Source organism: Miniopterus natalensis, chromosome 16 (assembly GCF_054644295.1).
Source record: "Miniopterus natalensis isolate mMinNat1 chromosome 16, mMinNat1.hap1, whole genome shotgun sequence".
NCBI classification, from domain to species: Eukaryota; Metazoa; Chordata; class Mammalia; order Chiroptera; family Miniopteridae; genus Miniopterus; species Miniopterus natalensis.
In genome coordinates, this window is record NC_142096.1 from 33,452,545 (window position 1) to 33,513,492 (window position 60,948).

The following is a 60,948-nucleotide window of genomic DNA, read 5'->3' on the forward strand; positions in this document are numbered from 1 at the left end:
GAGAGCAGAGAAGAAAAGAGGAAATGGAGACCAGCAGGCAATCCTAAGAAAACAGGTGAGAAGTCCCCCCACCTCCACCCCTGAGGAACTTGACTTTCTTTGTAATTATTTTCTCGCCTGGCTTTGCATGGAAGGAATCTGCCAGGCTGGCCTGCACCGGAGGCAGGGGTCTGGTACCCTGGGAAAGGGCTGGGATCCCTAATGCTTCCCCTTCCTACCCTCTGCTTCCCTTCTTCAAAGGGGCAGAGAGCTCCTGCCCCCGAGCAGTTGAGGCTTCTCACTCTGGGAAAAGGGGCTGAGGAATGTAGGATCCTGCTGGGTGGACGTGGGCATCAGAGAGCATTTCCTAATATGCAGCCATTCAAGAAAGGAACCTCTCTACTTCTGTACGTTTGACCATTTTAGATACTTTCCATTCTCTAGGGCTCATCTCCTGAGTCAGCTTCATTTTTACAAGTCAAATGCTCCCTTTTGTTCCTCTAGGGGTCCTACCACACTTCGCTTTTACCTCTTTTTTTTGCTGTGGTTTACTTTTCTTATGTATATGAATCTTTCCTTCCCTCCTCCAATTTTATGGCAAATATGAAAGGGTAGAGTGCTCTCTTCGGCAGCACATATACTAAAATTGGGAACAATACAGAGAAGATTAGCATGGTCCCTGCACAAAGGTGACATGCAAATTTGTGAAGCTTTCCCTATTTTTTCTCACTTACATGTGAAATCTAATGAACAAAATAAGCTGACGAACAAAATAGAACAGGAGGCGTGGATACATGGAACAGACTGACAGATGTCAGAGGGGATGGGGTGGGGGTGACTGGATGAAAGAAGGTGAAGGGATTAGCCAAAGAACATATGTGCATAGCCCAAGGACACAAACAGTGTGGTGATGGCGGAGCGAGGTGAGGGCAGGGGCTGGGTGGAGGTGGGCAAAGGGTGAGGGGGAATGGGGGGCATCTGTAATAGTGTCAGCAATTTAAAAAGGATGGAATCCCATCTATGTAGGACTAGCCACATAGTTTCTCAGTTCTCATGTCAAAACATTCAGCTTTACAGGGGCCTACACTAGCTTATCATTAACAAGTAGGTAACATAGAAAGCTGTGCTGTTTTGGAGCTCTTCAAGGTTCTTATGTCTGCCTTATGGATATTAGATAGAAGGCCACATGGATCAGAAAAACCTCAGTAAAGTCTGAATTTTTTTGTTCTCCTCTTAAAGTCAAACAATTGAGCTAAAAATTAAGTCAAACTGAAAGAACCTCAAAAATCATTCAGGTTAGTGTCCCCATTTTACAGACAAGATTGTATAGTTTCAACTTAGTCGCCCCTCCAGCTAGGACTGTTGCCAAGCTACAGGTATAGTGACAGTTCTGGGCCCCTCTCTCCTACCCTTGCTTGGACAGGACAGGGCCCATCAGTAGAGCCCGGGCACATTTGGGGCATGGCCACACACCAGCTCCTCATCAAGCCCACCAGAGGGGGCTTCCCTTCCTCTCCACTTTGCTCCTGCAGGAAGAAGCCTGGGCAAGTGCTCTTTCAACTCTTGCAGACTTGCTTTTTTTTCCCTTCAAATTAGTCATTTTAAGAAAAGGGGAAAGGAAACCACTTGTCACTTCTGGAATTAGTCACACGCGTACACACACACACACACACACACGAGTTCAGTGTTGAAACAAACCACAGGCCACACTCAGCTCAAGACTTCTTTCTTTGCAAGCTGGATGGGAAGGGGGAGTTCAGCAGTGTCCATCCTAGAAGAACTCAGCAGGCAAGTTATCAGGGAGAGAGGAGAGCTGCCCACCCTGTATGTGACCTTGAAGCACTGGCTGTTCTGAAAGGCTAAAACCAATACAGACACTGTGGGTGGGGATGGGCAGAAAAGGGACTTGCAGAATTGTTACTGCAGCAAATACAACCAAAGTCACACGTGCAAATCCGGTCCAGCATTGGTTGCTGAGATACCTGAGTCTAGATTCCAGGAGCAAATATTTTCAGTTCTGGCACCGTCACTGAGGGGTGAGAAAGCCAAGCTTCCATTCTGTATGTTCATAGAATGAGATGTCTAATGAGAAAGCTTTGATTTGCAGTGTCTTTGCTCACTCTGTTTTATTGGATTCCCACAGGGTCATGATGCCCATTTAAGAGTTAGGACACTGAAGCACAAAAGGGTGTGTCACTTCCCCAAGTTTAGGCTAGTGGTTAGGGCAACTCAGGGACTCAAACCCAGGCCTTCTGCCTCCCTGGTTTAGGAGTCTCCTCAACACTGAGAAACAAGGTATGGCAACTTCAGTGGGTCCTTCAGAAGATCAGAGGACCTTCTACCTAACAATGTCCCCTAGCAATAGCAACGGAAGCCTTGCAAGCACACACACACACACACACACACACACACACACACACACGGTCTGAGGTGAGACAAGATACAAGAGGCCTCTCTCCTGGCAGATAAGAGTCTCCCTTTGCCCCTGGGTCTCACTTTTCTCCAGTGCAGCTTCTTGTGGCCACCCCAATATTATGTCCCAGAGTTATTTTTTCTCTTAAAACTCTGGCCCAAGCTGGGCCAACAAGTCCTTCTTCTTTCTCAAAAGCAGAGCAGAGACAGCCAGACACTTGCACGCAGGATAGTTATGAACAGTAACCAGAGAATTGTGACCAACCATAAAAACAGTATCACACCTGCCACGTCCTCAAAGGAGACTTTTCTGATGCTGAGACAGCTACAAACTCACCCCCCAGAAGGCCAGAGCCTCCTCCCAGGCACCTGGCTTGCCAGGAGCCGGTCTCCAGTTTGGTCCGAATGATGAGTATTTCTGTGCCTTCATTTCCTAGTCTGGAAAATGGGGATTAAAGCTTCTTTGGGGGTCACTGTGAGAATTAAACAAAGTTCTGTGTATAAGGCACTTAGCAGCATTGTCTGGCACACAGCGAGTGCTCCACAGTCGTGACTTCTGAAATCTCAGTGTTCCATCCGAGTTAAAAGCTACAGGATCAACAGTGCTCGGTGATCAGGGAGGTATTAGCTATAATTTCTCTTTCTTTCTCTCCCTTTCAATAACCTTCACCCCAGCATTTGAGGCAGGGCACAGAAAAGCATCTATACCTTGTCCTAGCTGCAAATTGGCCTTTAAAAATAGCCCCACTGGGCAGAGGGCAGTGTCCCTGGAAGGTGTGCCCTGGGTCCTGGACTTCTTAGGAGCTTCTGTCAGTCTCTGGGGGTGGGGGGAGTATCTGACTCGACCAGGAGGTTTCTGAACCTGAGAGGCTGTGAGAAGGGGACAGCCTCTCTATCTTCCCACCCCTATATGTGCAGAAGTCACCAGGAGCAGAGTTTAGACGACAGGAAGGAAGGACACTCATGACCCAGCTTCCTTTTTTCTGAGAAGTGCAGATTCTGAATCACAGCCAAAGCTCTGTAAACCAGATTTTATATCAGGGTAAGAAAGGTCATCTACAACAGTCATCTTTACATTTTAATAGAAGTCACTTCTTTCTGAACAAATATTTCAACTCTAGCTGCGTGCTAACAAATTGTAGGCCACTGAAAAATCGGTTCTATTGGAAGAGGGTCAATTCAGCATCCCTGGCTTATGCCAGGTGTTCGTAGAGGAGAAATAACCTGGTCACTCGGCCGGTCAATGCTGGGTTCCAGAGACTGGGGTTTCTGGGGGTTGTTAGGGTTCCCCATTTGCCCACACAGCACTTGTTTGTCAAGCAGATGTAATCTTCAGAGGCAATTAGAAGGTTTCTGGTTGGTCCAGATCCAATCACACCCTCCCGAGCAGCTGAGGACCAAGGCTTCGCCAGCCTCCCAGAGTCGGTTCCCTGGTCCCTGGGGGCCTTTCCTTGTGCCATGAAAGGGAAAGTCCAGGGAAAGGAGAAAACACCACTGGCAATGCAGCCACATCCCTCTAAACCGACAGCTTCAGAAGGCCTTGGCAACCACGGAAGCTTGATTGCAGCCATTAACACAAGCTGGGCCTCGGGTGACATCAGAAAGCTCTGTCTCTGATGTTTATCTGGTTTCCTACCACCTCAGCTGTAAGGAACAGAGGTGAAAGCAAACGGTTCTAAGAGGCCATCCCCTGCTGGCTGCCCCCACCAGGGACTGGGATAGATTTCTGCAGAATTAGAAGAATTTCAGCCGCCAGATGAATAAGGTTTGTGATCCCAATCCACAGGCTAAACACAAAACCACAGGCTAATTATCACAGCGCCTCATCGCAGCTAAAGCCACACAAGCGCACAGCTGCAAAGGACGCGGCGAAACCGAGCTGCTGGCAGAAAGGCCAGCCCGGTGCACGATCATCTGAAGCAAAACCGGTGCTTTAAAGCTTAAGGCTCTGAGGACTGTTCCATGGCATTATTTAGAAGACAATATTGCGAAGTGATTGTCACCTATCCTATAGCATGAACTGGACGAAAATGGCAAGAAATACCATCCCTGTGAGCTTCTAGTCCATTAGATGATGCTGGAAGGTGTGGGCATTTGGAAAGCATGTGAAAGTGTGGGCTTTGGAGTCAGCCCTGTGTCCAAGTTCCAGCTCTGCCATTTATTAGTAGTGACCTTGGGGCATATGGCCCAATTCCCACATCTAAACCATCAGCAAACCCTTTGTCTCTACCACCAAAAGATGTCCTAAATGTACCCACTTCTCTCATCTCCACTGCTACCCACCGCATGAAGCCACCATTATCTCTAGTCTGCATCACTGCAATAACCTGTTAACCAGCCTCCCTGCTTTCATAGTTGCTCCTCAACAGTCCATTCTCCACTCAACAGCCAGAGTAATTTTTTTCCTCTTTAATTGTGGTAAAACATGCATAACATAAAATTTTCCATCTTAACAATTTTTAAATAGTATTCAGTATATTCACATTGTGCAATCTCTAGAACTTTCTCACCTTGTTTAACTCTGTGCCCATTCAACAACTCCCCATTTCCCACTCAACTCCCAGTAACCACTATCTTGAAGCTTAAAACTTTGAGAAATATGTAAGTCATGGCATTTTTTAGAAGATATGCTGTGGTTGCCTTTTTCAATTCCTTTATCACCATTTGAAACTACTTTGTTCACTTTTTATGTATTATCTAAGGAATAAAAAATAATTTATCAGCCAAATTAGGACATTATGAAAGTAAAAGGGCATGCTAAAAATCATGAACTGGTGTTAATGACCCCAGACAAACCAGGGACCCTTGGTCACCCTAATCATAGGTCTCCTGGTCGAGGACGTGGGCTCCATGGTCTGTTTTGTTCATAGTGTGTCCCCAGCACCTACAACAGTACCTGACATACAGTAGGTGCTCAGTAAACAGTGCTGAATGAATGTCGAAACTTCCTGACCTCAGTTACTCCAACTATGAAAGTGGGTGTGATAACAGACAACCTAGAGACTTGTGAGAAACAAATGACATCGCTAATGTGCTATCAGATCCTCAATAAAATGCTATTTCTTCCTGTGCTATTTCCATAGAAAAGTAAAGTTTTAGAACTAAAGAGACCTTAGTCCCTGGAGGTGAAATCTCAAAACTGGAGGTGATGGTCTGGCGCCATGTTTCACAATCCTGGCTGAACATGAGAATCACTGGAGCATGCTTATAAGCCACCAATGCAAAGACCCCACTCCACGCCAAGGGGAATGAAAGCTCCAGAGGTAAGGCTCAGGCAGGCGGATGGTTTTTAAAGTTTCTTGGGAGCTTCTGAGGCACAGAGAGTGCTGAGACTCCCAAGTCAAGGCAAACCCACTAATTTCAGATGAAGAATTAGGATCTGAGAGGAGACCTGCCCACAGTCACTCACTCTACATGGCAGAAACTGCCCTGGGCCCCCAGTCTCCTGGCTCCTAGTCAGCCCTCTGTCCACTCCATTAAACAGCTTCTTGCCAGCAGGTGCAGCTGTCTGGCCTTGGAACGATCCTGAGAATGTTCTATGAGAGAGTCTGAGCTTGCTAATGAGCCCCAGTCTTCATCTGCAGGATCAGTGAGCCAAGTTCAAAGCCGGGGTAAGTTCCTTGTCAGATCACCCTGAGCATCATGCTCACCTCAAAGCAGTCAGCATGGGCACTGTGGTGGCAAGTGTCCATTTGCCTCTCCAGGTTCACTCTCCACCCTCAACGCCTCCTTAATGACATGGAGGTGACCTGCAAGCATTCCAGGCTCCTCTGGATTCTAATTCCCTTCAGCCAATGAGTGGCACCAACAGGAGATCAGATGACAATAGGAGAGCTGAAGCTAAACTCAGTGGATTCTGTGAGGATGGCCTGGGCAGATGAATCCCACGCCTCTAGCTGACTATTTCACATGGTCAGTCCATAATAAACATCCTTCCTTTCTGACACACATGGGCAAAAACCCGTCTGTCCAGTGCTTGGGGGAGAAAACACAGATTACCCTATATTTATAGCAAAGGACTGACACAAAAGTATCCTTTAGTTAAACAGAACAAAAACACCAAAATAAAGAATCAGCTCTGTTTTCGGTTTGGTGTTCTTGTTAATTACCCCTTTGTTCTCTGGCACCAGGCCACATTCATTTTTCTTTTCCTAATCTGTTTATAAACAACATCCCGAGCTTTTTACAGTCTCTTGTGGGGCTTTCAAAAGGGTTCCTGCACTTAGAGTAACGTTTTCCCCACCATCCAGAAAGTGATTTCAAGGGGGGAATGAACTGGAGCTGGACTCCGAGGAAAGTGATGTGTTCACAAAAGCTTGACCAGCAGCGTGGGTTAGCCTTCGAAAGAGTGGTGGCCTCCTCCTAGAGGTGCTTGGAGCTCTCAGACTACCCAGTCGGGGTTCACTGACCCACAGTCCACAGTGCAGCTCGGACAGCTACACGCTCCCAGCAGGAAGCCGGTAGGCTGGGCTGCTCTGGGCTCAGCTCACCACTGACGCGTGTTATTGGACATGTCAGTGAATCTCTTCATGCCTCGGCTCACTCAGGTGTAAAATTGGAATAGTGACCATGTTTAGTGGGAGGAAAGGTGGTGGACAGCGAATGCTGACTTGGGGTCTGGCTCTGAGGGGACCCTGGGTAAGGGAGGGGATTTGCAAGGATTGGCAGTAATGAATGTCAAGTTCTTGGCCCATGGTAGGTGATCAATAAACAGCAGTTATTATTACTGCATAGGGTTTTGTGAGTGTTGGATGTCATGATGTATAAAAATGACCCCACTGCCTGCTGAAAGTTCTTCCCACTGAAAATGAGGAAAACTGGAATACGAAGGGGGGGGGTAGTGTGGGGGGGATGGGGGAGGTACGGGGTTGTGGAGGCAGCACTGGGCTCCAGGGAGTGAGCAACTGGAGCAAATGCTGGAGAGAAAGGTAAAAAAGATGAGCAGATTGGCAACGGTGATGTGGAGTCACTGGTGACCTTGATCCTTTCTGGGGAAGGGGTGGGGATAAAAGCCTGACTAGAAGGAGTTTGAACAAGACTGCAACAAGAGGAATTAAGGATAATTAGACATATTTTGGAGTTTTGCTATAGATCTAGAAAACCATTTTTAGAAAGAAAAAAAAAAAAAAAGATGAAATATGCAAACACTTAGCACAGTGCCTGTCACATTGTGAGTGCTAAAACATGTTAGGCGATTATTTTTTTTCCCCTATATTTATTCTTTATTTTCTCATCTGATCATCACATTCCTGAGATGCCCGGAGGTCTTTCTGAAAGTTTGAAGTGAGAAAATTGAGGAAGATAGATATGTTGACTTGACGTCTCACACCCAGTTCACTGGTTTATCCATTCATCCCACACGTGCCCGCTGTGTGCTAGGATGAACAGGTCACTAGAGAGCAGAGCTAAGGGCTGGGTCTCCTGGTGGACAGAGCCACATTCTTTCTAATACATTAGGGGAAAATTCTTAAAATGTTTAAACCTATCTTTGCTATTAAATGTGTAAGTTACAAACCTTCAAGGCAACTCAACTCCCTGATTCCTCAAAGAGCTGTCCATCTAGTGACTGGATTCATTGATTCGATCTTCTCCATTTCTTTAAATGTGCAGCAGCCTCATCTACTAGAGCCCAGAAACTACCCTTCATGCTATATTCCTGAGCTTCTATGAACTGGGTATCAAAGTTGTAAGGACTGACCTCCTTTCTCATGGACAACTGCCATCAGTATCTCTATACTAAGCTTTTTGGGGCTCTAGAAACCCATCAAATGTTGGCCTCTTGGCAGAAAGTCCGGAGAAAGGTTAATTAGTGATCATTCTTGGGTTCGTTTAGATACAAGAAAAGCCATCTTTGGGGAACAGGGCTGCAGTTCTCAGCTCCTCAGTCATCCTTCACTGTCAAACAGGCAGGATTTAATCAGTTGCTTATCATTGAAAAGGTTGAACATTCAAGTGCAATCTATCTCTTTGAGTTTTATTACCAATATTCCTTTTCTCAACCTCTCAAGTAACCCAATTTCTCTGACCAGGGAAATTGAATGTAGAATCAGAGAAGAAGCCCCTATTAATCCTCTCACCCACCACCACGATCACCATGACGCTGTCTGCAGGCAGAAGTACACTTAAACTATTTCAAGGGCAATCCTTGCTTACTGAGCCTAGGGAGCTTCATGCGCTTCCTTGGGGTCCATCTCCACCCGGGGCCTTTCTCTGACATGGAAAGGATTAACCAGAGACAAGGATGAGTTCCAGCCACCAGGCCCTGCTTTCCAGAACTTTCTGCACTAGACCATAGTCTGGTGGTTACATGTATGGGCTACGGAGTGCGCCAGGCTAGACTGCAAATTCTAGAGCCGACACGTACTTTCAGTTTAGCTTTGGGTCCTGGTTCTCAATTAAAACCGACCTCAAACAGTTGTACAGATTCAAGAAGGTAATATGTGTGCATAACCTCCTAGCATAGTTCTAGCACTCAATAAATCAATATAATAATTATTCATTGGTAACATTGCTTTTACACAGATGTGAAAGACCATGGAGAAGGAATCAATTTAAACATGTATCACTGGTTAAACATATGTCACCTCAATTTAGCTTTCCACCCCACTAGAGATGGGGCGTACTTGCATTCAGATAATGCCATGTGTGGGTCCTCGGTGACTGGTCCTGTCTTAGAAGGACAGCCCCTTGGGGCCAGCGGCCTTGCAAATTCAATATGGAATGGTCTGTTCCACTGCACTTTTCCATTTGCTCGTCTTTGGTTTCATGGTCTCAAGGTGGAGGTGTTCTGCCTTGCAGAGATATTTTCAAATTCCTCAGACTCCTGTCCCACCACACTCCTGCAGACAGTTTTGACTTAGTCCAGGGGCCCAGACTAGAGGATAGAGAGTTTGGACTTCTTGGCGAGCCTCCGATGCAGCTCTGGCTAAATTTCTGTCTGACCTGTTGCAGCCCACCTTCTGGCAATCATCCACTCCTCAAATACCCTCTCCCTTTCCCCTACAGAGCTTCAGATGGTCTGTGTTATGGGCTGAATGCTGTTCTCCCCAAAGTCATATGTTGACCCTAACCTCCAGTACCTCAAAATATAACTGTATTCAGAGATAGGCCCTTTAAAGGGGTAATTAAGTTAAAATGAGGACATTAGCATGGGCACTGATCCAATCTACTGGTATTCATATAAGATAAAATCCGTACACACAGAGACACCAGGGATGCGTGCACGTAGAGAGAAGGCCACGTGAAGACACAAGTTGGAGATGGACATCTAGAAGCCAAGGAGACAGGCCTCAGAAGAAACCCTAAAGACACCTTGATCTCGGACTTCTAGCCTCTAGAACTGTGAGAAAACAAATTTCTGTTGTTTAAGGACATTGTTACCGCAGCCCACGCTGACTAATGCAGTCTATTTGCCAACATCCAGAAACTTCTATAACATCAACTCACGAGTTAAGATAAACCTTGCTAACTCCTTTCTATGGTGGTTTTGGGAAATTCTACTTCCAGCCAATTGTTTTTATGGTGTCACTAGACAGTGGCCAGGAGGGAACCACAGCACCTGAGGGCGCGCTTGTCTTCTGGTCTGTCATTCCTGAAGAGACACCGTGGCTCCCAAAGGTGGGGCTGAAACTGTTCCTTTGAGTACACATTCTAGCTTCTTTCCGTGGCCAGGGTTCTTCCATATGTTCATTTCTAGTCACTTCACTGGAATGCTCTTGTCATGAAAAAGCACCAAACCGCTCACAAAAAGGAACTCACAGTTTCCAATCTCAGTTCCTACACTTGGTGCAGTGTCTCACTTTGAGGCACTGCGAGGAGCTCCACAAGGCAGCTGTGACCTTCAAATCCAAACTATATTAGAAGCTCCCTGGATGTGCGGAGTCCCCCACATCCCACATATTGCATTGAACAACCTGGGGGATAAGGGACTTGCATAGACTACGGTGCGAATAGCACAGTCTGGGTTGTGCAGTGTGCAACCTGCCCAGCTGCACAAACCTGCAGAAACCATGCCTCATGCAGTTCATCTCCCTCTTAGCCTCCTGCGGAGTGACTAAAATGCCCTTTTATAAATATTGATTTGCTGACAATTCCAAGTGAAATATTTTCCTCCAAAGAGAAAAATAGTAAAAGGCACCAAGGAAAGAAAGAGGCTCTGGTGAATATTAGGCAAGTATGGTAGCTCCTTGGATCACATCGTGTCCACTCTGAACACTGGGGATTACCGAGTAAAGAGAAAACAAGCTGGTTTACAGTCATCTCTGAGAAGGAAAGAGATGTGGTGCCACCTGAGTTCCTGATGTTCTTCCTTCGGTACACGTGTGTGAGTATCACCTCGTAATAACCCTGTCACCTTTTACACTTAGTAATAACTTTGTTCTCCTTGGCTTGCTATCTTCATTAGGAACCACTAGGTAAATCCACATTTATTTACTGATTTAGGAATAACGATTGTCTCTTTCCTTCGAGTTTGTGGGGATAAGCCATTGCAAGAACGTGCTGCAGAGGGTTCTGGCCAGGTGGGGTCTCTGAGAGTAGCACCTACCTTGGGGCTTATAGGGCAGAGCATGTCCCACTTCTTAAATACTGATGCTCAAGTCAGAAAGCCTGTTTGGCCCTGGCCGGTGTGGCTCAGTTGGCTGGGCACCATCCCTGCACCAAAAGGCTGTTGGCTCAATTCTTAGTCAGGGCATATGCCCGGATTGTGGGCTCAATCCCTGGTAGGAGGTGTGCAGGAGGCAGCTAATGTTTTGCTCTTACATTGATGTTACTCTCTCTTTAAAAAAAAAATCAATAAAAATATATTTTTTAAAAAGAATGCTTGTTAGTCTAGGATGAGAAGTATGACTGTCAACCAAGCCCAGGTGTCCATTTCAGCACTTCTCAACTGTTTTCCCCATAAACCAAATACCTGGACATCCAAATTTCAGACAGATTCTTGTCTGATGAGTGGGATGCCGAGTTAGGGTGGGATGCATGCTAGGTTGATACAGGATAGGACACACCCACCCAGGAATAGGAGTGGTGCCGCTCATTGGGAAGGAAGCATGCCCTTCCCACTGAACAGTGTTCGAAAGGCTCAGCCTGCTCCTGGTTCTTCGAGGGTTTTCTTTCTTCTGTTCTTCAGCCTCACTCTCACCTTGGTTCACATGGTCTTTCCCAAACCATAAACTTCAAGTGAGCAGGTTTCTGCCAAGTAGACTCCCAAGACTCCTGCTAGGTCCCCTTAGAATCACGTCACCTTGATTAGTTTCCTATCATCCCAGACTCCTTGGTTTCTCATCAACAGGTAACTGGTTTGCTCCCAAACTCCATAGGTGGGTTTTCCTGGCTTAACTCCCAAACAGAAACTTCATCTGAATTCCTAGGGAAACATCAAGCTCACTGCCCTCTTTTAGTCTCTCTTTCCTGCTTTTAAAGAGTTATTGAGAACACACAAAACAGATGGGTGGTTGCCAGATGGGAGAGGAGTTAGGGGACTGGGTGGAAAAGGCGAAGGGATTGAGAAGTGCAGATTGATAGTTACAGCATGGCCATGGGGATGTGAAGTACAGCGCAGGGAAGACAGCCAATACTATTGTAATAACTATGTATGGGGCCAGGTCGATACTAGACTTATTAGGGAATCGCTTCGTAAGTTATATGAATGTCTAACCACTATGCTGTACACCTGAAACTAATATAATATTAAATGTCAACCTTAACTAAAAAACAAAAAAAGCCCAGCTGGTGTGGCTCAGCGGTTGAGCATCGACCTGGGATCCAGGAGATCAAGGTTCAATTCCCGGTCAGGGCACATGCCCGGGTTGCGGGATCCATCCCCAGTCGGGGGCGTGCAGGAGGCAGCCGATCAATGACTCTCTCATCATCGATGTTTCTCTCTCTTTCCCTCTCCCTTCCTCCCTCTGAAATCAATAAAGATATATTTTTTTAAAAAAGAAAGAAATCGTTATGTAGAGAAAAGAAGATCAAAGGTACACTGATTATTGAGGGTCCTGGGCATTCATGGACTTTAGCATGACACCTATGCAGAGTCACAGTTCTTTTTCAGAAAAAGTGATACTCTTTGGACTTGACAACATCATTTATTTTTTAAAGTCCCTGTGGTTGTTTTCATTCTGGAAACACCTGGTTTGAGGCTGGGCCAAGGGAAACCACACACAGGTTACCCCAGGTCCTTTGGATGCACATCTCTCCTCACCCAGTCTCACTTTAATTCGTAAGGTCCCAGAGGGTTTAGAGAGGCAGGTTTGGCTCCTAATAATATTTATATCCCTTGGGGTGTTAAGCTCTAATCCCCCCCACCCACCAGGTTAATTTTTGGTGCTACTGGTGTGTGGAAGGCCGGGTGCTATGAATGGGTCTGCTTTATTGGACTGTGCTCACACCAGGGCAGAGCCTGACTCCATGCTGTCCCCCAACTGGGCCCCTTGGTTGGAGACAGCCGGTACCTGGACTCCAGGAAGGCAGAGCTCTCAAGATGCAGGGCCTTTCCTGCAAGTTCAGCGAGTCTTCTCTACCTGTCGCCATCCATGACGGCCTCACCTTTCTCCCATCGCCAACCCCTCTCGTAATGGTTGAGCATGCGGTTGTTTCTGATTGCTTTAGAGGTATTGTAAATTCCCGAGTTTAATGAGGTGGAGGGGAGCAGAAGGCTGTCTTATGGATGACTACAGCCCCCACAGGCCTAGTGCAGGATCCAGCTCACATTCATCAAGTCTTGGCCAACTGTCTGGAATTTCTCTGGGTCCCCAAAGTGACTTCTTCAGTCCTGGCTGCAGTGTGGCCTGCCTCTGGAATTCTTTGTTGTGACCTCTGTTTTCACCTAGAGCATATGGACTCAGAAAAATGAAGAGACGTAGAGACAAAGGAACAATAATTGAGCTTGGGGATCTGATCCCAGACTTAAAACTGGTTCCTTGGGCATAATGTCATTTTGACTAACAAAGCCCCAGTAGGTGTAGTTTGCAAGCAGTATTGGTGTCTGCAGAGACCAAGTCTGGGAGCTGTCCAGGCTCTTTACGATGATTCCAACTTTCATTTTGGTCTGAGTCTCCAGTTTTTCTGTCTCCCTCTGTGCTCTGAACGCAAACTGAACTCTGGGGAGAAGTGACTTGTGAGACGGAAAGAGAATGGGCTCTGGGGTCTGGCAGAAATGGGCCTGAATCCCACCTCCATGTCTTGGGAGCTATAACTTTCCTTGCAGGGCTTCTGCCATGATTAAAAGAGATAATATATGTAGATGTGTAGAGTATATAATAAGTGCTCAATATGTGGACATGGTTTGCTTTGATTCATATCATTGTGAACCCTGAACACACCTCACAACTGCTCTGCCCTCGATGAACAGCCATCTCCACTGGTTGACATCCTATCCATCTTTAGATTAACTGATACCTCTTCCAGGAAGCAGCCCCTGATTTCCAAGTCAAATAAGCCATCACACCTGGAAATGGGACCATGTCCTTTCCTGCCCCTACTCAAAGCCTCTGGGAGATTCTCCATTGCCTAGGAACAAAACATAATCTCTTAGGGAGAACAGCAAGGCCCTTCATGATCTAATCTTTGTCCCCAGTCCTCCAAACTCTGCCTTCATTCTACATTCCAACCCTATACTCTACTGTGGTTTCCCGAATGCAGCAAGCTCCCTCATATTTCCCTACTGCTGGGGGCTGCACCATCAAAATCAGGCACAGAATCAACTTGCACTTAGATTTCTGGGATGCGAGGCATGCAAAACCTGGGGCCCAGATGTAAAGGGCTCTTTGAAAAGTTCTTTCCTTGGAGCACATCGAGAATCATGCCCAAGGTCCTTGAGGGTCTTTGCATTTGCATCTTGCAAACAGAGCACTCCCTGTGTTCACCTGAAGCCACCCTCAGGATGGTCATGGAAGATGTGCTGGTGTCCCCACACCCCAAACCAACCTGTCCCAACTGCAGCCTGGGATCAGCATTCCTCCCATGGGTGGACTGAAAATCCAGGGCTCAGCCATTGTTCTGTCTAGGGTACCAGGTGAGAGTGTGGCCCCCAGGCAGAAACAAGACGTGTCCCAACCCTGACTTATCACTTACCAGCTATGGGACCTTAGACATGTCTCTGAATCCCCATTTCTTCATCTGGGGGAGGGAAGTGGTAATAATGGCCCAAAATGTTATGGGAAGGAGTGCCTGGCATATAGCAGGTGTTCAATAAATGTTTACTATTATTAGAATTTCTGAAAGCAGCTGGCAATGGTTCCTCTGAAATATCACTGGACCACAACAGGCATTTGGGCTGGGTTGTATGCACCGCCTGAAGAGATTGATCCAACCACCTCGGATAGATCTACAGTTCAACATGAAAAGGTCAAGGTCATGTCCTCCATTCTCATCCTTCCCTTCCAGAGGCCTCCCTGTGGAAATTAGTTTACAGCGTCTGGTAAGTCACTTCTCTGGAGAGAAGCATCTCTGTGTTCCAGGGAACATGTTCAAGAATTCAACCCCTGCACCTCTGACTCTTCAGGACTTACTGTGTGATGTGTGGGTTCTGGTGCGGAAAGATGCAAAATCCTGGAGGCAGAGGACCTGTGTTCTGGCCCTGGCCCAGCTGGTTACCAGCTGAGCTGTGTGATCTTGGCTAAGTCACTTAGCCTCTCTGAACCTCAGGCTGCTTTTCTGTAATACACGGGTGTCTGCCTCACAGGAAAAGTACCTTGTAAACTATGAAGTGTGGCTCAGGTCTAAGCTGATTGGGTTTCCTTCTTTTTCTCTAGGTCTGTTTTACTGTAGGTTAAAAATCTCTTCTCCGCAATTCCCAAACACAAACACATCTGAAAGACAATATTTTTTGTAACTCATTTGGCAGCAATACTTGACCTGAATGAATGGGAGTCCATTTAAAGACTTTACTTATTCCACTTCTGGGGAATATTCAGGTTTTACTGCAGAAATAATGTGTTTGGCTGGAGAGTACTGCTCCGTTACCTCTGGGGGTGAAAGTATGAGCAAAGCATTCTGAATTCTGGAACACACCTGGCCCCAAGAGTTTTGCTCAAGTAGTTATGGATTTATATTCTAGGTGTAGACCCTATGTAGTCGTTCGTGTACCACTTTCATGACTTTTGTAATATCCCTATTATTTGCTTTATATATTTTAATTGACTCCATTTTCTTACTTTCTCAAATCAATCTTTTTTAAAATACATAGTAAAATAAATCCTAATTATATCTGAAAAGTGTCTATGTGATACCCCAAACCATAACCTACATATCACAGTGAATGGATGTATCCCGCCCTTTAGGCAACAGCGATCTTGAACCAACACTAGTTCTTAAATAGCCGGAACACAAAGGATAAGCATGACATCTACAAGGTCTGGACTCATCTTTGAGGTTCTCAATTATTATAAATATTCAGCAGTTCAATTCCATCAAGTGCTGGCTGCTGTTGAAAATTACTACGAACCTGCCAACAGCGATGGCAGGTGAATCTTAGCTTCCTAACAGTTTTGCAGGTGGTAATTTCTCTCACTGACACTGTAATCTGGTTCTCACCTCCACCCATGGCATAGAAAGTATCAGTAAAATTGAAAACAAAAATCCCAAGCCCACCCAGGTTGACAGCTTTGCCTAAGACCTCACAAGTGACAGGCAGAGCTGAGAGTGCGCTCAGGTGCCCGCTGCTGACACAGTGGGTCTCGGTCTCGGTCACATTAAGGCACTGCTTATGCTGCTTTCTACCTCTAGCTTTTATGAACACTGAGTTTTCATAAAATCAGCCTGCTCTCAGCCTAAAATATCCCCTCATGGCTCAGCTATTATTCTTAGCCAGTTCTCCATGAAAAGGCTCCGCAGAGGTTGAATAGGTCTAACAGTTTTGAGCACCTTCAGAATGGACTGACAATGATGTGCCACATCATTTGCCACAAATTTAGAATAGCAGTTTGTGGAAATGGGGCAGGGCCCAGAAAAATCTGTTTCAAGGCCACATTTGACAGCATAATTTAGCTTTTTGGTAAATACCTTTTAAAAAAATCACCATTTCTGGAGCAATCAATTTCCCAAATTATCTAAACAAGTAAAGGAAAATCCAAGGTCTCTCTCTCTCTTTTCCTTTTTACCAGAATTAATCACTAATGTCCCAGCTTACCTCTTTCCCATGTAAAGGAAATTACGGGGTGGGGGTGGGGGTCAGGAGGCCTGGGTCCTAATTTCTGGCCAGATACTAACCGGCCCTGTGTCCCAGGCGTTAGTCTACCATCTGTAGACAGAGGCGTGCTCTAAGGAGCTGGGCTGCAGTGTAACATGCAAATCAAGCAGATATGTTTTAATCCTAGTTCTGCCGCTTGGACGAGTTATTTAAATTTTTCTGAGCCCTTCTCTCCTCATCTATAAAACCTACTCAAAGATATTAGTGAGAATTAGAGAACAAAATGGGTGTAAAATACTGAGCACCATCCCGGTGCAAAGTAAATGGTAAGTAACCGGAAGCTGCTTGTGTTTCCGGCCATGTGGACAGTCTGGGCCTCCAGACCGAGCTATATGAATGTGTGTAATGAACAGCTCTTGCTTTCGGTGATTACGGATTTACTGCCCGGAACAGAACGGCTGAGGAAACATCATGCAGCTGACAGATAAGCTCATCACAATTCAATTTTCAAATGAATGACTTTTTCGAGCTTTGGAAAGCTACTCACAAGATGCCTTAAAAAAAAATTTTAAAAAAGCAACCACCTCAGCTTTAAATATGGCCAGTCATTGACTGCCAGTGGAAAAGGGAGTCAGGGAAAATGGAAGTAAGTCCTTGGCTTTCAGAAGAGAACATTTCATCCAGGTGTGTACCCCCGGCTTGAGTTTCACCAAATTACCACCTCTGGCTCCTCCTTTACTGGAGGGAAACTGCCCAGAGTTAAGCAGCAAGAGGCCAGAGGAGGCATGAGGAACCTAGGCTAGTATTTTGTAAAAAATGGAATCACCTGGCCAACTGCATCAGGGTGACTTTGATATGTTAAAATGCAGATTCCCCTACACCCAAATGCATGAGATTATTGGGTTTGAGGTTGAAAATATGTATCTTTAAGTACCCTTGATGCAACCAAAACTTTGAAAATCACTGATCTTACGCCATATTATAATCATGTAATAAATGCCACGTAATATTCATGTGTCATCTCATTAGGATTTCTCCGTCTCCATTAGAAACTCATGATCTGGAAGGAACAAAAGACAGGCAAAGAAACCATCCTAGGAATTGCATAGACAATAGAGGTGAAAACAAAGTACAGTAGTGCCCCAAGGCGGGGGGGGAGGGGTTGTCAGTCTGCTTGGGGACACAGAGGGACAGTTGTCAAGAAGGCCTTCCCCAAGTGGAAGCTTCACCTACACATTTTCCATTGTTGACGTCCACCTTGCCCCAGACATTGTCAGCAACATGGCTATTTTTATCTTCAACTGCCTGGTTTGTATGTCCTGAGTTTCACAGGACCTTAACAGATTTTCACAACATGCAAGAGAAATACTGGGAGGCTCCAAATCATTGCACTTCGGTGCAGTTATTTTAGGGGTAGCAGTGGAACAAATAACTTCAAAACCATGTGTTTGATCTGGGTTACCTTTTGGTGGCTTAACTTTCATCAACGATGTGTCCAATGAACAGAAATTTCAATACTTAACACAAAATGGAATGTTTTCACTTCCCATTATTTCTCAGCTCAAAAACTCAACAAGTTCCATTTCTTTCAACTATTTAACCAAAAATGGAAGACAGGAGAAAGATTCCTAAAAACTACTATCTTCATTACAACCATCTACAGAGAACCTTCCATATTTCTAGCATCTTTATATTCACCAGGCATTATAAATATATAACCTAAATTCTTAAACTCTGTAGAGACAGTATTGTCTCAATTTTATAAATGGGGACAGGCTGAGAAAGACTGGTCCTTATGTGTAAGTTCCCACAGCTAGGAATTGACTAACTTAGAGCTGTTGGATTCCCAATGACAAATACTATTAACACAGCTTCAAAAAGCAAAGGACTTCAGCAGTGAAATAAGTCTTCCTATATGACCTCCTGACACGTCTATCAGCAGCAACCATTCCTCTCAAAGGCTCAGAGGCTGAAGGCTTAAAAAGAGCATTGACAACGAATGAGTAGTTTTAATCTATTCATGTATATTTAATGAGTGCAATTCTATCTAGCCTTCTGAAGTTCAAAATTGATACTGATGCTAATAAAAAAACATAAAGAAGGATAACATGTAATAAGGAACTGTAATAAATACCAAGGACATGAAGTAGATGTAGCCTTGGCCTCAGTGATGAGATATCACACAAGAGATGTGAAACAATGTGCTAATGATATCAACAGGAAGTCATGGGATCATGGAGAATCTAACTCATGAATTTAAATTGAAGTGATGTTTTGCTGTATTTCATTTATATCTTTCCTGAAATGGAATAATTCAATGTTTTTATTTAAAAGGTTACTTACATTAAGTCTTCCTGCAGAGTAAAGATCAACTAGTACGAACATGTTAAAATGACTTTATTGCTCAATATGTTGAATTATATAAGAATAAACTATAATATAATGCATTACAAGACCTTAGCACCATTGTGAGCCATGTAGGTCACTCAGGATCACAAAATTCTGGAGTTTTCAGAGTTACCAAAGATTGTCCTTCCTCTGGTACCAGAAGATCCTCAAGAGAAGGAATTGCACCTCATGGTTCTGCTGACCCACCTCCCTCATAATCTGGTTCATTACTGGACATCACACACACACAATGGTCGGAGTGACTGCAGAAAATATTTTTTTTCTGAACTGCATTTTGAATTTCTAAATTTTGCAGAAAAAAATGATGAATATTTAAATTAGTTAAACTATTTATTAGCTGTCTGAGTAGGAACAATATTGCAGGAAGATATAATTATAAAACCTGAATATAGCTGGCATCCAGCCTAGAGTTTTTAGTGTATTTATAAAACATGCCAAATATCAGATGGCATGCAAAGGGTACTGTGTTAATAGCAGATAGCCAAAACACTGGCTAGGAAACAATTTCTAGGAAAGACTAAAAAATCTGACTAAGCTTTTGGCAGAGCTATTCTACAATCCACTATTTCTCTTGAAATCTAACTACTTAGAAATAGAAATGGCTTGAAATAAATGAGGGAAGTTTAGAACTTTCATTTTCTTCACAAGGGAATATAAATATGGAAAGCAGGGTACTAACCACCAGAATGTTCACTTTGTGAATGCAAACCCCCTAAGTTATCTACTCCCTCTCCAAAATGTAATCCTATAAAATTTGAAGTCTATACAACTGAGAAGCTGCAAATTAGAGACAAAGCAGTCACTAGCATTGCAAAAAATGTCAAAGGGACTGCTGTAATAACAAGAAATAGAGAGAAACACAGGCATAAAGAATAAAAATGGCAACAAATAAGTACCTATCAATAACCTTATATGTAAATGGATTAAATGCTCCAGTCAAAAGACATAGGGTAGCTGAATGGGTAAGAAAACATGACCATATATATCCTGTCTACAAGAGACTGACCTCAGAACAAAAGACTCACACAGGATGAGAATGAAGGGATTGAAAAAATTTTTCCATGCAAATGGAAAACGAAAAAAGGCCAGGTTAGCAATACTCATATCTGACAAAACAGACTTCAAAGCAAATGCCGTAATAAGAGACAAAGAACTTCACTACACAATAGCAGAGGGAAAAACCTAACAAGAGGATATAACCCTGGTAAACATATATGCACCCAACATAGGAGCACCTAAATATATTTTTAAAACTCTTGGAGGACTATAAGGGAGAGATGAACAGTAACACAGTCACAGTAGGGGACTTCAACACCCCACTGACTTCACTGGATAGATCTTCCAGACAAAAAATCAACAAGGAAACAGTGACTCTAAATGGCTCACTAGATGAGATGGATTTAATTGACATTTACAGAACATTTCACCCCAAAGCTGCAGAATATACATTCCTCTCAAGTGCACATGGGATATTCTCAAAGATAGACTACATGTTAGGACACAAAACAAGTCTCTACAAGTTCAAGAAGACTGAAATCATATCAAGCATCTTCTCGGATCACAATGGCATGAAACTAGAAATCAACTACAACAAAACACTCAAAAACATTCAAACACATGGAGGCTACATAGCATGTTATTAAATAATGAATGGGTTACCAATGAGATCAAGAAAGAAATAAAAAATTTCTGGAAACAAATGAAAATAAACACACAATCCAAAATCTATGAGACATCACAAAAGCAGTCCTGAGAGGGAAGTTCATAGCACTACAGAGCTACCTCAAGAAACAAGAAAAATCTCTAATAAGCTATCTAACCCTACAACTAAAAGAATTAGAAACTGAAAAACAAGAAAAACCAGAGTAAGTAGAAGCAAGGAAATAATAAGGATCATAAAGGAAATAAATGACATAGAAACTAAAAAAACAATACAAAAGATCAATGAAACCAAGAGTTGGTTCTTTGAAAAGATACACAAGATTGAAGAACCACTAGCCAGACTCTTCAACAAATAGAGAAAGGACCCAAATAAATAAAATCAGAAATGAAAGAGGTGAAGTAACAACTGACACCACAGAAATACAAAGGATTGTAATAAAATATTACAAATAACTAGATGTCAACAAATTGGGCAACCTGGGTGAAATGGACAAATTCCTAGAAACACACACTCTTCCAAAACTGACTCAGGAAGAATCAGAAAATCTAAATAGACCAATAACAACAAATGTAACTAAAGCAGTAAGAGAGAAAAGGAGCAAAGTAAATAAGGCATTATTATATAGAAGGCTTGGATATCGCTGCTGTAAATGTCCATCAGTGTCATTTATGCCAATCTTTCTAACGTTTTTTGACATCCCCTTAAAGATAAATTATCTCCATATGGGATCATGCTTCTCTCATAATCTGTAATGTTGTATCTCAAGTGTGGGTTTCCGTGAGGTGATAAATAGTTCCATTTTACTGTCTCAATGACATTGCTACAACCCTGTAACAAATCTGCATCTATTAATCCAATTTCCTTTAGCGACACAATAACCAAGGCCTTCCAAGATAAGGAAGAAAATCAAATTTCAAAATCAAAACCACATTCCAAATTTCTTAAAAGATTTTTTTTTTGTTCAATTCTTTCGTAAAAACATTGGTCACCATTTAACATACAGTGGCAACAAAATGCACCCAATTTACATGCATCAAGAAGTCAATAAATCATAATACACAGATGACATGAATTTAAATGAACAGTACTAAAATGTAGCTCATGTTGCATTTAACCACAGTTATAGTGCTCCCAATAAAGAAATAGCTAATATAGAAATAAGAATTCCAGTTCCAATCTGAAATAAGGTTCTTTGTAACAAGTAACATAAAATAATGGTTACATAAAGTAATTAACTTAAGGGGAACCATTTTTCAGAAATCACTTTATGCAAAACGCAAAGATCTTGAAAAATGTGTATCTTAGGTTAAGGGTGCCATTTTTGAAAAGTAATTACCTGAATGATGCAAATGTTTATTGTGTCCATAAATTAAAATATCTTTCAATATGAAGATTTTCTGTTACATGTTTTGACACCTTAAATAATTTTGCAGATGTTCAGCTAAACTGAAAGATTCTGTAGGACTGGGTTATTTTCAACAGGAAAAAAACCAAAAACACACACAACAGTAATCAAAAGCCCTTTCTAAACTCAAAGGCAAAGTTTCTGGATATGGGATTTAATTAATAAAAAAATTTAAGCACCACAATAAAATGCTTTTTTTGAAAACAGAAAGGACTGGCAATATATAAGTTAGGGAGGGACAAAAGCACATAAACATTTACCAAAAAAAATTTTTTTAATGAGCACTCTAATCCTCTCATCTGAAATAATAAAAAATTTTTGGTGTGTGTATGGTATTACGTGGAAGATACAAACCACAATTCTGCTTAAGATAGCAAGTTCTATTAATTCTAATTTGACCAAAGAGACTATGATACTATTTGTACATATTAAGAATGGTATGTATTTATCTTTTGTTTTATTATTTTTTTCCTTCAAAAATCTATGCTTAAAGGATAGCACTAAATTATTTTGAAGTGCACTGAAGAGAATTTACGATAAATTGCCTTGTGGGGAAAATTGGCTCCTCAGGAAAAAATAGCTCAAAGTAAATATTTGCAAATAAAAATTTTAAATATATAGTTATAGCTGTAAATACAGCTATCTTATAAGTTTCCCTTCTTTTGCATCTATTTACCAACATTAATAATTTCAGTGGCCCAAGCAGTAATTTTAGTTTCAGTTTTTCTCTCCATGATGTGTTTAATTACTCTTACAAGTAAGAATAACTTTTTAGTATGTGTAACAGGTCACAAGCTAACAAACTTTAAGGGTTCATAAAATTAAAATTTATGATTCCTATACAGATATACTTAAGTCAGATATACAAGAATGGAAATAAATAACTTCCACCTAGAATCTGATTTAAATACCACAAAAGAAGAAAAAAGATCCAAAAAGGGAGAAAACATTTCAATTCATGTAACTTTTGACTATTAGACTATATATAGCAAACCCCAAAACATAAAATATTTATATCTCACTTCAAAAGAAGTTATCCAGAAATAAAATTCATTAAACAAGATTCAAAATCAGGATTACGAGTAGGAAGTACTCAGACTCATTCAATTCAGATGAGAAGACATTTTGGAGGAAAAAACCCTTCCTGAACAATATAAATTGTATCTAATTAACCTTACAAACATCCTTTCAGCTTCACCACTTGATACCATAAACCTTCTTGACAGTTCCCATTTTTTATTTCTCTAAAAAAACTCTTTTAGCCTCTAAATTTTCAAGTGTCATGTCCAACCCCTTAGTTCACTCTAATTCCACAATCACCATTAAAAAGACCTGAAAATAATAATTTTCTTCCTCTCAGGAGTCAAACACCACCATGTAATTATGAAAAATTGAGAAATTAAAAGTAAAAAAGTCAATTTGAAATAATATACTTAAGATATATGATTTTATGTAGTAGGAAGACCACAGAATTGCTCATTCTGATTGACCTCTGGCACTTGAGACAGGAAATGAAAAGGAGTAACAGAAACTTAAAATCCTTAAAGTCTGCCCCTGTTTTGAACAGATGTGGGAATAAATAAAAATTACTAAAATTATATGATTGTGAATGTTTACTGTGAAACAGTACAAAATTGATGTTGCCAGAAAGAGAGTAAAAAATCTTCAACTGATAATAAACATCTTACATAATTCGGAAAAATCTTAAGGTTGAGTTGTAACTACAGGGAACACAACAGAAAATGTTTTCATGCATATACACGTTAAGTAACAAATACGCAAACCCCAAGTCAGTACAATACATCAATGACTGATACTTAAATGATATTTGGATATATTAAGAAAGAGAAGGAAAAGGTAAAATGTTGACTGCCATTGATGAAAAAGCATTTCAACAATTTACATGAAATGATACTAAACAGTTTTTTTAAAAAAGATGTCCTAAGAAAACCAAGCCACAATAAGTTAGTGTTTTCCATAATACATGCTGAATTATTTGATCCCATATCTATACACTGTGACTGTCTTAATTCCTAAATGTTGTGACAGCATATTTAATAACTGAGGTACATTAGTTTACATCTTTTATGGGTTACTCTAAGAGGGTTAATTTTTCTTTTCCAGTTTTTCATCTTCTTCACCTACTCCCAAGAAAATCAAAGGAAACATTCCTAGAATGCAGCCAATAGTCACCCCAACAGCTTTGCCCTAAGGAAACAAAAGAAAACATTTTTTGAAAGTTATTTTACCCATGTAAAAGGAATCCTTGCTTAAGTATCTGTAATAAACAATTACTACGTACTATAAAATTCAACTGTGACTGCATGTCTTTTGATAATAGTAACTTAAATATAAAAATAAGCTACAAAAATATTCTAGAACAAATGATATTTAAAGTTCAAAGCAACCAGGAAAATTCTTTTATCAAATTGCCATACAAATAACATCAAAGAAACATTCAAGTAGAAAACACTTATTAAATATTGTACATATACTTTAATGTCAGAAGAGAAGAAAAACCCTCACCTAGATTCTTATTTTGACCTTAGATAATGTTTGTATTTACTTATACATACTTACAGAGACTGTATTCTATTTTAGATTCCTGAGTTCCCCATATACATGAAATGACCATTGCTAATAGACTCCACTTCCACTTCCCACCCATTCGGTTAGAATGCCTGTTACTATCATCCATGAAAACCAAGGCTTTCTTCCCCCTCACTTTAGGAATGCCAGTCAATGAGTTCCAACACAATTATCTCAGTGGGGCACAAAGTCAACAGGGCAGAGAAGTAGGAAAGAAATGGGGTATCCTTTCCTGGCTCCCTGATCAAGGACCTGAAACCTATTTTTCCATTGTAAGAACAGTTACTTATATATATTATTTTTGGGTCTTATGATACTAGGTACTATAGTTAACTATACTGGAACTAACCAAGGACTTGAGTACATTTGTAAAATTGTTCTGCAAGAAAATATTTTCAGAGTTTCAAACAACCACATTACAAATGGAGTTTTAAAATACAAGGTATGTCAGTTAGAACCTGCATATGCATTGGCATTGATTCTATTTTATTGATTCTAAATTTCAGAGTTAGCTTATGTCATAACTAGATGGCTGATCACTAACTTCAACCACTACAGGCTGTTTATACCCAAATGCTATGTTACAAAATAGAAGATTTGATCCTAACACATAAAAAGCAGAGTCAACAACTAAGGAACAGAATTCATATGCTTATGATTTTATCAAAAAACACACTCACAAGTATGTGTGTGTGTATGTGTGTGTGTGTTTGTGTGTGTGTGTGTGTGTGTGTGTGTATATATATGTGACAGTTTAGTATTTGAGGTGCTTTTGTTATAGAAGAGGGGGGAAGTGGACCTGCTTATAATATAGACAGAAACAGAATTATCAATTATGTGAGAAAAGGAGACCCCAGGAAAATAATCTTCTCTTGACCCCAACTGTTGTGTTAAAATGTTAAGCCAAATTGCTAGAATGCTAGAATATCCTTACGCCTCAACAACTCTGGCTGATTGATATTAACTAGCTAGTCTCACTTCAATTTATCTACAAATTGCAGGATATGGACACACACACATATAATTTTTTATGCACCGATTGATAGGTCTAAGGTACAGCCTGAGAATTTGCATATCTAATAAGTTTCCAGGTAACGTTGATCCTGCAGGTCCTAGCATTGCACTTAGAGAACCACCACCCTATACAATCCCCTTTTCACACAGTTTTAACCATCACCGACCTTTTCAGTGAAGCCTGTAGTGACCCTCCTATTTAATACTGCAATTTGTCTCCATCCTAGCACTCCCAATCTCTTTTACTCTGCTCAGCTTTCTTTTTTTCTTTAATTTCCCATAACACTGTGAACTTCTAATATACTAAATATTTTACTTGTCAGATTTTAAAATTGTTTCTCTCTCCTCACACTGCTAGAAAGTAAGATCCACCAGAAAAAAGATCTTGTTTTGCTAACCAATATATTCAGAACTCCTAGATCTGTACCCTGCATATAGTAGGCAAACAATAAATATTTGTTGAATGAGTGAATGAATGATTACACCTCCATCTCTAATTCAGACCCTCCAACTCTTGACCTTTAATCCAAATGCCTACAAGGTATCATCACTTGATCGTTCTACTAACATCTCAGGTTGAACATGTCCAAAACAAAACCTATTCTCTTCCCTTACAAAGTTCTTCCTCCTCTCTTCTTGACTTAAGTGGTAGCACTGTGACCCACCCAGTTTCCTTTCTATTTTAAATAGCACTCCATCACCTAGGTACGAGGTTCAAGCTCCTCAGCACAGTTTATACATCCACAGAAAAATGCCTTTCCTGTCTGATCCATTCTTACATCTCCAATGCCGTTTCCCACTACTGCTTCTATCTACAACTACTACATATTATATCTCAGCAATTACTAATTTCTTATATTCTTCTGAACACACCCTGTTTTTATCATGCTTTTCTACTGGCTATTCAATTCCAATACTTGGAATTCTCTTGTTCACCTAGTAAATGTCTCACCAATAATTTTTAAAAATCAGCTTTAGATCTAATAATCACCAAGAAATCTCCCCTTAAAAAGAAACTTCTCCCCACAAAATGTTAATTCTTATACTTATGCTATTGATATATCTATTGTATAATTCTATTACTGCATACATCACACTAAATTATAATTTGTTTAAATGTCTTGTTCTTTACCTAAACAACTCTCCAAAGAACTATAGTTTATATTCATTTTATGTCTAGCATATAACTGATACCTCAAGATTAACTGAATCATATGAAGAATTTTTTAAAAATCAAGTACACCTACAAAGTATAAGTCAATAAAAAAAATTACTCTTCCTCTGAGAACTGCCAAGGCTTGGACAATTTGTGCTAAAAACTCCACTCAAATCAATTTTAGTCTCAAATTTCTCAAGGGACTGAACTTGCTCTGGCTACCCAAATTCATTATCATAAGCCATATAAAGTACTTACCAAATGTGTACTAACACGCGTTTGCCACATGTCAACTTGCTTTGGTGTGAGATCAGGAATTGAGAGGCCTAATCTGGCAGCCAAAGCTTCAACATAGCCTGCTAGTCTTTAAAAATACATGAGGACAGAATATAAGTTGTTAAAGAGACATACAAATGTCCTCAGACAGTAAACTAATTATTACAAAGAGAAACTTGATAGTTTTATACCTGTAATTAATTGGCACTCTAGAAATGGTGTAAACATTTTCTTAAACTTTCATTTTTTATTGTGTACAAACATATCCAGTTTAAAACTATTTTCATATTACCATATTTAATATAAAGGTAAACTAATTGACTTAGAGAGCTTATTCTCTACCATTACTTTTAAAAGACTGATTCAAGGTACAGAAAATTTTTTACAACAATTACACTTTATACACTTATTCTAAATTCAAAGTAAAGCACTTTAATATATGATATAAATTAATAACTGTCATCAGAAAGTGAAAATTTCCAAAATTTATCAGATAGATATAAGAAAACCAGCCTAGAAACTAGAAACTTCAGAGCAATCTCAAGTATTTATCAATTCTAAGTTAACTTCACTTATTGGATACAATCTTACTTTATGAACTGTAGAAAAATTTCCAATTAAACTATGCATACCATCAATTATGAGATGGATCCCAATGTTAGATACATTAAATCTAAAAAACTGTGCATCTAAGAACCAATAAAATGTGGTATTTGTTATTTAACGATATTTTTTAAAGGGAAAGAAGGAATAGTTCTTAAAGTATCCCAACAAAATCTTTCTCTCTAGCCAAAATAACTGTTTTATGATGCAATCTAAAGCTAAATGGCCTCAAAATCTATTAGATCACTTAGTTCTATCAAATACAGAAAACTCACAGCAGCTATAATATCGTTACTAACCTTAAACTTGGAAACTGGGAAATGAAATGTTTGAGGGGTGATATCATTACAGATTTACACCAGAAATTCCAGGACTATAAAATTTCTGCCTTGACCCCAAAGCAAAGAAACTATTTTTAACAGTAGCTTTGGCCCCAATTCCAGTGTAAAAGTCTAATATCCTGGGTTAGATCAGTTTAAAGCTGCCTTTGCCTAGTTTATAAGGCTAAGTAGACTTCTATTAGTTCCAAATCCAAATTTCAAAACTTACCACTCCAATGAACCAAGGAAGGAAGAAACAAAACCAAAGATTGAGTAAGAGAGTATGTTTATCAGTATAATTAATGTCAACTTAGACTAATTTATACTCCCCAGGCTTCCCAAGCTCAGGAAGCAGCCCAGGACATTTGCTGCTTGGAAGAGCGAGTGCAGAAGTACAAGGAGAGAAAACTGGCCTTTCTAAAGTAGATATCCTCAGTTTCATCATTCCTGCCACAGGGAGTAAAAAGAGCAAAAACTGGCCAAACACATGTATGCTTTGGCCATTATTCTTTTTGAAACTTTTCTCTAGAAAAAACATGCCCAGTCAGTATCCTCACCTTTGAGCCATCTCTCTTATTTCTGGGCTTAGTAGGAGGAGGGTGGGGTAGAGTAACGATTGGGGTTCTTACTTTTAATCCTGTCTCAGCTTTGGAAATGTCTATAAAATACATACATATGAATACTTTACTTACATTATGATAGTTTTAGAAAAAAATTTTGCATGTGTCAGAATTTCTTGAGAACATATTAAATACAAATGTCAAGGCCCCATTAATTCTGTATGACTGGGGTGCGACCTAGGCATCTATATTTGATGTGCACCAAAGATTTAGCACTACTGATTTAGAGATTTTAAAATCTAGTTCGAAAACACACACGAAAATAAATGTCTTTTTTTTTTTTTTTTTTTTGCCTTCTCAATTACAGGAGAATGGAGAAAAGAGAGCAAGTAAGTACACACATGCACAAATGAATAAATGAATGGACCTACCCAAGACCAGCTAAATCTGACACAAGATTTCCCAAAGCAGCAGCTAAAAAAGTGGAAAATGGACAAGTGAATTGTTACATGGAAATCATAAAAATCATTATAATACATCGCTCTGTAATTAATAAAACACTGGTCTGGAAGTGTCAGCACGTTTCTCAAACTACAACAATTGTATCCAAAGTAACTCACTGGATAGCTCTGAATCTCAAGATTTCATAATAGAATGCAATTCTTCTGAGATTATAGTATTCTACCTCCATCAAGGAGTAGGTTTTTTTCTGTTGTGGCAGCCAGTTTCCATTATGGTTTCAATATTAAATTATGTGTATAATATTTTGGAGTTGTAACTTTCAGATAATATTTGGTAAAGGGAATTTGGATATTTAGAAAAAAGTAAAGCCATACGGATAGCTCTGAAATTCAAGGAAATCAATGAGAAGAAATGTCTCTTTCATTAACTCATCTATTTATGTGCTCCATGTAATACACAGAACACAGAACTATCCCCAAATTTCACCATCATGAAGAATAGAGTGTTAATTGGAAGGAAAGAAGAAGATAGAAGCAAATTAAATTTTCCATCTTGTATTTCCTTCTTTGATTTTTCTACCCAACTCGAAAATAAATAATTTAATAGAGAAAAGGGGCAGAAAGATTTCAAGGTGACTAGTAATTAAAAGAAAAACTTTGCTTTAACATAGTCAATATAGTAGATTATTATCACTCATTAACTAATATAAAGTGCCTAAAATTTCTCAGAAATTTTGTGTTACATACACAAAATTGAGAATTAAAGGACTAGGATTATAGAGATAAACTAGCAGAAATTTCAGTGAGTAAACTCTTTTAAATAAATTATCCTCTTCTACACTTAACCTACTGAAATGTTTTTTAAATATACAGCCAATAGAATATTATTATTATTATTATTAAATACCTGCCATAGTTGAAATTCCCAAAATAATTCCAATAGACATCTCAATATGGGTTCCCTGAAAAATGATTAAAGAAATTAATCTTAAAATATTAAAGCTCTAGTGATTATAAAGTAACAAAGCACTAATAAAAACAGATAACGTAGTCAAACATGTTATTGCAGCAAAATTATATACAAAAATATGCAGAAATATGCACATATAATGCAGTAATTCACTTAATTATTAAGTATATGCAATATGCAATAATACCAATATTTTCTTCATTAAAATTAGGCTTTCAGAAAAATAAAAAATAGCAACACATGTACAATACAATTCATCATTAAAAATCTAGGATTTATATTTTCCTACTACAGAAAAAGGTTCTTTAAAGCTCTTTGAGCATGAAGTCGACAAACTCACCTAAATTTTAAATTCTGAATGCTACATCTATACTATTGTTATTTATACTATAAAAGATTGAAAAGACAGACTAAACCAGTTTCTAGGGACTCAAAATATCATAAACTCCAAAAATTATCCTGATAACACTTAGTTCTTTAATCATTAAGTGGTGGGACTATCTGATTAATTTATAAGTAACAACAGCCTTTAACACAATAGAGCTACAGCAAAAATGAGGCTCTGTTGTATTTCCAGTGCATTTATTTATTGAGAGAGTTTAAGACTTTCTACATCTAGGATTTCATTCCTCTGAAGAAAAGAGGAGCACATATTTTTACTTCTACTTTAAAGAGAAGGAACTGAAGAAGATTAAACTATACTAATGGGTTATTACATAGACTAAAGAAGAAATCTATGTAATTTCTTAGATACTGTGCTAGTTCAGTTCTAATCCTTGGGCAATGCTGCCATTAATGGACTTAATTTTCAAAAGCCCTTTTGAATACTAATGCTTGACACTTTTTTAAAATTTCAACGATATTTGTGGAGAGAAAGGGAAAAAAGAATGCCTCATCTGGTATGTAGAAATATTGCATTAATCAATTATTTATAAAACTGAAAAGAAGCTGAGTTAAGTTTTCCTCAATTTTCTTTCCCCTAGGCCTTTGGTTCCACCTCTTTAAAATCAATTTTTATAGACTATGGTCCAAACAGCCTGATGCACAAAAGTCTCCCAGGTACTTAAAATTACAAGGTTGTAAAGGTATCCAAAGAAAGAGATTTCCGAAGAAGGGAAAAAAAGAACAGGCACAAAAAATATAGATGTGTATCTTTATATATGGATACAAAAACAACAAAACACTGGAGCTTTAATATAGAAGATAAGTACCTGACAGTTACAGCCCATGAAAAATAAATGCAGCTTCTTTAACAGCAACGAATCATTAGAAATGGCCCAAGAAGAATCTATTTGCAATACATGTATTTAACAAGTACTTAAGTATTTAATCACTTGATTAAATTTAAGGAACCTGACGGTCCTTCTAATAGCATAAAAAGCCTCATATAACTTACTTTTTCCCATAGTTACATCAAATTTCATGTTAACAGGTGAGTTAGAAATTATAAACAAATTTAACACTAGTTGTCTTAAAGGTTACCTGGTTCATCACCTGAGTATAATTATAATCTACTCTAGAATTCTAATAAATGTTATTCTAATTAAATTGCAAGAAAAATAATCCAAAACCCCACTAAGTTACAAAAAAATCCCAATAACAAAAATATAATAAAAATCTATAAAACCAAAAGCTTAATAGGATTAGCAGCAACAATAAAGGTCAAATCTATTACAAGGAGTTATACGGTGGTACCTCGGTTTTTTAATGTAATCCGTTCCAGAAGACCGTTCGAGTTCTGAAACATTTGAAAACCGAGGGATCCACAGCCAACAGCTGGGCCTCAGGATCTTGCCCTCAGCGGAAGCCGCGTGGCATGTTCGACTTCCAGGTGTGTTAGAAAATGGAAGCGTTTCCTTCCGGGTTTATGGTGTTCATTAACCGAAATGTTCGCCAACAGAGACATTCGAAAACCGAGGTACCACTGTATATGACTTTGTTTTTATTACTACAACTAGGGCAGCAGCAGCCCAGAGAATACACCTACCCGGAAGAAGAAACTATCAAATGTCTATGGCATGACAGAAAAGCAGAATCAAATATCTTCTTAACCTACTATCTTAAAGCAGACATAGCTGTCCCACAATGTTAGAAGGCAATCAGTGTTTTTTAAAAAAGGTAAAAAGCCCAGCTGTTGTGGCTCAGTGGTTGAGCATCAACCCATGAACCAGTAGGTTATGGTTTGATTCCTGGTCAGGGCACCTGCCTAGGTTGCAGGCTTGATTCCCAGTAGGGGACATGCAGAAGGCAGGCGACCAATGATTCTCATCACTGATGTTTCTATCTCTCTGTCCCTCTCCCTTCCTCTCTGAAATCAATAAAAACATATTTTAAAATAAATAAATAAATAAAAAGTAAAAAGTTTTCTTATGGGGAAGGGGCAGGAGTGGGGTGGAGGGGTAATAAAGGAAAAAGGGGGGGCATCTGTAATACCCTCAACAATAAAGATAAATTTTTAAAAACTCTTATGATAATAATGACCACTGTTTCCCTTTTCATAGATTCTATAGTTATATTATTTATGTATTTTAATTTCAACAGTGTATTACTAAGCCTCTTTGGAAAATTTCACTGTCCCTGAATTAGTTTGCAATTATTACAGGAAAATATTTTTGCCACACCTATTACTCTCAATCAGGTATTGAAGCCAATGATTTAAATATTTACTTTAGCATTATATAAATGATAACCTGGTAATTAAGTCCCTAAAAATGGATTTCAATGTAAACTAGAAAAACAAATATTACTAAATTAGACTCAACCATCTGGGGCCTGCAAAAGTAGTTCACTGTCACTTATAATGAGAAGCAGGCCTGAGCTGCACAAAATAGAGAACAATATTACAATAATTTAACTCTAGGATGTGGGTGTTTTGTTTTGTTGGTAGCTCTATTTAAACACATACATGCTACTTTAGATACTTATAAAACCCTATGGTGAAGGTCTTATCCTCAGGAACTTAAAAGCTACCCATTCTGAACTTAAAAGCTTTCCCTATTCTGAACTCTCCTCAAAGTCTCCCTGAGCCCCTCTTTATGCAAATATCATCTCAACACTTCCCTGTAGCCAGGTTAGTCTTTCGACATTTGAATATCTAAGGTCTGCCTTATGGAGGTGAAAAAAAGAAAGACTATTAAGATGGCAGTAGGGGGGCTAGAGGCTGTTAATAAAAATAATCTCAAATACTGAGCCATGTAAAATTGAAAGAGTATTTGCCACAGAGAGACTTTAATTCAGACAATCTATTCAAGAAACACATCAAGTCTTAACTATGGCTTATAAATTCATCATGACGAGGTTTTCATTACAATTAGATCTGACTTACATTAACTATTTAAATAATCTAACCAACTCAGATTTTAGTACTTTCAGGAAAGACAGTGTAGTTCTAAATGGTTGAATAAGTGTCTCACATTCACAGACATATAAACTGGCTAATTTGATCCTTATGTACATATTAGGAAAATGTTGAAATCAGTTCAAAAACCAGCATTTTGAAATAGTATTTTAGAGGCTTTTGCCAGACTACTCTGCGAAAGAATTATCCAACAGGTGTTATCACCTTCAAGTTGTGTGCATGTTAGAGTATCTCCTGTGACTATTTATGAAGTAGAACGCCTTCCTGCTGTGTGCACCCAGTCAGGTTCCTCAACCAGGGGAATGGACCGACTTTCTGGATATCTGATTCCCATCAGTCTGGACATAAAATGGGAATATACAGCAAAAAACTCCCAAGACATTCTTGAATGAATCAAGATATTCTTTAAGCAAATTCTGTAATCTACACAGTGTAAATTATCCTTTTATCCCTATTTTGAAACCAAATATTCTATTTATGTCCATCATAGCACATGTGACCTCCAAAACACCAAAAACCCCCCACAAAAAAACAAACCAAACCTTGCATCTCTCATATGTATTTTCCTCACATTCAATAATCCAAAAATCATTACTTTTTTTTTAACAGTCTCATACACAACAGCTAGAATTTATAGAATTTTATTAAAGTTAGAGTCAGTGAAGAGAAGTGGGTAGAGCACTAGGTAGTTTCAAAATAGTTGCATTTTAATCACGGAGTTACTTCTGACTTTAGAATCTAAATCCAATACCGGTATCCATTAACAAAAGGTATCACATACAGTGAAAAAGGTACATCAGCCATCTCTGAGACTAACTTTTAAAGAACACCCTTACATTAAAATGATCATGAGAAAGGAAAATCTTTTTAACATTACAATGGAACAAAGACAGAAGGGGTTTATATTCACAGTGATCTGAATTGAAATGTAAAACATCTCCCAGTTAAATGGATAGACTGTATCAAAACACCCTTTAAAACATTTTTGCATGGGAAAACTGAACAAGGAACTAATAAAATAACATACATGTGATGTGAACTGCTGATACAATTAAAGAATGTAAGAAAATTTAACATACATTTTTCTTTAATAAGATGGTTGAAACCAGAACAGGATAACATAGACTCAATAAATATGTGTTTATTATTGTCAACGCATTACCTAAGTCTTCATGATTACTACACATGATGTTTTAAAATTGAGCTATGGTCTAATTAACATAAAATATAGTAAAAAAGTAGCTTCATTCATTATGTTATTTAAAACTTTATAGCTACAACATGCAAATTATTAGAAAAATTTAGACCACATAAATCTCTTTATTAACTAAAAACAGAAGGGGTAAGAGAAAGAACTTACTGCAACAATCATAATTGCATTATCCAAAAAGCCAAACCCTACGAAAGGTATCGCATTGTGGATGAATACTGAAAAACATCAAAAACAGAAAAATATATTTTAATATTTCTATATTTTTAAAATGACAAAAATAGACCATATGATTAAAGTCTCCTAAATAGATTTGATAAGCTTTGGAATTTGCTTTCCATTCCCCATAGCCAAAAGATTCTGCTCCTGCTATAAGTTACTCAGTAGAAGCTATACTGAACAAAAATAAAAAATAAAAAACACGTAACATGTAAAAACAGTTGTGTTAGGCTTTTGTGTTTTCTTACTGGCAACACACACAATTACACACAGTTAATGGCAGAACAAATAATAAATATTATAAAAACCATGTTTTACCTGTTTAATTGATATTGGCATCAATCTGTTTCTCTCTTATATCTAAAGCCTGATACCATAAAACTGATCTCCACATTAGAAATAATAAAAAATTCCCTGAATCATATTTCAGGGAAGCTATGTGGTCACTTTTACTCAGTAAATAATTTTTTAAACAAATATTAGAAAAATGTGATTATCTCATCCATATTAGACATCTACATGCAAAAATCTTTTCCCCCTGACAATGCATTAGTATCCCTGAATGCTTTCACAGACTATAAACAAACAATATGTTATTTAATCAAAATGTAACTTGGCCTCTTCCTAAAAGGCACACTTTACCTCATCTATCTAGTACACAATATGAATAACCTGAGGTAATAGAGGCGTAACTAGAAAGAACTAATATCTATATATTTTTTATACATTTAACCTCATTTCTTTTCATATTTGCCTCTTCAGCAAATTGCAGAATGCCTAGTGCATAGAGATGCTCAATAAACATTAGTTAATTAAGTTGAGGACCACTAACCTGGAAAGGAAGAGAATTCCAGGTTGAGAGAATTGAAGGCAGACTGTGAAACAGATTAAAAGCTAGAGACAGTTAAAAGACTTTATTCTAATTAATCTATAAAGCTGCCAAGGTATAGTCAACATCAGTTCAACTGAGGACTTTTTTTTAGGAAAACATCAAAGCTCTGAGTTTTATACCAGATCCAAAAAATAAAGTCCCTTAAACCAGTTAGTTACGTATTCAGTTTCAGTGACTTTAGAGTCTTTTTTTATGCAGTAATATCCACAGATAGTATAATTAAAATACTGGGATGGGCAAAAGTAGGTTTGCAGTTGTAAGCATGCAAAACACAGAGTTTAATCCTTGTATTATTATTTATTCTTGTATTATATATTTTTCCATATGAAAAACTGTAAACCTACTTTTGCCAACCCCTGTATAATCCAGGAATTATGAAAGTTTGATGTTACTATAATGAGCCAATCAGGAAAGGCTAATAAACAGTCCAAAAAGGCTACAAAAAAAAACAAAAAACACTTCTACCCACAACCACTAGCAAAGACTAAGATCAAGGGAAAATAGTATATATTCTAGGTCATTTCAGATTTCTTATCAAGCAAGAATTTCCGAGATAAAAAGCAACACCTTTTTAATTATAAAGAATATTATTTTAAATGCTATTAAAGATGATAAAAAGAAATAGGACATAATGAAATGGGATTTTTCAATTAAAGAGTCTAGTCCTATTTCTGTGACTTTTTGCCTAAATCTAGTTGCTTAACTACTGGACAGTCAAAATTTTATAATAAGCAGCCAAAACATATACGCAATCTCAACTTTCAAAAAATATAATACAAATTTTATAGGTCAAAAGAATATAATGAAATTTTTTAAATTTACTAAATGAAACAGTGAAGAAAAGCTACTTAAATATAGTGCTGGAGAGGTGTCTCCAAAGTCATCTTCTTAGTTGTCTTTGAAATGTAAATGTGGCAAAGTAACTAGAAACCTTTGGGATTACTTAACATTTTGGCACCTCTAAAACTGGCCAGTTACAAATATCTTAAAATTAGGTGTTAAAGCTATTAAACTAAGATTAGATTAATTGCTATTAGTGAAAACTTGGTCAATAAAACCAAGGCACACTGCTATAATAGTAATTTTGAACTAAAAATATAAATTTTTATGTTCAGACCTAAATCAATGTGACCTATAATAAAAATTTTATTTTCAACGCAAAGGAAAAAATACAATTTTCCTTTATTTAAAAAGTTAAATAAACATGTACTGGATACTCCACTGGGCACTTGAGATACAAAGATAAATGAGATTCGGTTACCAGCCTTCAAGATGTTTGAGTATGATAACAGACCTATATAAACAGTTAATTTCAATATGACCAAAAAAATGATAATAGTATTATACAGTGCTATGGATATAGATTGTATGAATATAAGCTAGGAGAATCAGGAAAGATTACCTGGAGAAGTCTTAAAGAATTCTTAAATTGCTTTAGTATTTGGGAAAAGTTAGTTATTTCTAACATAAATTACATTCTACTTCTGAGAGAAAAAAGAACTACTAAATAAGTTTTTAAAAAATTATACGTTTGCTCTCCATCCAGTATGTAATGATCTCCTTCCAATTTGTAATTTCTTCAATTTCCTTTGGGAAATACTATTCTATAACTCAGCAGTTATTAGCAAATCGCTCTAGTACTTAGCTTTAACTTAAAAACCTACTCAAATTTACTGCACTATAAATAATTCTCTTCTTTCACTGTCTTCATAATAAGCTCCCAAGCTGTTTTGCATTAGTTCAGTGTTAGCTTTTGAATATTTATTCCTATCATAATAAAGACAGCAGCATTGTAAGGTTCTTCCTCCTGGTGATTTTAAATGAACTTCACTGTCTTCATTACTAGAAGTAGCAAGCCAGAAGTATTTTCTCCACCAGAGAACAGTTCTACCCAGCCTTGAGCCTAGTAATTCTAGTTTGGCAATTGCTTGACTTAAATCCAAACTACAGTAAATATATCCCTTTTTCTGAGAATTAAGGAAATCTCTATGATAAGTATAATTCTATTTCTAGATGGTAAAATATTTAAACAATAATAGATATGGTTAACAATCTTAGAAATGCCATAATACTGTAAGATGTCTTAAACTGAGTTTATAAATTTTTTGCTTTGGTATAATAGATAGGATAACAAACTCCATCTAGAAAGATTTAATTTATTGGCTCTTTTGTACTATCAATAAATGATATAGTTATTTCAAGTCCAAAATATAGATGCACAATATTTAACAATTATAGAACCATTACCATATCTCAGCTGTCCTGGAGTGGGTGGCTCAGCTTCCAACTTTTCTAAAGGGGAAAAAAGGGGTGTGGGACAAGAATTAGTTACTATAGCATGAGTTCTTTTTTTATTACAATGAAGAAAACACCAGCAGATTTACAACGTTGGGAAAATATTGGAGTTTATTCATAAATTATCTTTTGGTTAATGGACTTATATCATCCATACAGAAAATATTACTTGGTATGGATTAAATACAAGGCTAGAAAACAAAACCGAGCTTAGTTACAAGCCTGCCATTGACTCTATAATCCTGAATAAATATTTGCTTTTCAGTTTTTTGTTTTTTAAGTCCTTGCATCTACATAATAAGCCTGTTTACATTAACTGCAGTTTTAAAAATTTCAAAAATAGCCCTGGACCGTATGGCTCAGTTGGTTGAGTGTTGTCCTGCACACCGAATAGTCACTACTTTGATTCGGGTCACAGCAAATGCCCAGGTTGTGGACTTGATTCTGGGTAGGGGTGAGTGTGGGGGGCAGCAGATGGATGTTTCTCTCTCTCTTCTTCTCTCTTCCTCTCTCTCTAAAAATCAATAAAAACATATTTTTTTAAAAATTCAAAAATATAGCTACTCTTCTTTAAGATGGCAACCCGAGGTGACTTAAGAAATTTATACAAATGAACACTGATAGCGGAAAAGGAAATGTTCAAATAGGCCTAGATATACTTTAAAAATAGTAAAATTATATTTTTAAAGCAATGTATTACAACGATTGTGTTATGCTCCTTAATTAATCTCCCTTGATGATATACTAAATACCTTGATTTTTGAAACCTATACTACTGATTAATATAGAATATTCTACACAATAAAATAACCTTAAAAAGTAGGGTATTATTCAACAAGTAACAATATACCACCTATAATATGTCATGACAAACACACAATGTTTTCCCAAGTATATACAAAGTAAATATATTCAAGTTCCATTATTAAATCTAAAAATTAACAATAATTACAAAAAAGCAAACTATCCAGTCTTATAATCACCACCTCACCATTTGTATAAGCACAAGAGTGGGCTGTGGCAAAATGGCAGAGAATTCTACCCGCTTCATCCTCATGAATTAATCCCACAGAATTAATTGATAACCTGTAGAGAAGAGCCCACACCATGGATTGCTCTGCTCTAAGATTTAATACAACCAGATTGTCCAACAAAACACATTACAAACTGGATATATATTTCCTAAAATATTTATTTATAATCTATGACAAGATAAGAACTGAAGAATTTAGTTTAAAAAAACAAAAAGCAAATAAATCTCCATATATAAGGTATATTAAAAAAGTATGGATCATATTTGTGAGTGCTATTTTATTTAAAAAGCATATAGTACCATCTGGCTTTAAATACACTAAAACCTAGGGTTTAATCAATTGTAGTATTCAGAAAGTTCTAAGAATTCAAGTTTAAGTTTTGTTTTTCCTCTTTTAGAAGTATTAAGAAATAAAGATATACTAATCTTTGTAGAATTTTACATCTGATTAAAATATATTCTCCATTCTTTGACTTGCACAATTACCTCAAAATTTACTTTCAAAGTATGCAAATAGTTTTCCAAATTTTTAAAAAAGAATGTAGAATACCACTGTAGTCCACAGAGAGTTTGCTGGTGAAATAAATATACAAAAGTGATAAAATACCAGAACTATTTGCTAGTTGCTTTACTCTTATTATCACTACAGTTCTGACACTGTGAGAAGTCCTTGTCAATGGACTAGAACATCTTGAAACATCTAAAAATCAACAAGCAGACCTTCCCAATAGAATGAGAGTATAAAGTATCCTTTTTCTTCTTCAAATTCCCTACATACTCACCAAAATACTTAAAATATTTTACAACTCCTAAGATTTAGGGCCAGGTGAATGTATAATGTGCAACCATAAAGAGAAAAAAACCCACAAATAATGTATATAATCTTTCTAACTACAGAGAAAGGTTAAAAATTAAAGGTAACAAAACATAATTTTTTAAAGAAAGAAAAAGAGAAAGAAATATAAAATAAAGGAGATAGGGCAGAAAGGAAAACCACTGGCACAGAGTTGAATGTAAAAATCAAATCACAGGTTCTGCCTCCTGCTTCACAAAGAACCAAAGGAATGGCAAGAGGAAATATGAAAGAGACATTTCTTAGAGAGTGGAAATTTTATACAAAACATACACTTTATGGAAAGTAACCATCAAAATTTTTAAAATTATAAACTGATCACTTTGAGCACTTTGAAACTGTTTTCTTCTTTACCATATTAACTGAATCAAAACAAAATATGTATCAGAAGTAAAAAACATTAGATGTACATAAACAACAGAACTCAATCTTGAAAACAAACCCAAGGTTTCATTAATATATACAGGCTTTAAAATGCAATGGCTACTAATATAACCTTACTGAAAATAGTCACAATAAACCCTAGAAACTTTATTTCCCTACCTATGTATCCTCACCTTAAGAATTTTCTTCTGGCATAGGTAAACTATCTACACTTACATTGGAAATGTATTCTAATCTAATGTTTTATTCAGCCAACTTTGTAGTCAGAAAAACCAATTCTTTCAGTTATTGTGTGTGTATTATATACATTATAATTTCTTTTCCTGAAGATTTTAAAATAATATGACATTAAGATTGTACTTCACCACACCATATTTTCCAACTATTTTTACCTAAAAAATTCTAGTCCTACTTCTAACACTGGCTGAAGAACCTTCTATCAGACCAATCCTTCTGCACAGAACAACTATAAACTATAGACTAAAATACAATATAAACAAATAAGCACCTGAAAGCCTTGGAAAATGACCAAACATATGTTGATTCTGGAGAGGAATCAACACTCAGAATTCTGGAGGAATGGAACTAAATGAACTGCCTGTTTGTTGCAGTTTTTGGCCTGAGGGCACGCCTCGATCCACAATGTGCAGAACCACTAAAACGCTAATGAAATATCTCCAGGTTTTCTGGTCTGAAGAAGCAGTGAGCAGGGTGCAAAGTAACCAAAGCCCCTAGAAAGTAGGAGGGGAATCCTGGAAAAAACAGAATCAGAATGGAAGAATCCTAAATTCTACAAACATTCAGCTCAAATATATGGCTCATCTATGAGCCACACAAAGGGAAGACTCCCCAAAATCCTAGCTAAGGGTAAAATAATGAAAGGTTTGAGCAGCAGTCCAAGAGACAGATTTGTAGTATAAGCCTAACCATTAATTGCCTGCTAAAACAAATTTTAAAAATCTGTATTTTAAAGAATAAAACAGAATCCAGGGTCTCTGTAACATAATAATCACAACAATGACTAGGATACAGTTCAAAATTACTTCAAGAAAAAACAGGAAAACATGCCCCATTCTCAGGAAAAACAACAATAGATGGAGACCAATCAAAAGTAACTCAAGTGTTAGAAGTAGCAGACAAGGACTCTAAAGTAGCAATTAAAAGTATACCCAAGGTGTAAATGAAAATATGTTCAAATAGAAATTATTAAAGAACTGAAAAATGCATTATCTAAAGTTTTAAAATTAACTGTAAAGGTTTAAAATCAAAATGGAGGTGACAGAAGAAAAAGTTAGTAAACATCAATATAAGATCACAAATCAAGGAAAAAATTTAAAATCATTTATAACAGACTTAGTAACTATCAAAGCAACTTCACCCTGAATGACATAAAAGGAACAGTTTAATACACACAGTATTCCTTTCATTACAAAAAACTAAATACTCTTTAAGTGCCCAACTATCTACTTTCTGATCTTTTGACCACCTAATAATATCTACTCCCGGCCCCACCCTAGCATTTTCCCAAGAAAGTACTGGCATAGACTTGGCAACACAGATCACTATTTGGCCTAATAAGAGATCTGTAAAAAGGAGAGATGAAACTACTATGTTTAAGCAACAATTTGGGGATAATATTTCTTTTTTCTTTTTTAATATATCTTTATCGATTTCAGAGAGAGGAGGGGGGGAGAGAGAGAGAGAGTTGAAACATCAGTGACAAAAAAGTCATTGATCTGCTGCCTCCTGCATGCCCCCAACTGGGGGTGGAGCCAGCAACCCGAGCATGTGCCCTGATCAGATCGAACTGCGATCTCCTGGATCCTAGGTCGATGCTCAACCACTGAGCCACTCCCGGCCGGGCTGGGGGCAATATTTCTGAACATTACAAATAACTGCTTAGACTTTTAATAGAACCGAAAGTTCCAATGGATAAGGTAAATTCTATAATAAATATATAACATTAAAATATACAAACTTGAAGTTCAAACCATGCTGTATGCAAAACAATTTAAGCAAATCATATTAAATGTAAAAAAAAAATCAAACATGCACCAAAAGAGGTTTATGAAGCTAGACAGCAATATTTTTTAAAATAAACAAATTAATATGGCTAGGAAATATAAAAACTGACATTCAAAATTGAAAAATGAAAATACTCTTCAGAAATAGCAAGGAATTTAACTTTTTAACTTAGTAAATTTCAATCAACAGGTTTGTCTTTTAAAATAAAGACTATAATTATAAAAGGACTTTAAAATTATTTTTAAAATATATATGCTTTAGCTAAGATTCCCCCCAAAAGAATTTGAGTGTGATTTTGTAATTTTATTTAGTATTTAAAAGTTTCCTGCATATTATGTAGTAAAGAAATTTCTATACAGATCACATAATACAGTCATCTCATTAACCTTCTGGGGTACATATCATGTGACCTGGGGCTTCATTGCAACCTAGGCTGCAATCCAGTTTACTTAAGGGCAACTAACCAATTCCTGGGCTGAGGCAGGCCAGTGGCGTAACAGTTGAGAGAACAGGAGTTGCCCAGTAGTAATGATGAGATGATAATGCCCAATGAATTATCATCTTTATTAACCTCATTAATATACTAACCTGTTAATTGTTTACCTCTGACTTAAGAAATAGTAAATACTAGAAGAGAAATAATAATTCTCTATACTATAAGAGAAATAAATTATCATAATAAATTATTATTTCTCTTATAGCTGTCATTTCATGGAGTTTTAAAGATAATCAAATATACTATTGATTAGTGGTTGCTTTTACATGTCTAACTTGTGAACTTGGGACAATTATATATACTACTTAATATACAGAGGCTATATTCCTTTTCTTCATGCCAAATGAAGAAAAAAAAGAATAATTACTATATACAATGACATTCCTTTTTTAAAAAGACTAAGATACAAAAAAACAACTTTTAAAAAAGAGATCTTGTAACTTCTACTTATTTATTAGGTATAGAGATAACACTATAATGTATAACTTTAAGTTTAGAAAATCATTTAACTATGGATTTTGTATTGTATTATATTATAGATGGAGAACTTAAAGTGAGCTAGGACAAAATAATAATTCATCTTGGAACATCATAAGTGGCAGATGTATCTGTGGGTATGGTTATATAGAGTCCCAGAAGATATTCATTTTAAAATAAAATTGCTTTATACTAGGAATGAGCAGAGATTTTTCAGTCACTGCATTACCTTTTTCTCTTTCAATCATTCCCCAAATAAATATTCTTTCATAGAATGTGAGCAGCGAAAGGGTTCTTGGAAACCACCCGCTAGTGGTTCTCAACATGGGGTGGTTTGTCACCCTACAAGATGCTCTAAAATGCAGGGATGTTTTTGGATGTGATACTGACTGGGAAATGCTACAGGCACTAGGAATTCTAAACATCTTACAATGCATAAGAGCCCTTTATAATGAAAAATTATCCAGCCCAAACGCTAGCAGTATGCCCACTGAGAAATACTGACTTAATTCTCCACTTTGATGATGCAGCCACTTATGCCCAAAGATGTTAAGTGACTTACTCATAGATGCGTAGCCAAGTCCAAAATCCATATGCTCATTCTCTTATTCTATTTTCCTTTCAAAAGTAAATTCTCAATTAAAACAAACCATTTAGAACCAAGAATCAATTGTATATGAATATGTAAAATATTATCAGTACATGAAAGAATTTATTCTTGCATTATTATTTATTTAACCTGAACGTCTTTTTCCATACAAACAACTGCAAACCTACTTTTGCCAACCCCTGTATAAAGCCTAAGAAAACTAAGTTGTAGTTACCCTTTTAAAATTTCAACTGGTCCATAAAATATTTCTGATTCCTTTTCATATACTGTGTTATACTTCTTAGGCAATGTATCTGTATTAAATAGTAATACAAAATAAAATACGAATAGAGATATTTATTTTTATGCCTGCCTTCCTCCCCAATCTCTCTCTCTCTCTCTCTCTCTCTCACACACACACACACACACACACTCAATACAATTCCCCCAATACTACCACCACTACAACATGCAACATAAATTAGATATCAAGCTGTATGGAGACTAAATCTAAAATAAATTTCATGAATGGCCTTAAAATGAAATTATATAAGGCTTCCAAATTATTCAAGAACATATGTTTAAAACATATTTTTCTGAAGCTCAGTTACTTAAATCCAGTTTCTCTTTACAATATTCTGAAAGCTTCCCTATGTGGTCCTTTTTCCTATGCATTCATCTTTGTTGCTTCGTATGTGTGCCTTGCTGGGGTTATTGCAACAATTTTTAAAATACACTATTTAAATATAACTAAATATAAGTGATTTGGTCGTTTGTTAAGGTCATAAATTTAATCCTTCAGTTAATTAAACATGCAATTATTATTCCATCATATCCACAAAATCTAGGATTAGACAATAAAAAATATTCTATAGACGGTCTAAAACAATGATGCAAAAAAATTATAACTAAAGCATGCTATTTCAAACCAGCAAGAAGTCAAAAAGTTCTGTTAAATAGATGCTTTGCTATTTGCAATAAACATCTAACGATCAATCAATACTGTTAAGATTGTACTATACCAAAACTATCAGGGGTCTCTGCTGATGATACCTTCTTCGCTGACTTCACAATGGCAATCTCAGGTTTGGGATATCTGCATGCTAAAAATATTTTAAAATCAAAGTGTATTCAAGCAATAAAGTAAAATATGTATAAATAAAAAGGATATATGAAACTTTGAAGTGAAGCATGCTTTAATATAGGCAGCCCTCACCTAGAGCAGTAGTGTGGGACAATTAGAATGACAATGCAAGCTGAAACTGCAAATAACCAATGAAGAAAATGACAATTGTTCTGTGATCTTTAAAAATTTTTTCCAAACACTGAAATCTCTCATACAAGAAAAAAAAGTCTGGAACTATGTATGGTGATGAATGTTAACTAGAATTATTGTGGTGATCATTTTGCAACATAAACAAATATCAAATCATAACCTTATACATCTGAAACTAATAGTGTGTTGCTAATTATATTGCAATAAAAAAATTTAAAAAACTCTTTTACTGACAGTTATAAAGGAAAATTTGGAAATAGCAAAACTAATGTTTATTTAGTATACCATAATTTAAAATATTAGAAACACTGATAATTAAAGTATTTGATTATTTCTTTGTAAAAAAAATTATCACAGGTAGCTTCAACAGTGCTATTACTCATATAATACAGTATGGAGCAAGCATCTTTTCTATGCCTTGGTGAGTTGTCATACTCCTTTCTCAGTCTGAATTAGCTTACACATTTTATCTTTTGTATTTTCAATGTCATAAAATATCTCTGAGAGTTCCTTTAATGTGAAGTTTGCACCAGAGTCACTTCCTCTGGAACATTTTCATCCTTTTAATCACAACCTCCTCATTTATGAACATGATAAAGTTCACCTTCTCCAGGATCCTCTGGCTGTGTATCTGGAGTCTCTCAAATGGCAGCAGTTCAACGGCACTGTCAACATTCCCACATCTTGGAGGACTGCCTCGGCCGAGCAATGCTGCCTCACCCAAAGCTCTGCACCCTGCCCAGGGCAGTCCACACCCAATAGCTCACTCTCACAGAGGGAGAGACACAGACCTCTCACCCAACTCAGGACAACACTGAAGGTTCATCCTATCTCTAGAACCTTCCGCAGGGTCAGCTGAGGCTTCCTCTGACACTGTATTCCCCAATAAATTTCTTGCATGCTTATCTTTGTCTCAGAGACTGCTTCCCAAGGAACTTAACCTGTGACAGGGATGGCAGGGCTTCGTGTCCGCAACATAGTCTCAAATGACTGGGGGAGGGGGAAAAGCTTATTGTTCCATACTTAAAACTTTTCTATAAATTTGAGATTTTTTCAAAATTTAAAAAGTAATATAAAGTTAAGTGGGGAAAGCACAATTACACTAAAAAGTTATCATTGTATAGCTATAAAATCAGTATTAACAACTCACATTTTTTCTAATGTCTAAGAAGGCCCTTTGAGCAAAAGAAAAAAACAAAACAAAACAAAACTAGGATGTTTTTTAAACCATGAGACCTTTCTCACACACAAACAAAATTCAGTCAGCTCACCAAATGTGCCACATCTTACATTATCATTCTCACATCTGTTTGCCTGTTCCCTTTCACAATTCAAGCATGCCTAAGTTTTATCTATGTGACCTCGCCTCTCTCCCACCTTAAAACAAAAAACAAAACCACCTTTATAACCTTGCTACTCAGAATATGGTCCCTGGACCTGCAGCACTGAAATCACTGGAAACTTGTTAGAAATGCAGAATCTCAGGTCCCACCTCAAACCTACTGAAACAGAATCTGTATTTCAACAAGATTCCCAGATAATTTTATATGTACTTTAAACTCTGTGAAGCAAGGTTCTAGTTTCTACTGTGGGATGTAGAGAGCTACAAAGAGCATTGTCACCACCCTCACAGTGAAACAAAGTCAAAGTAAACTCAAATTCATGACTTATTTTGAACCGAACCCAAAAGAGAACTGAAGTCATAGAGCAAACAACTTGGCCTAAATTAAGAGAGGCAGGCACCTGCAAGGACAGAGGGGACATTAGCACTTGCTTACTTGAGATCAATGCAACCAGACACCTTAAGAAGGGTACAGCTAGAATAGTAAGGGAACAGGTGAAGGCAGAGTGCAGGCTGGCAGGACAGTGGGAAGGCAATGGCATAAGTCAGGGGAGTCCATACTTTTTTAGAAACTCTTTGACCAGCTATCCCACCAGACACAAAAAGTGATTAGGGAAGGAATCTTAAGAAAGTGTCCAATTTGGCGCCGACCTTCAGGAGTAGAAAAGCAGTTGTGCAGAAGGGATATGAACTTCTACCTTAGATCCTTTTTTCAACCTCTCCTATGAGTCAAAAGCTTTAATCTGTGAGAAGGGCAAAAATACCATCAGGTAGAGTGACCAATCATCCAGTTTGCCAGGGACTATCCCAGTTTTAGCACTGAAAGTCCTGTAGCCCAGGAATAAACGTTACCCCTAGCTCTTGGGTATTTTAATTTGAAAAATGGAGTTTCAAATTATCTTCTTGATTTCTATAAGCTTCTTACTAAAGAAAATGAAAAGATCTTACCTGCTAAATGGCCTGCATATTTTCTACAAAATGCTGCTAAAAAGGGGTGTGACTTGCTTACCTGTGATATTTTATTTTTCTCTGATGAACTAGAACTCTACACAGGACTGTCTGTAAAAAAAAAATGAGTATACTAGTAACAGATAGTTAAAATAAGTTCAGACTTCTGACCGATGAGCAGAGATAATCTCAGTAATACTCAAGCTACTATCGTAGTACTATCCAAAGTTCCCTTTAAAGAGTTGAATCTCTCTTTATTGATATCCCCTCCTTAGCTGACTAAAATCTGGCTTCTTCCCATAGTTCTTATAAAATTACTTCTGACAAAGATATCAGCCCCTGTTGTGTTAAATCCTATGTGCCTTCTCCTTACTTGGCCTATGTAAAGCATCAGATCATTCCCACTATCTTCTTCACTTAGCTTCTGGAATACACTGTTCTTGCTCCTTTTCCTGTCTTTGTGGATACTTCTCAGTCTCCTTCTAGTTCTGATTCTTCCTCTTCCCTTCCAATAAACACTGGTGTTTTTAGTTCTCTCTTGGATCCTCTCCATCTATATACAATTACTGACACCCATACTTACTTTAGATTTGTGTTATAAATACACACACACACACACACACACCCCTAATTACCTGATAGCTCCATTCACATTCACAAAGCTATCTTAAACTTGACATGTCCAGACTTAGCACTTTTAATTTCCATCCCCCCAAATCCATTTTTCCCGAGACTTCTCCCTCACAGTTAATAGAACCATCTTTTACTCAATCACTAGTCAGAACCCTAAGTCTTCCCTTTCTATTTCCTTTCCCTTAATTATCTGCCCCTTTCTAACTCACCAGTTAACTCTCAAATAAATGTCTTGAATCCACCTCCTTTTCTTCATCTCCGTGGCCACTTAGCCTAAGCTACCATCATCCCTAGCCTAGAACACTGTAACAGCTTCCTAAGTGGTCTTTCAGCTTATGCATTTGCACTCTTACAATAAGTCCATTAGCAGCCATAGTGCTCTTTAAATCCCATTATTTCACTCTAGTGCTTAAACCTTCAAATGGCTTTCCTAAGGTTTACCTAGAAAGGCCCTGACTAATCTGGCTTCTGTCTACCTGCCCATCTCATCTCATTTCACGCTCCACTTTGTTCATTAAATTCCATCCATATTTGCTTTCTGTCAGTTCCTACACTTTGCCAAGTCCCTTCCTACCTCAGTGTCTTGGTATTTGCTTTTCCTTCTCAGAATGCTCTTCCTCCAGCTGTCTGAATGACTGGTTTCTCAATCCTTTATTTTCAGCTTAAATATTACCTCACAAAGGCCTTCCCAGATCACCTTATCTATATAAGCGTCATTCTGTTTATTCTAATAGCACTGATAATCTATAATTATTTATTTACTATATTACTCATATCTTTCCTCTCTCAAAAAGTGTAAGCTTCATGAGAGTATTATGTCAAGTTAATTAATTCTCTGATGTACCCCTAACAGTGTCTATTACATGGCAGGGAGAGTAACGAATATTTGTTAAGCAAACAAATTTTCAAAGTTTGGAAAGTATTCCCATAAATAGTATGTTAGATTTTTTTAAATAAAACTCATTCAAAAATCTAAAGAAAAATTAGAGTAAAGGTTAGAAATTTATGACAGTTAGGAGTCCTAAATACTAGTTTTCTGACTTTTCCAAATTCCTCAAACAATTTATAGACCAAGATATGTGACTTTCATTGAGCATTTGAGGTGTAACCATTTTCCCCAGCATGTGTTAAAAAACCCATGTATAAATATCCAGAAAGGTGTAATAATTAGAACAGGGGTTTTAGAGTCAAACAAATCTAAGTTAAAAACTCCACTGTGCCACACAGGTTGCAGGATCTTGGGCAAATTCCTCTTAGCCTCAGTTTCTTAATATATAGAATAGAGATCATTCCTTCTCTCTCCATGAGAAGTAAACAAAATAATTACATGAAAACTCAGTTCAGTTAGTTTGACACATAGCAAATACTTAATAATTGCTAAGTAATTGTGGTGAAGATAGTGTCAGCAGAAACAAGAGTGGAAGCTGCAGAATGTCTTCTATAAAAAATAAGAACCATTTTACAATAGAAATTTAGAAGCTGCTTTTTAAAATACCAAACTGTTTTAAAGTACAAAGGTTTTTATAATACAATGGGCTAAATAATCTACCCTAAAGCTCAGAAAGAAAAAAGAAAATCTATGTAAGAAAACCATTCTAATATAAATTTCCCTGAAACTTTAAGATCCAAAAATAGTAATATCTCAGTTAATCAGGTGCTTAAAACAATGATCCTCTGGACAGCCACAATCCGGATATTAGCAAAAAGTACTCACAAGATCTTCAACGTGAGATCTGAGAGTCAAAGATCAATAGTAAAGTGATCGATGCAATTGGCTGGCTGGAAAAACAAAGGACAATAGTGCTTTATGACCCTGAAACGTGTATCAGGATTAAACCCTATTGAGAAGCGTAGGGGGATCAAAAACAAAAGGAGAATGAAAAAAGAAAAAGAAAAAACACTATGAAAGAGTGACAAAGAGCAGACATTAGAAATAATAACGGAGATGCCAAGAAGCAGACCTCCTTACACAGCAGAAAAGAGTTTACCACAACCACAAGGGATGAATGAGAATAGTGTAGAATAGTCTGAGGGCACCGAGGAGAAGGGGGAGGGGTACTGTAAGTCCAGCACATTTCACTACCATTATATGACAGAGTCCAAAAAGCCTGCCAACTGAAATAGCAGTGTTCTAGAGGCACGTGGTGTGATGACTAGTATGTCTACAAATAGAAGTAGCCCAAAGAAAACTGTGTTAAAATACAGTATATAAGGACTCTGACATCAAGTAGAAGCTAAACTGTGCTCATGATACTTTTATTAAGACAGAGAAAAATGCAGTACTATGTTCAAATATGCTTCCAACAGAAGCTATCAAAGTAAATGTTTAAGAGCTTAAGAGAAATGACATCTTGTTACCTGCAAAGTCCCCTGTCTAGAAGATCTCTTATTTACCAGAGGATCTGAGGTAACTAAGTTATTATATTTTAACATTTATCTTCTTGTTTTTAATGTGGTTGTTTTCATTAACTTAAAGCAGACATAAACCTATGAGTCAAGCACAAGGGGAGAGTCCTATAAATCTATATACTAATTGATTCAGCTGACTTGAGAAAAATGCTAATAAAATTTTCACTCAGGGATTTAGGCTCTATTTGTTCCAGTTAGCTTTACACTGACATGCCAAAGAAAACAGACAAAAGTGTGGTTATGCAAACTCATCACTATTTTTAGAAAAACTGAAACTATTAATGGTTCAATATCAGATCATCCCCAACATTCAAAGGCATCCATTTTCTTTAGTTGCAAGTAACCTTCTGGATGACCCTATAAGTTGCAGACTTCATATTATTTCAATTTTCCTATCCACAAATTTGTTTATAAAAACTTGTCAGGATTGCTATAAAAAGTTAGCAGTAAGTGACTATTGAGGTGAACAACACCAAATTAATCACTAGTGAATTAAACACTATAGCAGTGTTCAACTTATCTGAAGCCATATTCTTAAGTTTCTAATATTTAGAATTTAGTCAAGAATTTAAAAATTAAGAGACACTGAAATCAAGGAAATCGGTTATCGCAAAGCTCATTTATTTGACAGAGAGGTGAGGAGTTTGATAGGGAGGTAAGGGGTTACTCTTCTGTTCTTATCCAGAGACAAATTTAAAATAAAGCAATGAGCTAGAAAGCAAAAAGCATACACTTATAACAGCGAGCATCAATGTATGATAGGAGAGGAGGATTGTTAAGGCAGAGGACTGAAGAAGGAGGGGCCTATAGCATTTCACATAAAGCAATGGCTCTCGACCAGGGCAATTTTACTACCTTCCACGTCCTCTCCATGGAACATCTGGCAATGTTTGGAAACATTTTTGGTTGACAGAACTAGGTGTGAGGTGGGTAGGAGGTGCCTCTGTCATCTAGCAAGTAGAGGACAGAGACACTGCTAAATACCCTCTGTGAAAGACAGCCCCCACAACAAAGAATTATTTGGCCCCAAATGTCAATAGTGCCAATGTTGAGAATTTGATATGGAGGAAGGCGTCCCATGTAGCACCGTATATAAAAGAAATCACTGTACTAGCACTCAGCATAAGAACTAATGTTTAAATTTCTTAAAATAAACAGAAACCTAATATGTTAATGGTATGCATTAATAGAAAAAAAATGTAAAACAAGACTTCCAACAGAAACGATTCATTTTTTAAATGTACTGATAGAAAGGAATAAATTACAACTATTAAGTATCATCATCTACATGGAATACCTCTTCCTAATTTCCCTTCCCTTGAATCCAGACTGGTCTTAGTGACTTGCTCAACCAATAGCATGCAGCAGAAATAATCTGGGACTTCCAAACCTAGGTCATAACAAGTCAGGTGGAAGGTTGAATAACGGCCCCCAAATATGTCCACACCCTAATCCTCAAACCTTTGAATATGTTACCTTATATAGCAAAGGAAATTTTGCGGGTATGATTAAATTAGGATTTTGAGAGAGTGAGATTATCCAGGCCCTAAATATTATCACAGGGGTCACCATAAGGGGGAGGCAAGAAAAGGTCAATGAAGGAGATGATATAACAAAAGCAGAGATTAGAGTGATATGGCCAGGAACCAAGGAACGACAAAAGGTGGAAGAGACAAGGAAGAGATTCTCCTACAGAGCCTCTAGGACAGAACTTAATGATGCTTTTATTAGCCACTTAAGTCTCATTTTGGACTTCAAACCTCCAGAATGCTAAGAAAATAAACTTGTATTGTTTTAAACCACTAAATTTGTGGTAATTTGTTGTAGCAGCAATATGAAACTAATACAAAGTTTTAAACCTTTTATCTAGCCCTCTGGAACATTTCACTAGGAGTCTTGGTCTATCACCTAGCTACTACAACATCCTGAGATTGTTATGCTAGTGAGGTCACATACACCTACTCTGGTCAACCATTCCAGTTGAGCCCAGCCTTCCAGCCATCTCCATCAAAGTGCCAGACATGAGTGAAATCATCTTCCACCCTATAATCAGCCCATCTTCCAGCTGAAGTTTATAGAGTAACCTCTATAAATACTACATGAAACAAGAATTATCCAGCTGAGACCCGATTATATTCCCGATCCACAAAATCAAAAGATATAATAGAATGGTGGTTGTTTTAAATCACATTAACTCCGGACATCAAGTTATATGTAAGTGATGCTTAAAAACTGTTAAATAGCATATATCCATTTTATAATGGGAAAAAAATCTTATTTGTGTTATCTGTTCTCTACTGGCAGTAATCTCTAGTAATAGTAGCCACTCCGATATGCCCAGTAACTTCAAAGTATTTGGAAGTAAATTTGTTGGAATATACTAATATATTAGGTTCTTTCCATATTGGTAAAACAATTGATTACGGCAAAGCTTCATGTGACTTATCTAGGCCCAAGATACTGAAGCTCTCAGCTTATTAGATATCTCACTCCTCCTGACTCAATTCACACTTCATGTCCTCAGCCTGGCTCTTCTCTTGCTGGGTCTAATTGGGGCTACATTTTCCTTATTCTTATTGTTTCAACCAAGGCACTGAAATATCTTAACTCACATATCTTATTTTGGAGAATGAAATGTTTTCCTTGCCCTCTTTCTTATTTTCTTTGAGCAAAAGCCAAAATTATTTCCAATTCATCCCAGAGGTTAATAGCTTAACAAAGTTGCTACTTTCTCACATAATCCTGAACAAAATGGCTGAGAAAAATGGAGATACTCTCCTTAAGAGTCCAAGATCCTTAGTGGATCAAAACTCCATGAAAAATCTAGGCATCCACTTCAATATCAGCTTTTTACCTTCCAGCCTTTCACTTAACAAAGGTCTCTTATGCCATATGGCAAGTTCTCAAAACAAAGCTCTTCATCTACCTTAAATAATCACAAAAGATGAGGAACTACAAGATTATAGTTTAGAATTATATGATGTGTCTATGTGGATGTAGATAAATGGTATCAAGCAAACCTAAAAGTATACAACTACTACTTATACAGTGAAAAAGAAAAGAAATGCAAGGTGATTAAGATCTAACATTGATAGAAAAACTGCTATGTTCATCTCAATACATCTCTTATTTGTTATATGTAAAAAGAATCTCATTTTTAAAATATCTTAAGTACACATTTAACAAAAATATTCCCTAAGAAGCTCCTTTTTTTCAACTCAAATATTTTACTGTGCCTCCCTGAAAGCCAATTCTTCTCTACATAAACATAAAATTCTCCAGTAAACATTAATTACAACACCTTAAATAAGTGTGGAAGGCAGCCTCTAAGATGCCTCTCAATGATTTCCACCTCCTGGTTTTACACCCTGTACAGTAGCCTCCTACAATGTACCCAGGGCAAAAGAGATGGACCGTCTCTTTTAAGACTGGGTAATAAAAGATTGTGGCTTCCAGCTTAGACTATGTCATCACTTGTCCTGGAGGAAGCCAACTGCCACATCTTGAGAACACTTAGGAAGCCCTGGGGAGAGGCCCTCATGGCAAGAAATTGAGACTTCCAGCCAACAGCCTTGTGAGTGAGCCTTCATAGGAATGGATCTTCCAGGCCTGGTCAAGAGGTCAAAAGATGCAGCCCCAGCTGAAAGCCTGATTACAACCTCATGAGAGACCCTGCATCGGAAACATCTCACTAACCTGTTCCAGGATTCCTGATCCTCAGAAACTCTAAGACAATGCATGTTTGTTTTAAGCCATTATATTTTGGGGTAATTTGTAATATAGCAACATATAATACAATGAACAATGCCATTGCCCATCCTTCAAAACCAAGTTGCTATACATTCAGCCCTCAGTATCTGCTGGTTCTGCAGCTGAGATTCAACCAACCAGAGAGAAGAAATATTCGGGGTGGGGGGAGTTACATGTTGCCAACATGTACAATGTCGTTAGGCCTAGGATGGATGCCTCTGTACTGAACAATCATATTTTTTCTTGTCATTTTTCCCTAAACAATACATTATAACAACTATTTACAGAGCTTTTACACTGTATTAATTATTATAAGTAATCTAGAAAGGATTTAAAGTATACTGGGATGATGTGTGCAGGTCATATGCAAACAGTATGCCATTTATATAAGGGACTTGAGTGTCCACAGATTTTGGTATCCATGGGGTCCTGGAACCAGTTTTTAAAAATAATTATAACTAGAAATTATAATTGCAAAAAGTGGGAGACAAATGTGTTTGAAAATCTTGGCTAAAATTAAAAGGCAACTGTAATAATGTCAGCTTGCCAGCCCTAATTGTAAAAATGATGAACTAACAATGTACTATCAGGAGGATACGAACTGTTTCTGGAAAAATACCAGGTTGAGCAGGTAAGTTGAGAACACATCATCAACGTTTTTAAAATTGGGGAGGAAATCAGTTTGTAATTTAAAAATCGCAATATCCTAAGAGGCTACCATAAGACATCCCACAAAGTAGGCATTATCTATTTGATTCTAATGCTTTATCTTGTCACAGACTATATCACATACCTACTGATAAACACATAAGAAACACAAGGGCAGAAGTACTAAATTTGACCAGTAGATTCCACTCACATATCAAAGCATGGATGTAATGTTTCCACACCAAATCGAAAACACTTCATTAGATCATACAAGCAACCTTCCCAAGAACACATAAGATCTCCTACATTAAGAAAAAGCCCTTTTAACAAAATTTATTTCATTAGAAAATGCACTAAGTACATACATATTTATACATGAATCGGGTGCTTAAAAACATTCAAAAAGCAACAATAAAGTAAAAACATAAGAATTTTTCATTTGTCTGGGAAAAGAAATGTTCATCTCAGCAACGGAATGAGCTGTATTCATTTGCAACATAATAATGAATACGATAATTTGTTAGTGATGATTCCCGCTATCTCCATAGTAACTATAATGTATTGACATTGAAAACAATAAGGAACACTAAGGCTGTCCTAAAAATGAAACCAGTAGCATCACGTAAGTGTCATTTGAGTCAAAGGGCAGTAATTTAGTCATCAACATTGGTGAAAACAGTTGATTTAAACTTTGAAGTTCTTTAGGTTATAAATAGGAGATAAGCAAGCATTCTCTCTCATATAACTTACATAGTTATTAAGTATAATTGATGCTAACTGATCTCCATTGACTGAGGTTTATAGATCCTTTCCAGCATATTTAAAACCATATTAAATTTTAAAATATTATCTTCATCAGAAAATGTACTATCTCTATTGCAATGTGCAATAGGTACAAAGTGAAATTTACCCAGGACGTGCTTTTTCAGGAATTGTTATAAAATTATATTAACAGGGCCCTCCAATCTTGTACCAATGGTAATGCAGAATGTCCAAGAAATTACTTAGAAAAGGTCAAATGTGTGGAGAAATTCAGCATGTGAGTGTCTATGTTGTTTTTCAAGGAGTTCATTTTCAGAACTGAATATTTTAAAACCACATACTGAGTACACACATAGGTTACAAAATATGCTAGCATTCGATTATGACTTAATATAACATGATTACACATTTTAAAAATACATGCAATGTGACATTTTTCCTGTAAAAGCACTGTGGGTAGACATGTCTTGACCCATTCAATACTGTAAGCTGGTCCACAACTCCCTGAACTGAGAGGAAAAAAAGCAGTTAAAGGCACAGAGCTTGTAAAAGTTTCTGGAGTAGTATAGATAAGTCATGCTTATATGAGGTAGATAAATCTTTCCTCCATTCTGTGCAGAGTCCAAAGAAACACCTTCAAGCACCTGTGGCAAATCAAATGCCATCTTCCAAATCAATATGCTGCAAACTTCAGGAATATACAGAATGGTTATGTACCTACCAACTTTTGGGGGAGGTGGGAGATAAGCTTTTAATTTTCAAACACATGAGCATATAATATAAAATAGTAGCAATGTATTTTGTCTGCATTACTGTATTTAAATGGCAAAAATATTTTAAGACTGAGTGATTTTATCTTTTACTCCTTTCATTTGTTTGATTTAATGAATTTTTTGCTTTTTCAGCTGCACTCAAATTCTGACCTACCAGCATTTTGCACTGGTTGTAAAAATATCCTATTTTAACATGTTGGCTTAAAAATAGCTTTGCTTTCACCATTCCAGATTACTTTTGAGCAGAAGTCTGCTTTTTTCTTATAGAGCCACAGATTCTCAGAAAAATACCTTCTTGTTTACTTCATTCTTTCAATCTCTGGGGAAACAACAAAAACTGTGGAGTTTAACTAGCGAAACAGCGAACTTATTATGGGCCTGCAAGTATGTAGCTGCAGTTGCTGGTGTGATACACTCTTTCCTCTTCCCAGGGAAATGTTTCCTTCCGAGGCTCAAATGAATACAACCAGATGCGTGTGCGAACAAGAAGCGAGAGCATCTCCGCCTTATGAAGCAACATCCCTCCTTACGGTCGCCCCACACATCTTCGTTTCATAACCATTCAAGAAAGTTTCTTCCTGCCTCTCGGGTTTGTAGTGCTTTCGGAGGAAGCAGGCGGCCACCTGCACGGCTGCAAGTTCACACGAAAGCATCGAGGACTTAGGGATAGAGGGCTGGGGAGGGGAGGCACACAGCAAATCAAAACAAAATCAAAACAGGATCTATCGGTTGGCAATTTGGGCTGAAGCTCGGGCTTCTGAGGCCGGGGAGGAACCAGCCAGCCAAGTGTTGGCCCTGGCTGCCCGGCTCGATCGGCGCCGGTCCCACCAGCCCCGGGGACACTCAGGAGGCGGAAAGTTCCCCCCCTCGGACGTCCCAGGCGCGGGGCCAGGCGGGCGAGGGGGGCCTGCCGTAGGGGCGACGGCGGGGGTGCCAGGCCCAGGGCGGCAGGGCTCCCCGGGGCAGGCGGGGCAGAGGAGGGAGCCAGGCCCCTGGGCCCACCCCCACGCGCCCCCCTTACCTTGGGCGATGGCAATGGACTCGAAGCGGTGCAGCTCCTTGAGCAGGCAGCTCCTCTCGGTGGAGTGCAGGCTGTAGATGAAGTCACGCGCGCCCTGCGCCGTGTTCAGCGCCTCCATGGGCTCCTTGGGATGGGTGCCCAGTCCCCGGGGGCCGCCGAGGGAGCCTCCGGGGAACGCGAGCTCCAGCAGCCCCCGCCCGCAGCAACACCAGGACGGCAGGCGGGGCGCGGCGGCGGCGGCGGCGGCCGGGCCGGGCCTCAGGCTGCGCGCGGTCCGGCTCCTCAGCAGCGGCAGCAGCCGGGACATGGCGGGCTGGGGCGCAGAGACCCCCGCGGCAGTCCGGGAGGGCGATTTCTGACGAGGTCGAGGCTAGAAGGAGCTGGGCTCGGCCGACCCCGCCCCGATGTCCTCCAGATGGGCAGCCGCGGCGCCGGGCACCATGCACTCCCCGGGCCCGCACGGCTCTCGCCTCCTCTTCCGTCCCGGTCCCTTCCAAAAGGCCCGCGGCGGCTCCGGTCCCTCTGAGGAGACAAACTTTGTCTGGGGCTGTCGGGCCGGGAGAGGGCGGGCGGGCGCGCGGGCGCCTCCCGGTTGAGGAGGAGCGGCGCGGGCGGGCGGGCGGGCGCGGCGAGGGCTGTGTCTGTCAGTCGGCCTTTCCAGAGGGATGAGTCAGCCGCGCGCCGCCCTCCTCGGCGCCGCCCTTCTCGCCCGCCGGCTTTCCCAGCCCTCGCTCCCACCTCGACCGCCTCGCGCGCCCTCAAAGCCGCCGCGCTCCCAGCCCGCAACAGCCGCCGCCACCTCTAGCGGTGGTTTAAGGGGTGACAGGGAGGAGCGAAGGAAAGGGGCGGGGCGGGCGGGGCGGGGCCGCGCAGGCGCAGTGCTCCGGCCGCGGGCGGCGCTCCCGGTGCGGAGCGTGCAGGGCGTGCTCCCCCCCGCGGGCGTGGGCCCGGAGGCTCGGAGGGCCGCCCCCGCTCGCTGGCCACCGGCACCTGGCAGTGCAGCGGGGAGACGGCGGGGAAGAGCTTTGCACCCCTCGCCCCGCCGGGCAGTGCGCCTGCCACGCGGCCCCCCTTACTCCATGCCTACGTCTGAGGCGCCTCGGGAGCGAGGCCGCAGCGGGCCGCGCGCTCCCTGGGCCGCCGCCGGCGGATACCAGCCGGGGGCTCCGGACGGCCGCGCGACGGCTCCGAGCCTCGCGGGGTCCCAGCACCCCTCGGGCTTTCGGAGGTGCGCGCTCAAGCCGTGCGCCCTTGGCAAAGCCAGCCCCGCCGTGGCGTCGGGCAGACCCTCGGTGCCTGGGGCGCCCGCCCCGGGAGCTCCCCGAGGCGGCGAGGCCGGCGCTGCCGCTCCCCACGGAGGGCTCGAGACGGAGACCCCGACGCTGCTCCGGTGCCGGCAGCTTGCAGATCGGTGATGCTGGAGGCAAGAGGGTCACAGACCTTTTCCCGGTGTTTGCTAAGGTTGGTTTTCTCTACGCCGACACAGAAACAGTGCCGCGATTCTCCGCTCCCTCCAGATGTCCGGGTCCCGGGCACCGTTCAAGACCCGGCTCAGAGTGCCCTGCTTCAGGCTTTCCTTTCTCTGCGTCTGAACCTGCCCTAATGACACTTAGGCTTCGCGTCTTAGAGAACAGATCCCCTTAGAGACTAAATCTGCTCACGTGTAATCAGGATCTAAATCCTATCCTCCTGCCTGCTGCGCGGCCGCAGCAGCCCCAGCCCTAGTTTGCAGCAGGCATGCTGTGAACATGCAAGTGCGAGGCGGCCACTAAACCCCCTTGCCCGCGGTGGTTCTCAGAGCATGGCCCCTGGACCGCAGAGCTGGTTAGACCCGCACAGTCATGCGCTCCACCCACACCTCCTGTATCGGAAACTGGGAGTTGGGCTCAAGTCGTCTATGTTTTAACAGTTCCTTCAGGTAATACGGATGCACATAAATTTGAGAATCTTTGCTCTAACTTAAAGAAACACGGAAGGCAATTTTTTTTTTTTTTTTAAGTCTGAAGGTCTCTGGTGTAGTAATACAATTAAGAATGCGCTCTGTGGAAACAAAGTTCTTTGAGTGTACAGGCTGTCTTGTCTTTTAAACCCTGGACACCCCCAGTGTGTGTTGCAATCCTCTGCAAAATTATTTCAGTCTCAAGTTCTCGGTATTAACCACCACCCTCTCCCCCATATCTCTTTCCCGTAAGAAATTCTGACTTACTGGGCTTGGGGTGGGGTCCTGGGAACTGGGGTTTGGAGAAGCTCCCCACCAAGAACCCATCCCCAACAGTCTCTAGGACATCAGCTTTGTGTGTAGGCTCCAGAAACAGATTGCTGAGAGTTTGATAACTGGATCTACCATTACCTACCTAGGTTGTTAGCGGTAGATTATTACAGTAGTGGTCCCAATGCATCATGCCTGATGGTATCCACTTCCTTGTGTAGACCTGTCCCACGTCGACTGTGGGCTTGGTCGTGTGACTTGCCAGTTAGTGGGGTATCACAAACCTGATCTGGTAAGTGCTTACTGGTTGGGGCTTGCTGTAATATGTTTGCTGTATGATTTATGAATATTCCATTCTGCTATGGAAAATTGGACAGGCTGAAATGTGCACATAATTTGCTTACAAGACATGCTACACATAAAATAAATAGATATGTGTAGAACATAGACGTAAGGATGGAAAAAATGAAAGTGCTACTTTAGATAGAAAGAGGTAGACCAAGTGCACTTTAAATAATAATAAGGCATGGATCATACTACTTCGGACAACAGTGTCATCCCTAAATTGGCTACCTACTAGTAACAGCCATGATAGTCCCATTATGGCCTCATGTAGTCTCTGCACAAGATAAACTCCTAGCTACTCAGCCAGCTAATGGCCAGACACAGTGATGACCAGACATGCTTGTCCCTGCACCTCTCAGACAGAAGAGGTGCATGTTGGTTTCAGGCTCCTTTAATCTGCTAACCCCCCTCACTCACTCTTCCCTCTGGTCCTTAGCACCACACACCTGCAGAGAAGACTGGCGTGGCAGAGAGGGTTAGGACATATGAACATGGCATAAAACAAAATTTAGGTACTATGTTCCTTCCACTCTGCTTATACCCTATCCTAAGCATATTTATCTACACTGTCTCTTTTCTGTTGCTTCTCACTCTGTTCTAAATTGGGTGATAAACTAGGTTACTGTGCTACTCTTTGAGTGAGTGTGTTATGCCAGACTTAGTGGCTTAGATAGCTAGTTTATTTTGCTCTTGATTTTGTGGCTCAGAAATTTGGGAAGGGCTTGCTTGGCCAGTTTATTGTTGGAGTATCTTATCAGATGTCAACTGTAGCTGCTGTCATTGGAAGGCTCATCTGGGCTGGACATCCAAGGTGGCACACTCGTGTGGCTGACAGTTGACACTGGCTGTTGGCTGTCTGGAAGCTCAGCTGGGGCTGTGAACCAGAGAGCCTTCCTACAATCTCTCCAGCATGGCAGACTTCTCACATGGCATCTGTCTTCCCTCAGAGTGAGTGTCCGAAAAGAACCAGACTCATGGCCTTTTCTGACTTATCCTAAGAAGTCATGCTGCATCACTTGCACTGTATTCTACTAGCTACCAGCGAGCCACCAGCTC

At 38.9% G+C, this 60,948-nt stretch overlaps 1 protein-coding gene and 1 non-coding gene across 3 annotated transcripts; one reads left to right on the forward strand and one right to left on the reverse strand.

Moving 5' to 3' along the window:
• The first annotated feature begins 595 nt into the window (after positions 1-595).
• LOC148091363 (U6 spliceosomal RNA) lies at positions 596-703 on the forward strand. The gene has a single exon (XR_015715826.1). It is a non-coding gene; the product is annotated as a U6 spliceosomal RNA (small nuclear RNA).
• Positions 704-18,895: 18,192 nt separating this feature from the next.
• Positions 18,896-57,824, reverse strand: TMEM65 (transmembrane protein 65). Of its 2 annotated transcripts, XM_087825476.1 has the most exons (8): positions 57,339-57,824; positions 44,799-44,879; positions 37,872-37,916; positions 34,664-34,731; positions 29,883-29,937; positions 28,946-28,988; positions 27,014-27,119; positions 18,896-24,204 (listed from the first exon to the last, which is right to left on the reverse strand). In XM_087825476.1, the coding sequence occupies exons 1-8, from the start codon at positions 57,643-57,645 to the stop codon at positions 24,103-24,105; spliced, it is 807 nt and encodes a 268-aa protein (XP_087681602.1). In that variant the 5' UTR covers positions 57,646-57,824; the 3' UTR covers positions 18,896-24,102. The 2 variants fall into 2 exon arrangements, with proteins under 2 accessions (XP_087681602.1, XP_016071539.2); XM_016216053.2 differs by lacking the exon at positions 44,799-44,879 and having other exon boundaries at positions 57,339-57,822.
• Between the last annotated feature and the right edge of the window lie 3,124 nt (positions 57,825-60,948).

What these genes read in the sequence shown, in the direction of transcription:
- TMEM65 (XM_087825476.1), bottom strand. Translation starts at nt 57,645, where the DNA reads ATGTCCCGGCTGCTGCCGCTGCTGAGGAGCCGGACCGCGCGCAGCCTG. An exon ending in ATGCAATTATGATTGTTGCA is followed by an intron (nt 29,938 to 34,663) that starts GTAAGTTCTTTC and finishes ATCATTTTTCAG; the next exon opens with GGAACCCATATTGAGATGTC. An exon ending in TCAGATTTAGCTGGTCTTGG is followed by an intron (nt 27,120 to 28,945) that starts GTAGGTCCATTC and finishes GTATTTTTAAAG; the next exon opens with ACTAGCAGGCTATGTTGAAG.